Source organism: Aphelocoma coerulescens, chromosome 2 (assembly GCF_041296385.1).
Source record: "Aphelocoma coerulescens isolate FSJ_1873_10779 chromosome 2, UR_Acoe_1.0, whole genome shotgun sequence".
Classification (NCBI taxonomy): domain Eukaryota; kingdom Metazoa; phylum Chordata; class Aves; order Passeriformes; family Corvidae; genus Aphelocoma; species Aphelocoma coerulescens.
In genome coordinates, this window is record NC_091015.1 from 122,300,130 (window position 1) to 122,371,277 (window position 71,148).

The following is a 71,148-nucleotide window of genomic DNA, read 5'->3' on the forward strand; positions in this document are numbered from 1 at the left end:
TCTGAACCCTAACCCTAGCCATAATCCTAACCCTAACCCTAGGTGGAGCCTAAAATATATGGTTGGGCTGAGGCAAGCACCAATCAGGAAGACAAGAATGTTGGAAGGTTTGCACAGTTCCGTACTCCCCTAGCAATGCCTTTGGAATTCTCGGTCTCCTTGGAGATCTAGGCTTTGTGGTTTTCTGAACCCTAACCCTAGGCATAACCCTAATCCTAACCCTAGGTGGAGCCTAAAACATATGTTTCGGCTGAGGCAAGCACCCGTCAGGAAGACTGGCATGCAGGAATGTTTGCATTGTTCTGCTCTCCCGTTGGCATGCTACTGGCATTGTCATTGTCCTTGGAGCTCTGGGCTTTGTGGTTTCCTGAGACCTAACCCTAGGCATAGCCCTAACCCTGACCCTAGGCACATCCAGAAATCGGGCATTGGGCTGTGACAAGTTGCAAAGGAAAAGAAGAGAAAAGAGTAAGTTTGGGGCAGTGTTGAGCTCCCCTTGGCATGCCTATTGCATGGCCAGTATCCCTGGAGCTCAAGGCTTTGTGGTTTTCTGAACCCTAACCCTAGGCATAACCCTAATCCTAACCCTAACCCTAGGTGGAGCCTAAAACATATGGATGGGCTGAGGCAAACACCAGTCAGGAAGACATAAATGACATAAGGTTTGGCCAGTGCCGGACTCCACTTGGCATGCCTTCCTCGTTGTCAGTGTCCTTGGAGCACTGGACTTTGTGGTTTTCTGAGACCTAAACCTAGGCTTAACCCTTACCCTAACCCAAGACACAGCCAGAAATCGGGCATTGGGCTGTGTCCAGTTGCAAAGAAAAAGAAGTGAAGAGAGTAAGTTTGGGGCAGTGTTATGCTCCCCTTGGCATGCCTATCGTATGGTCAGTATCTCTGGAGCTGAAGGCTTTGTCGTTTTCTGAACCCTAACCCTAGGCATAACCCTAATCCTAACCCTAACCCTAGGTGGAACCTAAAATATATGGTTGGGCTGAGGCAGGCACCAATACGGAAGACAAGAATGCCGCAAGGTCTGCACTGTGCCCCTCTCCCGTTGGCATGCCTTTCGTATTGTCAGTGTCCTTGGACCTCTGGGCTCTGTAGTTTTCTGAACCCTAACCCTAGGCATAACCCTAACCCTAACCCTAGCTGGAGCCTAAAACATACGGTTGGGCTGAGGCAAGCACCCATCAGGAAGACTGTCATGCAGCAATGTTTCCATTGTTCTGCTCTCCCGTTGGCATGCGTTTAGCATTTTCAGTGTACGTGGAGCTCTGGGCTTTGTGGTTTCCTGAGACCTAACCCTAGGCATACCCCTAACCCTGACCCTAGGCACATCCAGAAATCGGGCATTGGGCTGTGACAAGTTGCAAAGAAAAAGAAGTGAAGAGAGTAAGTTTGGGGCAGTGTTGAGCTCCCCTTGGCATGCCTATTGCATGGCCAGTATCCCTGGAGCTCAAGGCTTTGTGGTTTTCTGAACCCTAACCCTAGGCATAACCCTAATCCTAACCCTAACCCTAGGTGGAGCCTAAAACATATGGATGTGCTGAGGCAAACACCAATCAGGAAGACATAAATGCCATAAGGTTTGGTCAGTGCCGGACTCCCCTTGGCATGCCTTCCTCGTTGTCAGTGTCCTTGGAGCTCTGGGCTTTGTGGTTTACTGAGACCTAACCCTATGCATACCCCTAACCCTAACCCTAGACACAGCCAGAAATCGGGCATTGGGCTGTGTCAAGTTGCAAAGAAATAGAAGAGAAAAGGGTAAGTTTGGGGCAGTGTTGACCTCCCCTTGGCATGCCTTTTGCATTGTCAGTGTCCTTGGAGCTCTGGGCTTTGTGGTTTTCTGAACCCTAACCCTAGCCATAATCCTAACCCTAACCCTAGGTGGAGCCTAAAATATATGGTTGGGCTGAGGCAAGCACCAATCAGGAAGACAGGAATGTTGGAAGGTTTGCACAGTTCCGTACTCCCCTAGCAATGCCTTTGGAATTCTCGGTCTCCTTGGAGATCTAGGCTTTGTGGTTTTCTGAACCCTAACCCTAGGCATAACCCTAATCCTAACCCTAGGTGGAGCCTAAAACATATGTTTCGGCTGAGGCAAGCACCCGTCAGGAAGACTGGCATGCAGGAATGTTTGCATTGTTCTGCTCTCCCGTTGGCATGCTACTGGCATTGTCATTGTCCTTGGAGCTCTGGGCTTTGTGGTTTCCTGAGACCTAACCCTAGGCATACCCCTAACCCTGACCCTAGACACATCCAGAAATCGGGCATTGGGCTGTGTCAAGTTGCAAAGAAAAAGAAGTGAAGAGAGTAAGTTTGGGGCAGTGTTGAGATCCCCTTGGCATGCCTATTGCATGGCCAGTATCCCTGGAGATCAAGGCTTTGTGGTTTTCTGAACCCTAACCCTAGGCATAACCCTAATCCTAACCCTAACCCTAGGTGGAGCCTAAAACATATGGATGGGCTGAGGCAAACACCAGTCAGGAAGACATAAATGACATAAGGTTTGGCCAGTGCCGGACTCCACTTGGCATGCCTTCCTCGTTGTCAGTGTCCGTGGAGCACTGGGCTTTGTGGTTTTCTGAGACCTAAACCTAGGCTTAACCCTTACCCTAACCCAAGACACAGCCAGAAATCGGGCATTGGGCTGTGTCCAGTTGCAAAGAAAAAGAAGTGAAGAGAGTAAGTTTGGGGCAGTGTTATGCTCCCCTTGGCATGCCTATCGTATGGTCAGTATCTCTGGAGCTGAAGGCTTTGTCGTTTTCTGAACCCTAACCCTAGGCATAACCCTAATCCTAACCCTAACCCTAGGTGGAACCTAAAATATATGGTTGGGCTGAGGCAGGCACCAATACGGAAGACAAGAATGCCGCAAGGTCTGCACTGTGCCCCTCTCCCGTTGGCATGCCTTTCGTATTGTCAGTGTCCTTGGACCTCTGGGCTCTGAAGTTTTCTGAACCCTAACCCTAGGCATAACCCTAACCCTAACCCTAGCTGGAGCCTAAAACATACGGTTGGGCTGAGGCAAGCACCCATCAGGAAGACTGGCATGCAGCAATGTTTCCATTGTTCTGCTCTCCCATTGGCATGCGTTTAGCATTTTCAGTGTACGTGGAGCTCTGGGCTTTGTGGTTTCCTGAGACCTAACCCTAGGCATACCCCTAACCCTGACCCTAGGCACATCCAGAAATCGGGCATTGGGCTGTGACAAGTTGCAAAGAAAAAGAAGTGAAGAGAGTAAGTTTGGGGCAGTGTTGAGATCCCCTTGGCATGCCTATTGCATGGCCAGTATCCCTGGAGCTCAAGGCTTTGTGGTTTTCTGAACCCTAACCCTAGGCATAACCCTAATCCTAACCCTAACCCTAGGTGGAGCCTAAAACATATGGATGTGCTGAGGCAAACACCAATCAGGAAGACATAAATGCCATAAGGTTTGGTCAGTGCCGGACTCCCCTTGGCATGCCTTCCTCGTTGTCAGTGTCCTTGGAGCTCTGGGCTTTGTGGTTTCCTGAGACCTAAACCTAGGCTTAACCCTAACCCTAACCCTAGACACAGCCAGAAATCGGGCATTGGGCTGTGTCAAGTTGCAAAGAAAAAGAAGTGAAGAGAGTAAGTTTGGGGCAGTGTTGAGCTCCGCTTGGCATGCCTATCACATGGCCAGTATCCCTGGAGATCAAGGCTTTGTGGTTTTCTGAACCCTAACCCTAGGCATAACCCTAACCCTAGGTGGAGCCTAAAACATATGGTTGGTCTGAGGCAAGCAGCCATCAGGAAGACAAGCATGCAGCAATGTTTGCATTGTTCTGCTCTCCCGTTGGCATGCCTTTCGTACTGTCAGTGTCCTTGGAGCTCTGGGCTTTGTAGTTTTCTGAACCCCAACCCTAGGCATAACCCTAACCCAAACCCAAACACAAAGAGAAATCGGGCATTGGGCTGTGTCAAGTTGCAAACAAAAAGAAGTGAACAGAGTAAGTTTGGAGCAGTGTTGAGCTCCCCTTGCCATGCCAATCGCATGGCCAGTATCCCTGGAGCTCTAGGTTTTGTGGTTTTCTGAACCCTAACCCTAGCCATAATCCTAACCCTAACCCTAGGTGGAGCCTAAAATATATGGTTGGGCTGAGGCAAGCACCAATCAGGAAGACAAGAATGTTGGAAGGTTTGCACAGTTCCGTACTCCCCTAGCAATGCCTTTGGAATTCTCGGTCTCCTTGGAGATCTAGGCTTTGTGGTTTTCTGAACCCTAACCCTAGGCATAACCCTAATCCTAACCCTAGGTGGAGCCTAAAACATATGTTTCGGCTGAGGCAAGCACCCGTCAGGAAGACTGGCATGCAGCAATGTTTGCATTGTTCTGCTCTCCCGTTGGCATGCGTTTAGCATTTTCAGTGTACGTGGAGCTCTGGGCTTTGTGGTTTCCTGAGACCTAACCCTATGCATACCCCTAACCCTAACCCTAGACACAGCCAGAAATCGGGCATTGGGCTGTGTCAAGTTGCAAAGAAATAGAAGAGAAAAGAGTAAGTTTGGGGCAGTGTTGACCTCCCCTTGGCATGCCAATCGCATGGTCAGTATCCCTGGAGATCAAGGCTTTGTGGTTTTCTGAACCCTAACCCTAGCCATAATCCTAACCCTAACCCTAGGTGGAGCCTAAAATATATGCTTGGGCTGAAGCAAGCAGCAATCAGGAAGACATCAATGCCGCAAGGTTTGCTCAGTGCTGGAGTCCCCCTGCATGCCTTTCTCATTGTCAGTGTGCTTGGAGCTCTGGGCTTTGTGGTTTCCTGAGACCTAAACCTAGGCTTAACCCTAACCGTAATCCAAGACAAAGCCAGAAATCGGGCATTGGGCTCTGTCAAGTTGCAAAGAAAAAGAAGTGAAGAGAGTAAGTTTGGGGCAGTGTTGAGCTCCCCTTGGCATGCCTATTGCATGGCCAGTATCCCTGGAGCTCTAGGCTTTGTGGTTTTCTGAACCCTAACCCTAGGCATAACCCTAATCCTAACCCTAACCCTAGGTGGAGCCTAAAACATATGGATGTGCTGAGGCAAACACCAATCAGGAAGACATAAATGCCATAAGGTTTGGTCAGTGCCGGACTCCCCTTGGCATGCCTTCCTCGTTGTCAGTGCTCTTGGAGCTCTGGTCTTTGTGGTTTCCTGAGACCTAAACCTAGGCTTAACCCTAACCCTAACCCTAGACACAGCCAGAAATCGGGCATTGGGCTGTGTCAAGTTGCAAAGAAAAAGAAGTGAAGAGAGTAAGTTTGGGGCAGTGTTGAGCTCCGCTTGGCATGCCTATCACATGGCCAGTATCGCTGGAGATCAAGGCTTTGTGGTTTTCTGAACCCTAACCCTAGGCATAACCCTAAACCTAAGCCTACGCGGAGCCTAAAACAAATGGTTGGGCTGAGGCAAGCACCCATCAGGAAGACTGGTATTCAACAACGTTTGCAGAGTTCTGGTCTCCCGTTGGCATGCCTTTGGCATTGTCAGTGTCCTTGGAGCTCTGGGCTTTGTGGTTTTCGGAACCCTAACCCTAGGCATAACCCTAACCCTAACGCTAACCCAAGACACAAAGACAAATCGGGCATTGGGCTGTGTGAAGTTGCAAAGAAAAAGAAGCGAACAGAGTAAGTTTGGGGCAGTGTTGAGCTCCCCTTAGCATGCCTATCGCATGGCCAGTATCCCTGGAGCTCAAGGCTTTGTGGTTTTCTGAACCCTAACCCTAGGCATAACCCTAACCCTAACCCTAGGTGGAACCTAAAACATATGTTTCTGCTGAGGAAAGCACCCATCAAGAAAGACTGGCATGCAACAATGTTTGCATTGTTCTGCTCTCCCGGTGGCATGCGTTTAGCATTTTCAGTGTACGTGGAGCTCTGGGCTTTGTGGTTTCCTGAGACCTAACCCTATGCATACCCCTAACCCTAACCCTAGACACAGCCAGATATCGGGCATTGGGCTGTGTCAAGTTGCAAAGAAATAGAAGAGAAAAGGGTAAGTTTGGGGCAGTGTTGACCTCCCCTTGGCATGCCTTTTGCATTGTCAGTGTCCTTGGAGCTCTGGGCTTTGTGGTTTTCTGAACCCTAACCCTAGCCATAATCCTAACCCTAACCCTAGGTGGAGCCTAAAATATATGGTTGGGCTGAGGCAAGCACCAATCAGGAAGACAAGAATGTTGGAAGGTTTGCACAGTTCCGTACTCCCCTAGCAATGCCTTTGGAATTCTCGGTCTCCTTGGAGATCTAGGCTTTGTGGTTTTCTGAACCCTAACCCTAGGCATAACCCTAATCCTAACCCTAGGTGGAGCCTAAAACATATGTTTCGGCTGAGGCAAGCACCCGTCAGGAAGACTGGCATGCAGGAATGTTTGCATTGTTCTGCTCTCCCGTTGGCATGCTACTGGCATTGTCATTGTCCTTGGAGCTCTGGGCTTTGTGGTTTCCTGAGACCTAACCCTAGGCATAGCCCTAACCCTGACCCTAGGCACATCCAGAAATCGGGCATTGGGCTGTGACAAGTTGCAAAGGAAAAGAAGAGAAAAGAGTAAGTTTGGGGCAGTGTTGAGCTCCCCTTGGCATGCCTATTGCATGGCCAGTATCCCTGGAGCTCAAGGCTTTGTGGTTTTCTGAACCCTAACCCTAGGCATAACCCTAATCCTAACCCTAACCCTAGGTGGAGCCTAAAACATATGGATGGGCTGAGGCAAACACCAGTCAGGAAGACATAAATGACATAAGGTTTGGCCAGTGCCGGACTCCACTTGGCATGCCTTCCTCGTTGTCAGTGTCCTTGGAGCACTGGGCTTTGTGGTTTTCTGAGACCTAAACCTAGGCTTAACCCTTACCCTAACCCAAGACACAGCCAGAAATCGGGCATTGGGCTGTGTCCAGTTGCAAAGAAAAAGAAGTGAAGAGAGTAAGTTTGGGGCAGTGTTATGCTCCCCTTGGCATGCCTATCGTATGGTCTGTATCTCTGGAGCTGAAGGCTTTGTCGTTTTCTGAACCCTAACCCTAGGCATAACCCTAATCCTAACCCTAACCCTAGGTGGAACCTAAAATATATGGTTGGGCTGAGGCAGGCACCAATACGGAAGACAAGAATGCCGCAAGGTCTGCACTGTGCCCCTCTCCCGTTGGCATGCCTTTCGTATTGTCAGTGTCCTTGGACCTCTGGGCTCTGTAGTTTTCTGAACCCTAACCCTAGGCATAACCCTAACCCTAACCCTAGCTGGAGCCTAAAACATACGGTTGGGCTGAGGCAAGCACCCATCAGGAAGACTGTCATGCAGCAATGTTTCCATTGTTCTGCTCTCCCGTTGGCATGCGTTTAGCATTTTCAGTGTACGTGGAGCTCTGGGCTTTGTGGTTTCCTGAGACCTAACCCTAGGCATACCCCTAACCCTGACCCTAGGCACATCCAGAAATCGGGCATTGGGCTGTGACAAGTTGCAAAGAAAAAGAAGTGAAGAGAGTAAGTTTGGGGCAGTGTTGAGCTCCCCTTGGCATGCCTATTGCATGGCCAGTATCCCTGGAGCTCAAGGCTTTGTGGTTTTCTGAACCCTAACCCTAGGCATAACCCTAATCCTAACCCTAACCCTAGGTGGAGCCTAAAATATATGCTTGGGCTGAAGCAAGCAGCAATCAGGAAGACATCAATGCCGCAAGGTTTGCTCAGTGCTGGAGTCCCCCTGCATGCCTTTCTCATTGTCAGTGTGCTTGGAGCTCTGGGCTTTGTGGTTTCCTGAGACCTAAACCTAGGCTTAACCCTAACCGTAATCCAAGACAAAGCCAGAAATCGGGCATTGGGCTCTGTCAAGTTGCAAAGAAAAAGAAGTGAAGAGAGTAAGTTTGGGGCAGTGTTGAGCTCCCCTTGGCATGCCTATTGCATGGCCAGTATCCCTGGAGCTCTAGGCTTTGTGGTTTTCTGAACCCTAACCCTAGGCATAACCCTAATCCTAACCCTAACCCTAGGTGGAGCCTAAAACATATGGATGTGCTGAGGCAAACACCAATCAGGAAGACATAAATGCCATAAGGTTTGGTCAGTGCCGGACTCCCCTTGGCATGCCTTCCTCGTTGTCAGTGCTCTTGGAACTCTGGTCTTTGTGGTTTCCTGAGACCTAAACCTAGGCTTAACCCTAACCCTAACCCTAGACACAGCCAGAAATCGGGCATTGGGCTGTGTCAAGTTGCAAAGAAAAAGAAGTGAAGAGAGTAAGTTTGGGGCAGTGTTGAGCTCCGCTTGGCATGCCTATCACATGGCCAGTATCGCTGGAGATCAAGGCTTTGTGGTTTTCTGAACCCTAACCCTAGGCATAACCCTAAACCTAAGCCTACGCGGAGCCTAAAACAAATGGTTGGGCTGAGGCAAGCACCCATCAGGAAGACTGGTATTCAACAACGTTTGCAGAGTTCTGGTCTCCCGTTGGCATGCCTTTGGCATTGTCAGTGTCCTTGGAGCTCTGGGCTTTGTGGTTTTCGGAACCCTAACCCTAGGCATAACCCTAACCCTAACGCTAACCCAAGACACAAAGACAAATCGGGCATTGGGCTGTGTGAAGTTGCAAAGAAAAAGAAGCGAACAGAGTAAGTTTGGGGCAGTGTTGAGCTCCCCTTAGCATGCCTATCGCATGGCCAGTATCCCTGGAGCTCAAGGCTTTGTGGTTTTCTGAACCCTAACCCTAGGCATAACCCTAACCCTAACCCTAGGTGGAACCTAAAACATATGTTTCTGCTGAGGAAAGCACCCATCAAGAAAGACTGGCATGCAACAATGTTTGCATTGTTCTGCTCTCCCGGTGGCATGCGTTTAGCATTTTCAGTGTACGTGGAGCTCTGGGCTTTGTGGTTTCCTGAGACCTAACCCTATGCATACCCCTAACCCTAACCCTAGACACAGCCAGATATCGGGCATTGGGCTGTGTCAAGTTGCAAAGAAATAGAAGAGAAAAGGGTAAGTTTGGGGCAGTGTTGACCTCCCCTTGGCATGCCTTTTGCATTGTCAGTGTCCTTGGAGCTCTGGGCTTTGTGGTTTTCTGAACCCTAACCCTAGCCATAATCCTAACCCTAACCCTAGGTGGAGCCTAAAATATATGGTTGGGCTGAGGCAAGCACCAATCAGGAAGACAAGAATGTTGGAAGGTTTGCACAGTTCCGTACTCCCCTAGCAATGCCTTTGGAATTCTCGGTCTCCTTGGAGATCTAGGCTTTGTGGTTTTCTGAACCCTAACCCTAGGCATAACCCTAATCCTAACCCTAGGTGGAGCCTAAAACATATGTTTCGGCTGAGGCAAGCACCCGTCAGGAAGACTGGCATGCAGGAATGTTTGCATTGTTCTGCTCTCCCGTTGGCATGCTACTGGCATTGTCATTGTCCTTGGAGCTCTGGGCTTTGTGGTTTCCTGAGACCTAACCCTAGGCATAGCCCTAACCCTGACCCTAGACACATCCAGAAATCGGGCATTGGGCTGTGACAAGTTGCAAAGGAAAAGAAGAGAAAAGAGTAAGTTTGGGGCAGTGTTGAGCTCCCCTTGGCATGCCTATTGCATGGCCAGTATCCCTGGAGCTCAAGGCTTTGTGGTTTTCTGAACCCTAACCCTAGGCATAACCCTAATCCTAACCCTAACCCTAGGTGGAGCCTAAAACATATGGATGGGCTGAGGCAAACACCAGTCAGGAAGACATAAATGACATAAGGTTTGGCCAGTGCCGGACTCCACTTGGCATGCCTTCCTCGTTGTCAGTGTCCTTGGAGCACTGGGCTTTGTGGTTTTCTGAGACCTAAACCTAGGCTTAACCCTTACCCTAACCCAAGACACAGCCAGAAATCGGGCATTGGGCTGTGTCCAGTTGCAAAGAAAAAGAAGTGAAGAGAGTAAGTTTGGGGCAGTGTTATGCTCCCCTTGGCATGCCTATCGTATGGTCAGTATCTCTGGAGCTGAAGGCTTTGTCGTTTTCTGAACCCTAACCCTAGGCATAACCCTAATCCTAACCCTAACCCTAGGTGGAACCTAAAATATATGGTTGGGCTGAGGCAGGCACCAATACGGAAGACAAGAATGCCGCAAGGTCTGCACTGTGCCCCTCTCCCGTTGGCATGCCTTTCGTATTGTCAGTGTCCTTGGACCTCTGGGCTCTGTAGTTTTCTGAACCCTAACCCTAGGCATAACCCTAACCCTAACCCTAACCCTAGCTGGAGCCTAAAACATACGGTTGGGCTGAGGCAAGCACCCATCAGGAAGACTGTCATGCAGCAATGTTTCCATTGTTCTGCTCTCCCGTTGGCATGCGTTTAGCATTTTCAGTGTACGTGGAGCTCTGGGCTTTGTGGTTTCCTGAGACCTAACCCTAGGCATACCCCTAACCCTGACCCTAGGCACATCCAGAAATCGGGCATTGGGCTGTGACAAGTTGCAAAGAAAAAGAAGTGAAGAGAGTAAGTTTGGGGCAGTGTTGAGCTCCCCTTGGCATGCCTATTGCATGGCCAGTATCCCTGGAGCTCAAGGCTTTGTGGTTTTCTGAACCCTAACCCTAGGCATAACCCTAATCCTAACCCTAACCCTAGGTGGAGCCTAAAACATATGGATGTGCTGAGGCAAACACCAATCAGGAAGACATAAATGCCATAAGGTTTGGTCAGTGCCGGACTCCCCTTGGCATGCCTTCCTCGTTGTCAGTGTCCTTGGAGCTCTGGGCTTTGTGGTTTCCTGAGACCTAAACCTAGGCTTAACCCTAACCGTAATCCAAGACAAAGCCAGAAATCGGGCATTGGGCTCTGTCAAGTTGCAAAGAAAAAGAAGTGAAGAGAGTAAGTTTGGGGCAGTGTTGAGCTCCCCTTGGCATGCCTATTGCATGGCCAGTATCCCTGGAGCTCTAGGCTTTGTGGTTTTCTGAACCCTAACCCTAGGCATAACCCTAATCCTAACCCTAACCCTAGGTGGAGCCTAAAACATATGGATGTGCTGAGGCAAACACCAATCAGGAAGACATAAATGCCATAAGGTTTGGTCAGTGCCGGACTCCCCTTGGCATGCCTTCCTCGTTGTCAGTGCTCTTGGAACTCTGGTCTTTGTGGTTTCCTGAGACCTAAACCTAGGCTTAACCCTAACCCTAACCCTAGACACAGCCAGAAATCGGGCATTGGGCTGTGTCAAGTTGCAAAGAAAAAGAAGTGAAGAGAGTAAGTTTGGGGCAGTGTTGAGCTCCGCTTGGCATGCCTATCACATGGCCAGTATCGCTGGAGATCAAGGCTTTGTGGTTTTCTGAACCCTAACCCTAGGCATAACCCTAAACCTAAGCCTACGCGGAGCCTAAAACAAATGGTTGGGCTGAGGCAAGCACCCATCAGGAAGACTGGTATTCAACAACGTTTGCAGAGTTCTGGTCTCCCGTTGGCATGCCTTTGGCATTGTCAGTGTCCTTGGAGCTCTGGGCTTTGTGGTTTTCGGAACCCTAACCCTAGGCATAACCCTAACCCTAACGCTAACCCAAGACACAAAGACAAATCGGGCATTGGGCTGTGTGAAGTTGCAAAGAAAAAGAAGCGAACAGAGTAAGTTTGGGGCAGTGTTGAGCTCCCCTTAGCATGCCTATCGCATGGCCAGTATCCCTGGAGCTCAAGGCTTTGTGGTTTTCTGAACCCTAACCCTAGGCATAACCCTAACCCTAACCCTAGGTGGAACCTAAAACATATGTTTCTGCTGAGGAAAGCACCCATCAAGAAAGACTGGCATGCAACAATGTTTGCATTGTTCTGCTCTCCCGGTGGCATGCGTTTAGCATTTTCAGTGTACGTGGAGCTCTGGGCTTTGTGGTTTCCTGAGACCTAACCCTATGCATACCCCTAACCCTAACCCTAGACACAGCCAGATATCGGGCATTGGGCTGTGTCAAGTTGCAAAGAAATAGAAGAGAAAAGGGTAAGTTTGGGGCAGTGTTGACCTCCCCTTGGCATGCCTTTTGCATTGTCAGTGTCCTTGGAGCTCTGGGCTTTGTGGTTTTCTGAACCCTAACCCTAGCCATAATCCTAACCCTAACCCTAGGTGGAGCCTAAAATATATGGTTGGGCTGAGGCAAGCACCAATCAGGAAGACAAGAATGTTGGAAGGTTTGCACAGTTCCGTACTCCCCTAGCAATGCCTTTGGAATTCTCGGTCTCCTTGGAGATCTAGGCTTTGTGGTTTTCTGAACCCTAACCCTAGGCATAACCCTAATCCTAACCCTAGGTGGAGCCTAAAACATATGTTTCGGCTGAGGCAAGCACCCGTCAGGAAGACTGGCATGCAGGAATGTTTGCATTGTTCTGCTCTCCCGTTGGCATGCTACTGGCATTGTCATTGTCCTTGGAGCTCTGGGCTTTGTGGTTTCCTGAGACCTAACCCTAGGCATAGCCCTAACCCTGACCCTAGACACATCCAGAAATCGGGCATTGGGCTGTGACAAGTTGCAAAGGAAAAGAAGAGAAAAGAGTAAGTTTGGGGCAGTGTTGAGCTCCCCTTGGCATGCCTATTGCATGGCCAGTATCCCTGGAGCTCAAGGCTTTGTGGTTTTCTGAACCCTAACCCTAGGCATAACCCTAATCCTAACCCTAACCCTAGGTGGAGCCTAAAACATATGGATGGGCTGAGGCAAACACCAGTCAGGAAGACATAAATGACATAAGGTTTGGCCAGTGCCGGACTCCACTTGGCATGCCTTCCTCGTTGTCAGTGTCCTTGGAGCACTGGGCTTTGTGGTTTTCTGAGACCTAAACCTAGGCTTAACCCTTACCCTAACCCAAGACACAGCCAGAAATCGGGCATTGGGCTGTGTCCAGTTGCAAAGAAAAAGAAGTGAAGAGAGTAAGTTTGGGGCAGTGTTATGCTCCCCTTGGCATGCCTATCGTATGGTCAGTATCTCTGGAGCTGAAGGCTTTGTCGTTTTCTGAACCCTAACCCTAGGCATAACCCTAATCCTAACCCTAACCCTAGGTGGAACCTAAAATATATGGTTGGGCTGAGGCAGGCACCAATACGGAAGACAAGAATGCCGCAAGGTCTGCACTGTGCCCCTCTCCCGTTGGCATGCCTTTCGTATTGTCAGTGTCCTTGGACCTCTGGGCTCTGTAGTTTTCTGAACCCTAACCCTAGGCATAACCCTAACCCTAACCCTAACCCTAGCTGGAGCCTAAAACATACGGTTGGGCTGAGGCAAGCACCCATCAGGAAGACTGTCATGCAGCAATGTTTCCATTGTTCTGCTCTCCCGTTGGCATGCGTTTAGCATTTTCAGTGTACGTGGAGCTCTGGGCTTTGTGGTTTCCTGAGACCTAACCCTAGGCATACCCCTAACCCTGACCCTAGGCACATCCAGAAATCGGGCATTGGGCTGTGACAAGTTGCAAAGAAAAAGAAGTGAAGAGAGTAAGTTTGGGGCAGTGTTGAGCTCCCCTTGGCATGCCTATTGCATGGCCAGTATCCCTGGAGCTCAAGGCTTTGTGGTTTTCTGAACCCTAACCCTAGGCATAACCCTAATCCTAACCCTAACCCTAGGTGGAGCCTAAAACATATGGATGTGCTGAGGCAAACACCAATCAGGAAGACATAAATGCCATAAGGTTTGGTCAGTGCCGGACTCCCCTTGGCATGCCTTCCTCGTTGTCAGTGTCCTTGGAGCTCTGGGCTTTGTGGTTTCCTGAGACCTAAACCTAGGCTTAACCCTAACCGTAATCCAAGACAAAGCCAGAAATCGGGCATTGGGCTCTGTCAAGTTGCAAAGAAAAAGAAGTGAAGAGAGTAAGTTTGGGGCAGTGTTGAGCTCCCCTTGGCATGCCTATTGCATGGCCAGTATCCCTGGAGCTCTAGGCTTTGTGGTTTTCTGAACCCTAACCCTAGGCATAACCCTAATCCTAACCCTAACCCTAGGTGGAGCCTAAAACATATGGATGTGCTGAGGCAAACACCAATCAGGAAGACATAAATGCCATAAGGTTTGGTCAGTGCCGGACTCCCCTTGGCATGCCTTCCTCGTTGTCAGTGCTCTTGGAACTCTGGTCTTTGTGGTTTCCTGAGACCTAAACCTAGGCTTAACCCTAACCCTAACCCTAGACACAGCCAGAAATCGGGCATTGGGCTGTGTCAAGTTGCAAAGAAAAAGAAGTGAAGAGAGTAAGTTTGGGGCAGTGTTGAGCTCCGCTTGGCATGCCTATCACATGGCCAGTATCGCTGGAGATCAAGGCTTTGTGGTTTTCTGAACCCTAACCCTAGGCATAACCCTAACCCTAGGTGGAGCCTAAAACATATGGTTGGTCTGAGGCAAGCAGCCATCAGGAAGACAAGCATGCAGCAATGTTTGCATTGTTCTGCTCTCCCGTTGGCATGCCTTTCGTACTGTCAGTGTCCTTGGAGCTCTGGGCTTTGTAGTTTTCTGAACCCCAACCCTAGGCATAACCCTAACCCAAACCCAAACACAAAGAGAAATCGGGCATTGGGCTGTGTCAAGTTGCAAACAAAAAGAAGTGAACAGAGTAAGTTTGGAGCAGTGTTGAGCTCCCCTTGCCATGCCAATCGCATGGCCAGTATCCCTGGAGCTCTAGGTTTTGTGGTTTTCTGAACCCTAACCCTAGCCATAATCCTAACCCTAACCCTAGGTGGAGCCTAAAATATATGGTTGGGCTGAGGCAAGCACCAATCAGGAAGACAAGAATGTTGGAAGGTTTGCACAGTTCCGTACTCCCCTAGCAATGCCTTTGGAATTCTCGGTCTCCTTGGAGATCTAGGCTTTGTGGTTTTCTGAACCCTAACCCTAGGCATAACCCTAATCCTAACCCTAGGTGGAGCCTAAAACATATGTTTCGGCTGAGGCAAGCACCCGTCAGGAAGACTGGCATGCAGCAATGTTTGCATTGTTCTGCTCTCCCGTTGGCATGCGTTTAGCATTTTCAGTGTACGTGGAGCTCTGGGCTTTGTGGTTTCCTGAGACCTAACCCTATGCATACCCCTAACCCTAACCCTAGACACAGCCAGAAATCGGGCATTGGGCTGTGTCAAGTTGCAAAGAAATAGAAGAGAAAAGAGTAAGTTTGGGGCAGTGTTGACCTCCCCTTGGCATGCCAATCGCATGGTCAGTATCCCTGGAGATCAAGGCTTTGTGGTTTTCTGAACCCTAACCCTAGGCATAACCCTAATCCTAACCCTAGGTGGAGCCTAAAATATATGCTTGGGCTGAAGCAAGCAGCAATCAGGAAGACATCAATGCCGCAAGGTTTGCTCAGTGCTGGAGTCCCCCTGCATGCCTTTCTCATTGTCAGTGTGCTTGGAGCTCTGGGCTTTGTGGTTTCCTGAGACCTAAACCTAGGCTTAACCCTAACCGTAATCCAAGACAAAGCCAGAAATCGGGCATTGGGCTCTGTCAAGTTGCAAAGAAAAAGAAGTGAAGAGAGTAAGTTTGGGGCAGTGTTGAGCTCCCCTTGGCATGCCTATTGCATGGCCAGTATCCCTGGAGCTCTAGGCTTTGTGGTTTTCTGAACCCTAACCCTAGGCATAACCCTAATCCTAACCCTAACCCTAGGTGGAGCCTAAAACATATGGATGTGCTGAGGCAAACACCAATCAGGAAGACATAAATGCCATAAGGTTTGGTCAGTGCCGGACTCCCCTTGGCATGCCTTCCTCGTTGTCAGTGCTCTTGGAGCTCTGGTCTTTGTGGTTTCCTGAGACCTAAACCTAGGCTTAACCCTAACCCTAACCCTAGACACAGCCAGAAATCGGGCATTGGGCTGTGTCAAGTTGCAAAGAAAAAGAAGTGAAGAGAGTAAGTTTGGGGCAGTGTTGAGCTCCGCTTGGCATGCCTATCACATGGCCAGTATCGCTGGAGATCAAGGCTTTGTGGTTTTCTGAACCCTAACCCTAGGCATAACCCTAAACCTAAGCCTACGCGGAGCCTAAAACAAATGGTTGGGCTGAGGCAAGCACCCATCAGGAAGACTGGTATTCAACAACGTTTGCAGAGTTCTGGTCTCCCGTTGGCATGCCATTGGCATTGTCAGTGTCCTTGGAGCTCTGGGCTTTGTGGTTTTCGGAACCCTAACCCTAGGCATAACCCTAACCCTAACGCTAACCCAAGACACAAAGACAAATCGGGCATTGGGCTGTGTGAAGTTGCAAAGAAAAAGAAGCGAACAGAGTAAGTTTGGGGCAGTGTTGAGCTCCCCTTAGCATGCCTATCGCATGGCCAGTATCCCTGGAGCTCAAGGCTTTGTGGTTTTCTGAACCCTAACCCTAGGCATAACCCTAACCCTAACCCTAGGTGGAACCTAAAACATATGTTTCTGCTGAGGAAAGCACCCATCAAGAAAGACTGGCATGCAACAATGTTTGCATTGTTCTGCTCTCCCGGTGGCATGCGTTTAGCATTTTCAGTGTACGTGGAGCTCTGGGCTTTGTGGTTTCCTGAGACCTAACCCTATGCATACCCCTAACCCTAACCCTAGACACAGCCAGATATCGGGCATTGGGCTGTGTCAAGTTGCAAAGAAATAGAAGAGAAAAGGGTAAGTTTGGGGCAGTGTTGACCTCCCCTTGGCATGCCTTTTGCATTGTCAGTGTCCTTGGAGCTCTGGGCTTTGTGGTTTTCTGAACCCTAACCCTAGCCATAATCCTAACCCTAACCCTAGGTGGAGCCTAAAATATATGGTTGGGCTGAGGCAAGCACCAATCAGGAAGACAAGAATGTTGGAAGGTTTGCACAGTTCCGTACTCCCCTAGCAATGCCTTTGGAATTCTCGGTCTCCTTGGAGATCTAGGCTTTGTGGTTTTCTGAACCCTAACCCTAGGCATAACCCTAATCCTAACCCTAGGTGGAGCCTAAAACATATGTTTCGGCTGAGGCAAGCACCCGTCAGGAAGACTGGCATGCAGGAATGTTTGCATTGTTCTGCTCTCCCGTTGGCATGCTACTGGCATTGTCATTGTCCTTGGAGCTCTGGGCTTTGTGGTTTCCTGAGACCTAACCCTAGGCATAGCCCTAACCCTGACCCTAGGCACATCCAGAAATCGGGCATTGGGCTGTGACAAGTTGCAAAGGAAAAGAAGAGAAAAGAGTAAGTTTGGGGCAGTGTTGAGCTCCCCTTGGCATGCCTATTGCATGGCCAGTATCCCTGGAGCTCAAGGCTTTGTGGTTTTCTGAACCCTAACCCTAGGCATAACCCTAATCCTAACCCTAACCCTAGGTGGAGCCTAAAACATATGGATGGGCTGAGGCAAACACCAGTCAGGAAGACATAAATGACATAAGGTTTGGCCAGTGCCGGACTCCACTTGGCATGCCTTCCTCGTTGTCAGTGTCCTTGGAGCACTGGGCTTTGTGGTTTTCTGAGACCTAAACCTAGGCTTAACCCTTACCCTAACCCAAGACACAGCCAGAAATCGGGCATTGGGCTGTGTCCAGTTGCAAAGAAAAAGAAGTGAAGAGAGTAAGTTTGGGGCAGTGTTATGCTCCCCTTGGCATGCCTATCGTATGGTCTGTATCTCTGGAGCTGAAGGCTTTGTCGTTTTCTGAACCCTAACCCTAGGCATAACCCTAATCCTAACCCTAACCCTAGGTGGAACCTAAAATATATGGTTGGGCTGAGGCAGGCACCAATACGGAAGACAAGAATGCCGCAAGGTCTGCACTGTGCCCCTCTCCCGTTGGCATGCCTTTCGTATTGTCAGTGTCCTTGGACCTCTGGGCTCTGTAGTTTTCTGAACCCTAACCCTAGGCATAACCCTAACCCTAACCCTAGCTGGAGCCTAAAACATACGGTTGGGCTGAGGCAAGCACCCATCAGGAAGACTGTCATGCAGCAATGTTTCCATTGTTCTGCTCTCCCGTTGGCATGCGTTTAGCATTTTCAGTGTACGTGGAGCTCTGGGCTTTGTGGTTTCCTGAGACCTAACCCTAGGCATACCCCTAACCCTGACCCTAGGCACATCCAGAAATCGGGCATTGGGCTGTGACAAGTTGCAAAGAAAAAGAAGTGAAGAGAGTAAGTTTGGGGCAGTGTTGAGCTCCCCTTGGCATGCCTATTGCATGGCCAGTATCCCTGGAGCTCAAGGCTTTGTGGTTTTCTGAACCCTAACCCTAGGCATAACCCTAATCCTAACCCTAACCCTAGGTGGAGCCTAAAATATATGCTTGGGCTGAAGCAAGCAGCAATCAGGAAGACATCAATGCCGCAAGGTTTGCTCAGTGCTGGAGTCCCCCTGCATGCCTTTCTCATTGTCAGTGTGCTTGGAGCTCTGGGCTTTGTGGTTTCCTGAGACCTAAACCTAGGCTTAACCCTAACCGTAATCCAAGACAAAGCCAGAAATCGGGCATTGGGCTCTGTCAAGTTGCAAAGAAAAAGAAGTGAAGAGAGTAAGTTTGGGGCAGTGTTGAGCTCCCCTTGGCATGCCTATTGCATGGCCAGTATCCCTGGAGCTCTAGGCTTTGTGGTTTTCTGAACCCTAACCCTAGGCATAACCCTAATCCTAACCCTAACCCTAGGTGGAGCCTAAAACATATGGATGTGCTGAGGCAAACACCAATCAGGAAGACATAAATGCCATAAGGTTTGGTCAGTGCCGGACTCCCCTTGGCATGCCTTCCTCGTTGTCAGTGCTCTTGGAACTCTGGTCTTTGTGGTTTCCTGAGACCTAAACCTAGGCTTAACCCTAACCCTAACCCTAGACACAGCCAGAAATCGGGCATTGGGCTGTGTCAAGTTGCAAAGAAAAAGAAGTGAAGAGAGTAAGTTTGGGGCAGTGTTGAGCTCCGCTTGGCATGCCTATCACATGGCCAGTATCGCTGGAGATCAAGGCTTTGTGGTTTTCTGAACCCTAACCCTAGGCATAACCCTAAACCTAAGCCTACGCGGAGCCTAAAACAAATGGTTGGGCTGAGGCAAGCACCCATCAGGAAGACTGGTATTCAACAACGTTTGCAGAGTTCTGGTCTCCCGTTGGCATGCCTTTGGCATTGTCAGTGTCCTTGGAGCTCTGGGCTTTGTGGTTTTCGGAACCCTAACCCTAGGCATAACCCTAACCCTAACGCTAACCCAAGACACAAAGACAAATCGGGCATTGGGCTGTGTGAAGTTGCAAAGAAAAAGAAGCGAACAGAGTAAGTTTGGGGCAGTGTTGAGCTCCCCTTAGCATGCCTATCGCATGGCCAGTATCCCTGGAGCTCAAGGCTTTGTGGTTTTCTGAACCCTAACCCTAGGCATAACCCTAACCCTAACCCTAGGTGGAACCTAAAACATATGTTTCTGCTGAGGAAAGCACCCATCAAGAAAGACTGGCATGCAACAATGTTTGCATTGTTCTGCTCTCCCGGTGGCATGCGTTTAGCATTTTCAGTGTACGTGGAGCTCTGGGCTTTGTGGTTTCCTGAGACCTAACCCTATGCATACCCCTAACCCTAACCCTAGACACAGCCAGATATCGGGCATTGGGCTGTGTCAAGTTGCAAAGAAATAGAAGAGAAAAGGGTAAGTTTGGGGCAGTGTTGACCTCCCCTTGGCATGCCTTTTGCATTGTCAGTGTCCTTGGAGCTCTGGGCTTTGTGGTTTTCTGAACCCTAACCCTAGCCATAATCCTAACCCTAACCCTAGGTGGAGCCTAAAATATATGGTTGGGCTGAGGCAAGCACCAATCAGGAAGACAAGAATGTTGGAAGGTTTGCACAGTTCCGTACTCCCCTAGCAATGCCTTTGGAATTCTCGGTCTCCTTGGAGATCTAGGCTTTGTGGTTTTCTGAACCCTAACCCTAGGCATAACCCTAATCCTAACCCTAGGTGGAGCCTAAAACATATGTTTCGGCTGAGGCAAGCACCCGTCAGGAAGACTGGCATGCAGGAATGTTTGCATTGTTCTGCTCTCCCGTTGGCATGCTACTGGCATTGTCATTGTCCTTGGAGCTCTGGGCTTTGTGGTTTCCTGAGACCTAACCCTAGGCATAGCCCTAACCCTGACCCTAGACACATCCAGAAATCGGGCATTGGGCTGTGACAAGTTGCAAAGGAAAAGAAGAGAAAAGAGTAAGTTTGGGGCAGTGTTGAGCTCCCCTTGGCATGCCTATTGCATGGCCAGTATCCCTGGAGCTCAAGGCTTTGTGGTTTTCTGAACCCTAACCCTAGGCATAACCCTAATCCTAACCCTAACCCTAGGTGGAGCCTAAAACATATGGATGGGCTGAGGCAAACACCAGTCAGGAAGACATAAATGACATAAGGTTTGGCCAGTGCCGGACTCCACTTGGCATGCCTTCCTCGTTGTCAGTGTCCTTGGAGCACTGGGCTTTGTGGTTTTCTGAGACCTAAACCTAGGCTTAACCCTTACCCTAACCCAAGACACAGCCAGAAATCGGGCATTGGGCTGTGTCCAGTTGCAAAGAAAAAGAAGTGAAGAGAGTAAGTTTGGGGCAGTGTTATGCTCCCCTTGGCATGCCTATCGTATGGTCAGTATCTCTGGAGCTGAAGGCTTTGTCGTTTTCTGAACCCTAACCCTAGGCATAACCCTAATCCTAACCCTAACCCTAGGTGGAACCTAAAATATATGGTTGGGCTGAGGCAGGCACCAATACGGAAGACAAGAATGCCGCAAGGTCTGCACTGTGCCCCTCTCCCGTTGGCATGCCTTTCGTATTGTCAGTGTCCTTGGACCTCTGGGCTCTGTAGTTTTCTGAACCCTAACCCTAGGCATAACCCTAACCCTAACCCTAACCCTAGCTGGAGCCTAAAACATACGGTTGGGCTGAGGCAAGCACCCATCAGGAAGACTGTCATGCAGCAATGTTTCCATTGTTCTGCTCTCCCGTTGGCATGCGTTTAGCATTTTCAGTGTACGTGGAGCTCTGGGCTTTGTGGTTTCCTGAGACCTAACCCTAGGCATACCCCTAACCCTGACCCTAGGCACATCCAGAAATCGGGCATTGGGCTGTGACAAGTTGCAAAGAAAAAGAAGTGAAGAGAGTAAGTTTGGGGCAGTGTTGAGCTCCCCTTGGCATGCCTATTGCATGGCCAGTATCCCTGGAGCTCAAGGCTTTGTGGTTTTCTGAACCCTAACCCTAGGCATAACCCTAATCCTAACCCTAACCCTAGGTGGAGCCTAAAACATATGGATGTGCTGAGGCAAACACCAATCAGGAAGACATAAATGCCATAAGGTTTGGTCAGTGCCGGACTCCCCTTGGCATGCCTTCCTCGTTGTCAGTGTCCTTGGAGCTCTGGGCTTTGTGGTTTCCTGAGACCTAAACCTAGGCTTAACCCTAACCGTAATCCAAGACAAAGCCAGAAATCGGGCATTGGGCTCTGTCAAGTTGCAAAGAAAAAGAAGTGAAGAGAGTAAGTTTGGGGCAGTGTTGAGCTCCCCTTGGCATGCCTATTGCATGGCCAGTATCCCTGGAGCTCTAGGCTTTGTGGTTTTCTGAACCCTAACCCTAGGCATAACCCTAATCCTAACCCTAACCCTAGGTGGAGCCTAAAACATATGGATGTGCTGAGGCAAACACCAATCAGGAAGACATAAATGCCATAAGGTTTGGTCAGTGCCGGACTCCCCTTGGCATGCCTTCCTCGTTGTCAGTGCTCTTGGAACTCTGGTCTTTGTGGTTTCCTGAGACCTAAACCTAGGCTTAACCCTAACCCTAACCCTAGACACAGCCAGAAATCGGGCATTGGGCTGTGCCAAGTTGCAAAGAAAAAGAAGTGAAGAGAGTAAGTTTGGGGCAGTGTTGAGCTCCGCTTGGCATGCCTATCACATGGCCAGTATCGCTGGAGATCAAGGCTTTGTGGTTTTCTGAACCCTAACCCTAGGCATAACCCTAAACCTAAGCCTACGCGGAGCCTAAAACAAATGGTTGGGCTGAGGCAAGCACCCATCAGGAAGACTGGTATTCAACAACGTTTGCAGAGTTCTGGTCTCCCGTTGGCATGCCTTTGGCATTGTCAGTGTCCTTGGAGCTCTGGGCTTTGTGGTTTTCGGAACCCTAACCCTAGGCATAACCCTAACCCTAACGCTAACCCAAGACACAAAGACAAATCGGGCATTGGGCTGTGTGAAGTTGCAAAGAAAAAGAAGCGAACAGAGTAAGTTTGGGGCAGTGTTGAGCTCCCCTTAGCATGCCTATCGCATGGCCAGTATCCCTGGAGCTCAAGGCTTTGTGGTTTTCTGAACCCTAACCCTAGGCATAACCCTAACCCTAACCCTAGGTGGAACCTAAAACATATGTTTCTGCTGAGGAAAGCACCCATCAAGAAAGACTGGCATGCAACAATGTTTGCATTGTTCTGCTCTCCCGGTGGCATGCGTTTAGCATTTTCAGTGTACGTGGAGCTCTGGGCTTTGTGGTTTCCTGAGACCTAACCCTATGCATACCCCTAACCCTAACCCTAGACACAGCCAGATATCGGGCATTGGGCTGTGTCAAGTTGCAAAGAAATAGAAGAGAAAAGGGTAAGTTTGGGGCAGTGTTGACCTCCCCTTGGCATGCCTTTTGCATTGTCAGTGTCCTTGGAGCTCTGGGCTTTGTGGTTTTCTGAACCCTAACCCTAGCCATAATCCTAACCCTAACCCTAGGTGGAGCCTAAAATATATGGTTGGGCTGAGGCAAGCACCAATCAGGAAGACAAGAATGTTGGAAGGTTTGCACAGTTCCGTACTCCCCTAGCAATGCCTTTGGAATTCTCGGTCTCCTTGGAGATCTAGGCTTTGTGGTTTTCTGAACCCTAACCCTAGGCATAACCCTAATCCTAACCCTAGGTGGAGCCTAAAACATATGTTTCGGCTGAGGCAAGCACCCGTCAGGAAGACTGGCATGCAGGAATGTTTGCATTGTTCTGCTCTCCCGTTGGCATGCTACTGGCATTGTCATTGTCCTTGGAGCTCTGGGCTTTGTGGTTTCCTGAGACCTAACCCTAGGCATAGCCCTAACCCTGACCCTAGACACATCCAGAAATCGGGCATTGGGCTGTGACAAGTTGCAAAGGAAAAGAAGAGAAAAGAGTAAGTTTGGGGCAGTGTTGAGCTCCCCTTGGCATGCCTATTGCATGGCCAGTATCCCTGGAGCTCAAGGCTTTGTGGTTTTCTGAACCCTAACCCTAGGCATAACCCTAATCCTAACCCTAACCCTAGGTGGAGCCTAAAACATATGGATGGGCTGAGGCAAACACCAGTCAGGAAGACATAAATGACATAAGGTTTGGCCAGTGCCGGACTCCACTTGGCATGCCTTCCTCGTTGTCAGTGTCCTTGGAGCACTGGGCTTTGTGGTTTTCTGAGACCTAAACCTAGGCTTAACCCTTACCCTAACCCAAGACACAGCCAGAAATCGGGCATTGGGCTGTGTCCAGTTGCAAAGAAAAAGAAGTGAAGAGAGTAAGTTTGGGGCAGTGTTATGCTCCCCTTGGCATGCCTATCGTATGGTCAGTATCTCTGGAGCTGAAGGCTTTGTCGTTTTCTGAACCCTAACCCTAGGCATAACCCTAATCCTAACCCTAACCCTAGGTGGAACCTAAAATATATGGTTGGGCTGAGGCAGGCACCAATACGGAAGACAAGAATGCCGCAAGGTCTGCACTGTGCCCCTCTCCCGTTGGCATGCCTTTCGTATTGTCAGTGTCCTTGGACCTCTGGGCTCTGTAGTTTTCTGAACCCTAACCCTAGGCATAACCCTAACCCTAACCCTAACCCTAGCTGGAGCCTAAAACATACGGTTGGGCTGAGGCAAGCACCCATCAGGAAGACTGTCATGCAGCAATGTTTCCATTGTTCTGCTCTCCCGTTGGCATGCGTTTAGCATTTTCAGTGTACGTGGAGCTCTGGGCTTTGTGGTTTCCTGAGACCTAACCCTAGGCATACCCCTAACCCTGACCCTAGGCACATCCAGAAATCGGGCATTGGGCTGTGACAAGTTGCAAAGAAAAAGAAGTGAAGAGAGTAAGTTTGGGGCAGTGTTGAGCTCCCCTTGGCATGCCTATTGCATGGCCAGTATCCCTGGAGCTCAAGGCTTTGTGGTTTTCTGAACCCTAACCCTAGGCATAACCCTAATCCTAACCCTAACCCTAGGTGGAGCCTAAAACATATGGATGTGCTGAGGCAAACACCAATCAGGAAGACATAAATGCCATAAGGTTTGGTCAGTGCCGGACTCCCCTTGGCATGCCTTCCTCGTTGTCAGTGTCCTTGGAGCTCTGGGCTTTGTGGTTTCCTGAGACCTAAACCTAGGCTTAACCCTAACCGTAATCCAAGACAAAGCCAGAAATCGGGCATTGGGCTCTGTCAAGTTGCAAAGAAAAAGAAGTGAAGAGAGTAAGTTTGGGGCAGTGTTGAGCTCCCCTTGGCATGCCTATTGCATGGCCAGTATCCCTGGAGCTCTAGGCTTTGTGGTTTTCTGAACCCTAACCCTAGGCATAACCCTAATCCTAACCCTAACCCTAGGTGGAGCCTAAAACATATGGATGTGCTGAGGCAAACACCAATCAGGAAGACATAAATGCCATAAGGTTTGGTCAGTGCCGGACTCCCCTTGGCATGCCTTCCTCGTTGTCAGTGCTCTTGGAACTCTGGTCTTTGTGGTTTCCTGAGACCTAAACCTAGGCTTAACCCTAACCCTAACCCTAGACACAGCCAGAAATCGGGCATTGGGCTGTGTCAAGTTGCAAAGAAAAAGAAGTGAAGAGAGTAAGTTTGGGGCAGTGTTGAGCTCCGCTTGGCATGCCTATCACATGGCCAGTATCGCTGGAGATCAAGGCTTTGTGGTTTTCTGAACCCTAACCCTAGGCATAACCCTAAACCTAAGCCTACGCGGAGCCTAAAACAAATGGTTGGGCTGAGGCAAGCACCCATCAGGAAGACTGGTATTCAACAACGTTTGCAGAGTTCTGGTCTCCCGTTGGCATGCCTTTGGCATTGTCAGTGTCCTTGGAGCTCTGGGCTTTGTGGTTTTCGGAACCCTAACCCTAGGCATAACCCTAACCCTAACGCTAACCCAAGACACAAAGACAAATCGGGCATTGGGCTGTGTGAAGTTGCAAAGAAAAAGAAGCGAACAGAGTAAGTTTGGGGCAGTGTTGAGCTCCCCTTAGCATGCCTATCGCATGGCCAGTATCCCTGGAGCTCAAGGCTTTGTGGTTTTCTGAACCCTAACCCTAGGCATAACCCTAACCCTAACCCTAGGTGGAACCTAAAACATATGTTTCTGCTGAGGAAAGCACCCATCAAGAAAGACTGGCATGCAACAATGTTTGCATTGTTCTGCTCTCCCGGTGGCATGCGTTTAGCATTTTCAGTGTACGTGGAGCTCTGGGCTTTGTGGTTTCCTGAGACCTAACCCTATGCATACCCCTAACCCTAACCCTAGACACAGCCAGATATCGGGCATTGGGCTGTGTCAAGTTGCAAAGAAATAGAAGAGAAAAGGGTAAGTTTGGGGCAGTGTTGACCTCCCCTTGGCATGCCTTTTGCATTGTCAGTGTCCTTGGAGCTCTGGGCTTTGTGGTTTTCTGAACCCTAACCCTAGCCATAATCCTAACCCTAACCCTAGGTGGAGCCTAAAATATATGGTTGGGCTGAGGCAAGCACCAATCAGGAAGACAAGAATGTTGGAAGGTTTGCACAGTTCCGTACTCCCCTAGCAATGCCTTTGGAATTCTCGGTCTCCTTGGAGATCTAGGCTTTGTGGTTTTCTGAACCCTAACCCTAGGCATAACCCTAATCCTAACCCTAGGTGGAGCCTAAAACATATGTTTCGGCTGAGGCAAGCACCCGTCAGGAAGACTGGCATGCAGGAATGTTTGCATTGTTCTGCTCTCCCGTTGGCATGCTACTGGCATTGTCATTGTCCTTGGAGCTCTGGGCTTTGTGGTTTCCTGAGACCTAACCCTAGGCATAGCCCTAACCCTGACCCTAGGCACATCCAGAAATCGGGCATTGGGCTGTGACAAGTTGCAAAGGAAAAGAAGAGAAAAGAGTAAGTTTGGGGCAGTGTTGAGCTCCCCTTGGCATGCCTATTGCATGGCCAGTATCCCTGGAGCTCAAGGCTTTGTGGTTTTCTGAACCCTAACCCTAGGCATAACCCTAATCCTAACCCTAACCCTAGGTGGAGCCTAAAACATATGGATGGGCTGAGGCAAACACCAGTCAGGAAGACATAAATGACATAAGGTTTGGCCAGTGCCGGACTCCACTTGGCATGCCTTCCTCGTTGTCAGTGTCCTTGGAGCACTGGGCTTTGTGGTTTTCTGAGACCTAAACCTAGGCTTAACCCTTACCCTAACCCAAGACACAGCCAGAAATCGGGCATTGGGCTGTGTCCAGTTGCAAAGAAAAAGAAGTGAAGAGAGTAAGTTTGGGGCAGTGTTATGCTCCCCTTGGCATGCCTATCGTATGGTCAGTATCTCTGGAGCTGAAGGCTTTGTCGTTTTCTGAACCCTAACCCTAGGCATAACCCTAATCCTAACCCTAACCCTAGGTGGAACCTAAAATATATGGTTGGGCTGAGGCAGGCACCAATACGGAAGACAAGAATGCCGCAAGGTCTGCACTGTGCCCCTCTCCCGTTGGCATGCCTTTCGTATTGTCAGTGTCCTTGGACCTCTGGGCTCTGTAGTTTTCTGAACCCTAACCCTAGGCATAACCCTAACCCTAACCCTAACCCTAGCTGGAGCCTAAAACATACGGTTGGGCTGAGGCAAGCACCCATCAGGAAGACTGTCATGCAGCAATGTTTCCATTGTTCTGCTCTCCCGTTGGCATGCGTTTAGCATTTTCAGTGTACGTGGAGCTCTGGGCTTTGTGGTTTCCTGAGACCTAACCCTAGGCATACCCCTAACCCTGACCCTAGGCACATCCAGAAATCGGGCATTGGGCTGTGACAAGTTGCAAAGAAAAAGAAGTGAAGAGAGTAAGTTTGGGGCAGTGTTGAGCTCCCCTTGGCATGCCTATTGCATGGCCAGTATCCCTGGAGCTCAAGGCTTTGTGGTTTTCTGAACCCTAACCCTAGGCATAACCCTAATCCTAACCCTAACCCTAGGTGGAGCCTAAAACATATGGATGTGCTGAGGCAAACACCAATCAGGAAGACATAAATGCCATAAGGTTTGGTCAGTGCCGGACTCCCCTTGGCATGCCTTCCTCGTTGTCAGTGTCCTTGGAGCTCTGGGCTTTGTGGTTTCCTGAGACCTAAACCTAGGCTTAACCCTAACCCTAACCCTAGACACATCCAGAAATCGGGCATTGGGCTGTGTCAAGTTGCAAAGAAATAGAAGAGAAAAGGGTAAGTTTGGGGCAGTGTTGACCTCCCCTTGGCATGCCTTTTGCATTGTCAGTGTCCTTGGAGCTCTGGGCTTTGTGGTTTTCTGAACCCTAACCCTAGCCATAATCCTAACCCTAACCCTAGGTGGAGCCTAAAATATATGGTTGGGCTGAGGCAAGCACCAATCAGGAAGACAAGAATGTTGGAAGGTTTGCACAGTTCCGTACTCCCCTAGCAATGCCTTTGGAATTCTCGGTCTCCTTGGAGATCTAGGCTTTGTGGTTTTCTGAACCCTAACCCTAGGCATAACCCTAATCCTAACCCTAGGTGGAGCCTAAAACATATGTTTCGGCTGAGGCAAGCACCCGTCAGGAAGACTGGCATGCAGGAATGTTTGCATTGTTCTGCTCTCCCGTTGGCATGCTATTGGCATTGTCATTGTCCTTGGAGCTCTGGGCTTTGTGGTTTCCTGAGACCTAACCCTAGGCATAGCCCTAACCCTGACCCTAGGCACATCCAGAAATCGGGCATTGGGCTGTGACAAGTTGCAAAGGAAAAGAAGAGAAAAGAGTAAGTTTGGGGCAGTGTTGAGCTCCCCTTGGCATGCCTATTGCATGGCCAGTATCCCTGGAGCTCAAGGCTTTGTGGTTTTCTGAACCCTAACCCTAGGCATAACCCTAATCCTAACCCTAACCCTAGGTGGAGCCTAAAACATATGGATGGGCTGAGGCAAACACCAGTCAGGAAGACATAAATGACATAAGGTTTGGCCAGTGCCGGACTCCACTTGGCATGCCTTCCTCGTTGTCAGTGTCCTTGGAGCACTGGGCTTTGTGGTTTTCTGAGACCTAAACCTAGGCTTAACCCTTACCCTAACCCAAGACACAGCCAGAAATCGGGCATTGGGCTGTGTCCAGTTGCAAAGAAAAAGAAGTGAAGAGAGTAAGTTTGGGGCAGTGTTATGCTCCCCTTGGCATGCCTATCGTATGGTCAGTATCTCTGGAGCTGAAGGCTTTGTCGTTTTCTGAACCCTAACCCTAGGCATAACCCTAATCCTAACCCTAACCCTAGGTGGAACCTAAAATATATGGTTGGGCTGAGGCAGGCACCAATACGGAAGACAAGAATGCCGCAAGGTCTGCACTGTGCCCCTCTCCCGTTGGCATGCCTTTCGTATTGTCAGTGTCCTTGGACCTCTGGGCTCTGTAGTTTTCTGAACCCTAACCCTAGGCATAACCCTAACCCTAACCCTAACCCTAGCTGGAGCCTAAAACATACGGTTGGGCTGAGGCAAGCACCCATCAGGAAGACTGTCATGCAGCAATGTTTCCATTGTTCTGCTCTCCCGTTGGCATGCGTTTAGCATTTTCAGTGTACGTGGAGCTCTGGGCTTTGTGGTTTCCTGAGACCTAACCCTAGGCATACCCCTAACCCTGACCCTAGGCACATCCAGAAATCGGGCATTGGGCTGTGACAAGTTGCAAAGAAAAAGAAGTGAAGAGAGTAAGTTTGGGGCAGTGTTGAGCTCCCCTTGGCATGCCTATTGCATGGCCAGTATCCCTGGAGCTCAAGGCTTTGTGGTTTTCTGAACCCTAACCCTAGGCATAACCCTAATCCTAACCCTAACCCTAGGTGGAGCCTAAAACATATGGATGTGCTGAGGCAAACACCAATCAGGAAGACATAAATGCCATAAGGTTTGGTCAGTGCCGGACTCCCCTTGGCATGCCTTCCTCGTTGTCAGTGTCCTTGGAGCTCTGGGCTTTGTGGTTTCCTGAGACCTAAACCTAGGCTTAACCCTAACCGTAATCCAAGACAAAGCCAGAAATCGGGCATTGGGCTCTGTCAAGTTGCAAAGAAAAAGAAGTGAAGAGAGTAAGTTTGGGGCAGTGTTGAGCTCCCCTTGGCATGCCTATTGCATGGCCAGTATCCCTGGAGCTCTAGGCTTTGTGGTTTTCTGAACCCTAACCCTAGGCATAACCCTAATCCTAACCCTAACCCTAGGTGGAGCCTAAAACATATGGATGTGCTGAGGCAAACACCAATCAGGAAGACATAAATGCCATAAGGTTTGGTCAGTGCCGGACTCCCCTTGGCATGCCTTCCTCGTTGTCAGTGCTCTTGGAACTCTGGTCTTTGTGGTTTCCTGAGACCTAAACCTAGGCTTAACCCTAACCCTAACCCTAGACACAGCCAGAAATCGGGCATTGGGCTGTGTCAAGTTGCAAAGAAAAAGAAGTGAAGAGAGTAAGTTTGGGGCAGTGTTGAGCTCCGCTTGGCATGCCTATCACATGGCCAGTATCGCTGGAGATCAAGGCTTTGTGGTTTTCTGAACCCTAACCCTAGGCATAACCCTAAACCTAAGCCTACGCGGAGCCTAAAACAAATGGTTGGGCTGAGGCAAGCACCCATCAGGAAGACTGGTATTCAACAACGTTTGCAGAGTTCTGGTCTCCCGTTGGCATGCCTTTGGCATTGTCAGTGTCCTTGGAGCTCTGGGCTTTGTGGTTTTCGGAACCCTAACCCTAGGCATAACCCTAACCCTAACGCTAACCCAAGACACAAAGACAAATCGGGCATTGGGCTGTGTGAAGTTGCAAAGAAAAAGAAGCGAACAGAGTAAGTTTGGGGCAGTGTTGAGCTCCCCTTAGCATGCCTATCGCATGGCCAGTATCCCTGGAGCTCAAGGCTTTGTGGTTTTCTGAACCCTAACCCTAGGCATAACCCTAACCCTAACCCTAGGTGGAACCTAAAACATATGTTTCTGCTGAGGAAAGCACCCATCAAGAAAGACTGGCATGCAACAATGTTTGCATTGTTCTGCTCTCCCGGTGGCATGCGTTTAGCATTTTCAGTGTACGTGGAGCTCTGGGCTTTGTGGTTTCCTGAGACCTAACCCTATGCATACCCCTAACCCTAACCCTAGACACAGCCAGATATCGGGCATTGGGCTGTGTCAAGTTGCAAAGAAATAGAAGAGAAAAGGGTAAGTTTGGGGCAGTGTTGACCTCCCCTTGGCATGCCTTTTGCATTGTCAGTGTCCTTGGAGCTCTGGGCTTTGTGGTTTTCTGAACCCTAACCCTAGCCATAATCCTAACCCTAACCCTAGGTGGAGCCTAAAATATATGGTTGGGCTGAGGCAAGCACCAATCAGGAAGACAAGAATGTTGGAAGGTTTGCACAGTTCCGTACTCCCCTAGCAATGCCTTTGGAATTCTCGGTCTCCTTGGAGATCTAGGCTTTGTGGTTTTCTGAACCCTAACCCTAGGCATAACCCTAATCCTAACCCTAGGTGGAGCCTAAAACATATGTTTCGGCTGAGGCAAGCACCCGTCAGGAAGACTGGCATGCAGGAATGTTTGCATTGTTCTGCTCTCCCGTTGGCATGCTACTGGCATTGTCATTGTCCTTGGAGCTCTGGGCTTTGTGGTTTCCTGAGACCTAACCCTAGGCATAGCCCTAACCCTGACCCTAGGCACATCCAGAAATCGGGCATTGGGCTGTGACAAGTTGCAAAGGAAAAGAAGAGAAAAGAGTAAGTTTGGGGCAGTGTTGAGCTCCCCTTGGCATGCCTATTGCATGGCCAGTATCCCTGGAGCTCAAGGCTTTGTGGTTTTCTGAACCCTAACCCTAGGCATAACCCTAATCCTAACCCTAACCCTAGGTGGAGCCTAAAACATATGGATGGGCTGAGGCAAACACCAGTCAGGAAGACATAAATGACATAAGGTTTGGCCAGTGCCGGACTCCACTTGGCATGCCTTCCTCGTTGTCAGTGTCCTTGGAGCACTGGGCTTTGTGGTTTTCTGAGACCTAAACCTAGGCTTAACCCTTACCCTAACCCAAGACACAGCCAGAAATCGGGCATTGGGCTGTGTCCAGTTGCAAAGAAAAAGAAGTGAAGAGAGTAAGTTTGGGGCAGTGTTATGCTCCCCTTGGCATGCCTATCGTATGGTCAGTATCTCTGGAGCTGAAGGCTTTGTCGTTTTCTGAACCCTAACCCTAGGCATAACCCTAATCCTAACCCTAACCCTAGGTGGAACCTAAAATATATGGTTGGGCTGAGGCAGGCACCAATACGGAAGACAAGAATGCCGCAAGGTCTGCACTGTGCCGCTCTCCCGTTGGCATGCCTTTCGTATTGTCAGTGTCCTTGGACCTCTGGGCTCTGTAGTTTTCTGAACCCTAACCCTAGGCATAACCCTAACCCTAACCCTAACCCTAGCTGGAGCCTAAAACATACGGTTGGGCTGAGGCAAGCACCCATCAGGAAGACTGTCATGCAGCAATGTTTCCATTGTTCTGCTCTCCCGTTGGCATGCGTTTAGCATTTTCAGTGTACGTGGAGCTCTGGGCTTTGTGGTTTCCTGAGACCTAACCCTAGGCATACCCCTAACCCTGACCCTAGGCACATCCAGAAATCGGGCATTGGGCTGTGACAAGTTGCAAAGAAAAAGAAGTGAAGAGAGTAAGTTTGGGGCAGTGTTGAGCTCCCCTTGGCATGCCTATTGCATGGCCAGTATCCCTGGAGCTCAAGGCTTTGTGGTTTTCTGAACCCTAACCCTAGGCATAACCCTAATCCTAACCCTAACCCTAGGTGGAGCCTAAAACATATGGATGTGCTGAGGCAAACACCAATCAGGAAGACATAAATGCCATAAGGTTTGGTCAGTGCCGGACTCCCCTTGGCATGCCTTCCTCGTTGTCAGTGTCCTTGGAGCTCTGGGCTTTGTGGTTTCCTGAGACCTAAACCTAGGCCTAACCCTAACCCTAACCCTAGACACATCCAGAAATCGGGCATTGGGCTGTGTCAAGTTGCAAAGAAATAGAAGAGAAAAGGGTAAGTTTGGGGCAGTGTTGACCTCCCCTTGGCATGCCTTTTGCATTGTCAGTGTCCTTGGAGCTCTGGGCTTTGTGGTTTTCTGAACCCTAACCCTAGCCATAATCCTAACCCTAACCCTAGGTGGAGCCTAAAATATATGGTTGGGCTGAGGCAAGCACCAATCAGGAAGACAAGAATGTTGGAAGGTTTGCACAGTTCCGTACTCCCCTAGCAATGCCTTTGGAATTCTCGGTCTCCTTGGAGATCTAGGCTTTGTGGTTTTCTGAACCCTAACCCTAGGCATAACCCTAATCCTAACCCTAGGTGGAGCCTAAAACATATGTTTCGGCTGAGGCAAGCACCCGTCAGGAAGACTGGCATGCAGGAATGTTTGCATTGTTCTGCTCTCCCGTTGGCATGCTATTGGCATTGTCATTGTCCTTGGAGCTCTGGGCTTTGTGGTTTCCTGAGACCTAACCCTAGGCATACCCCTAACCCTGACCCTAGACACATCCAGAAATCGGGCATTGGGCTGTGTCAAGTTGCAAAGAAAAAGAAGTGAAGAGAGTAAGTTTGGGGCAGTGTTGAGATCCCCTTGGCATGCCTATTGCATGGCCAGTATCCCTGGAGATCAAGGCTTTGTGGTTTTCTGAACCCTAACCCTAGGCATAACCCTAATCCTAACCCTAACCCTAGGTGGAGCCTAAAACATATGGATGGGCTGAGGCAAACACCAGTCAGGAAGACATAAATGACATAAGGTTTGGCCAGTGCCGGACTCCACTTGGCATGCCTTCCTCGTTGTCAGTGTCCTTGGAGCACTGGGCTTTGTGGTTTCCTGAGACCTAAACCTCGGCTTAACCCTTACCCTAACCCAAGACACAGCTAGAAATCGGGCATTGGGCTGTGTCCAGTTGCAAAGAAAAAGAAGTGAAGAGAGTAAGTTTGGGGCAGTGTTATGCTCCCCTTGGCATGCCTATCGTATGGTCTGTATCTCTGGAGCTGAAGGCTTTGTCGTTTTCTGAACCCTAACCCTAGGCATAACCCTAATCCTAACCCTAACCCTAGGTGGAACCTAAAATATATGGTTGGGCTGAGGCAGGCACCAATACGGAAGACAAGAATGCCGCAAGGTCTGCACTGTGCCCCTCTCCCGTTGGCATGCCTTTCGTATTGTCAGTGTCCTTGGACCTCTGGGCTCTGTAGTTTTCTGAACCCTAACCCTAGGCATAACCCTAACCCTAACCCTAGCTGGAGCCTAAAACATACGGTTGGGCTGAGGCAAGCACCCATCAGGAAGACTGGCATGCAGCAATGTTTGCATTGTTCTGCTCTCCCGTTGGCATGCGTTTAGCATTTTCAGTGTCCTTGGAGCTCTGGGCTTTGTGGTTTCCTGAGACCTAACCCTAGGCATACCCCTAACCCTGACCCTAGGCACATCCAGAAATCGGGCATTGGGCTGTGACGAGTTGCAAAGGAAAAGAAGAGAAAAGAGTAAGTTTGGGGCAGTGTTGAGCTCCCCTTGGCATGCCTATTGCATGGCCAGTATCCCTGGAGCTCAAGGCTTTGTGGTTTTCTGAACCCTAACCCTAGGCATAACCCTAATCCTAACCCTAACCCTAGGTGGAGCCTAAAACATATGGATGTGCTGAGGCAAACACCAATCAGGAAGACATAAATGCCATAAGGTTTGGTCAGTGCCGGACTCCCCTTGGCATGCCTTCCTCGTTGTCAGTGTCCTTGGAGCACTGGGCTTTGTGGTTTCCTGAGACCTAACCCTAGGCTTAACCCTAACCCTAACCCTAGACACAGCCAGAAATCGGGCATTGGGCTGTGTCAAGTTGCAAAGAAAAAGAAGTGAAGAGAGTAAGTTTGGGGCAGTGTTGAGCTCCGCTTGGCATGCCTATCACATGGCCAGTATCCCTGGAGATCAAGGCTTTGTGGTTTTCTGAACCCTAACCCTAGGCATAACCCTAACCCTAACCCTAGGTGGAGCCTAAAACATATGGTTGGGCTGAGGCAAGCAGCCATCAGGAAGACAAGCATGCAGCAATGTTTGCATTGTTCTGCTCTCCCGTTGGCATGCCTTTCGTACTGTCAGTGTCCTTGGAGCTCTGGGCTTTGTAGTTTTCTGAACCCCAACCCTAGGCATAACCCTAACCCAAACCCAAACACAAAGAGAAATCGGGCATTGGGCTGTGTCAAGTTGCAAACAAAAAGAAGTGAACAGAGTAAGTTTGGAGCAGTGTTGAGCTCCCCTTGGCATGCCTATTGCATGGCCAGTATCCCTGGAGCTCTAGGTTTTGTGGTTTTCTGAACCCTAACCCTAGGCATAACCCTAACCCTAACCCTAGCTGGAGCCTAAAAGATACGGTTGGGCTGAGGCAAGCACCCATCAGGAAGACTGGCATGCAGCAATGTTTGCATTGTTCTGCTCTCCCGTTGGCATGCGTTTAGCATTTTCAGTGTACGTGGAGCTCTGGGCTTTGTGGTTTCCTGAGACCTAACCCTATGCATACCCCTAACCCTAACCCTAGACACAGCCAGAAATCGGGCATTGGGCTGTGTCAAGTTGCAAAGAAATAGAAGAGAAAAGAGTAAGTTTGGGGCAGTGTTGACCTCCCCTTGGCATGCCAATCGCATGGTCAGTATCCCTGGAGCTCAAGGCTTTGTGGTTTTCTGAACCCTAACCCTAGGCATAACCCTAATCCTAACCCTAACCCTAGGTGGAGCCTAAAATATATGCTTGGGCTGAAGCAAGCAGCAATCAGGAAGACATCAATGCCGCAAGGTTTGCTCAGTGCTGGAGTCCCCCTGCATGCCTTTCTCATTGTCAGTGTGCTTGGAGCTCTGGGCTTTGTGGTTTCCTGAGACCTAAACCTAGGCTTAACCCTAACCCTAACCCTAGACACAGCCAGAAATCGGGCATTGGGCTGTGTCAAGTTGCAAAGAAAAAGAAGTGAAGAGAGTAAGTTTGGGGCAGTGTTGAGCTCCGCTTGGCATGCCTATCACATGGCCAGTATCGCTGGAGATCAAGGCTTTGTGGTTTTCTGAACCCTAACCCTAGGCATAACCCTAAACCTAAGCCTACGCGGAGCCTAAAACAAATGGTTGGGCTGAGGCAAGCACCCATCAGGAAGACTGGTATTCAACAACGTTTGCAGAGTTCTGGTCTCCCGTTGGCATGCCTTTGGCATTGTCAGTGTCCTTGGAGCTCTGGGCTTTGTGGTTTTCGGAACCCTAACCCTAGGCATAACCCTAACCCTAACGCTAACCCAAGACACAAAGACAAATCGGGCATTGGGCTGTGTGAAGTTGCAAAGAAAAAGAAGCGAACAGAGTAAGTTTGGGGCAGTGTTGAGCTCCCCTTAGCATGCCTATCGCATGGCCAGTATCCCTGGAGCTCAAGGCTTTGTGGTTTTCTGAACCCTAACCCTAGGCATAACCCTAACCCTAACCCTAGGTGGAACCTAAAACATATGTTTCTGCTGAGGAAAGCACCCATCAAGAAAGACTGGCATGCAACAATGTTTGCATTGTTCTGCTCTCCCGGTGGCATGCGTTTAGCATTTTCAGTGTACGTGGAGCTCTGGGCTTTGTGGTTTCCTGAGACCTAACCCTATGCATACCCCTAACCCTAACCCTAGACACAGCCAGATATCGGGCATTGGGCTGTGTCAAGTTGCAAAGAAATAGAAGAGAAAAGGGTAAGTTTGGGGCAGTGTTGACCTCCCCTTGGCATGCCTTTTGCATTGTCAGTGTCCTTGGAGCTCTGGGCTTTGTGGTTTTCTGAACCCTAACCCTAGCCATAATCCTAACCCTAACCCTAGGTGGAGCCTAAAATATATGGTTGGGCTGAGGCAAGCACCAATCAGGAAGACAAGAATGTTGGAAGGTTTGCACAGTTCCGTACTCCCCTAGCAATGCCTTTGGAATTCTCGGTCTCCTTGGAGATCTAGGCTTTGTGGTTTTCTGAACCCTAACCCTAGGCATAACCCTAATCCTAACCCTAGGTGGAGCCTAAAACATATGTTTCGGCTGAGGCAAGCACCCGTCAGGAAGACTGGCATGCAGGAATGTTTGCATTGTTCTGCTCTCCCGTTGGCATGCTACTGGCATTGTCATTGTCCTTGGAGCTCTGGGCTTTGTGGTTTCCTGAGACCTAACCCTAGGCATAGCCCTAACCCTGACCCTAGGCACATCCAGAAATCGGGCATTGGGCTGTGACAAGTTGCAAAGGAAAAGAAGAGAAAAGAGTAAGTTTGGGGCAGTGTTGAGCTCCCCTTGGCATGCCTATTGCATGGCCAGTATCCCTGGAGCTCAAGGCTTTGTGGTTTTCTGAACCCTAACCCTAGGCATAACCCTAATCCTAACCCTAACCCTAGGTGGAGCCTAAAACATATGGATGGGCTGAGGCAAACACCAGTCAGGAAGACATAAATGACATAAGGTTTGGCCAGTGCCGGACTCCACTTGGCATGCCTTCCTCGTTGTCAGTGTCCTTGGAGCACTGGGCTTTGTGGTTTTCTGAGACCTAAACCTAGGCTTAACCCTTACCCTAACCCAAGACACAGCCAGAAATCGGGCATTGGGCTGTGTCCAGTTGCAAAGAAAAAGAAGTGAAGAGAGTAAGTTTGGGGCAGTGTTATGCTCCCCTTGGCATGCCTATCGTATGGTCAGTATCTCTGGAGCTGAAGGCTTTGTCGTTTTCTGAACCCTAACCCTAGGCATAACCCTAATCCTAACCCTAACCCTAGGTGGAACCTAAAATATATGGTTGGGCTGAGGCAGGCACCAATACGGAAGACAAGAATGCCGCAAGGTCTGCACTGTGCCCCTCTCCCGTTGGCATGCCTTTCGTATTGTCAGTGTCCTTGGACCTCTGGGCTCTGTAGTTTTCTGAACCCTAACCCTAGGCATAACCCTAACCCTAACCCTAACCCTAGCTGGAGCCTAAAACATACGGTTGGGCTGAGGCAAGCACCCATCAGGAAGACTGTCATGCAGCAATGTTTCCATTGTTCTGCTCTCCCGTTGGCATGCGTTTAGCATTTTCAGTGTACGTGGAGCTCTGGGCTTTGTGGTTTCCTGAGACCTAACCCTAGGCATACCCCTAACCCTGACCCTAGGCACATCCAGAAATCGGGCATTGGGCTGTGACAAGTTGCAAAGAAAAAGAAGTGAAGAGAGTAAGTTTGGGGCAGTGTTGAGCTCCCCTTGGCATGCCTATTGCATGGCCAGTATCCCTGGAGCTCAAGGCTTTGTGGTTTTCTGAACCCTAACCCTAGGCATAACCCTAATCCTAACCCTAACCCTAGGTGGAGCCTAAAACATATGGATGTGCTGAGGCAAACACCAATCAGGAAGACATAAATGCCATAAGGTTTGGTCAGTGCCGGACTCCCCTTGGCATGCCTTCCTCGTTGTCAGTGTCCTTGGAGCTCTGGGCTTTGTGGTTTCCTGAGACCTAAACCTAGGCTTAACCCTAACCCTAACCCTAGACACATCCAGAAATCGGGCATTGGGCTGTGTCAAGTTGCAAAGAAATAGAAGAGAAAAGGGTAAGTTTGGGGCAGTGTTGACCTCCCCTTGGCATGCCTTTTGCATTGTCAGTGTCCTTGGAGCTCTGGGCTTTGTGGTTTTCTGAACCCTAACCCTAGCCATAATCCTAACCCTAACCCTAGGTGGAGCCTAAAATATATGGTTGGGCTGAGGCAAGCACCAATCAGGAAGACAAGAATGTTGGAAGGTTTGCACAGTTCCGTACTCCCCTAGCAATGCCTTTGGAATTCTCGGTCTCCTTGGAGATCTAGGCTTTGTGGTTTTCTGAACCCTAACCCTAGGCATAACCCTAATCCTAACCCTAGGTGGAGCCTAAAACATATGTTTCGGCTGAGGCAAGCACCCGTCAGGAAGACTGGCATGCAGGAATGTTTGCATTGTTCTGCTCTCCCGTTGGCATGCTATTGGCATTGTCATTGTCCTTGGAGCTCTGGGCTTTGTGGTTTCCTGAGACCTAACCCTAGGCATAGCCCTAACCCTGACCCTAGGCACATCCAGAAATCGGGCATTGGGCTGTGACAAGTTGCAAAGGAAAAGAAGAGAAAAGAGTAAGTTTGGGGCAGTGTTGAGCTCCCCTTGGCATGCCTATTGCATGGCCAGTATCCCTGGAGCTCAAGGCTTTGTGGTTTTCTGAACCCTAACCCTAGGCATAACCCTAATCCTAACCCTAACCCTAGGTGGAGCCTAAAACATATGGATGGGCTGAGGCAAACACCAGTCAGGAAGACATAAATGACATAAGGTTTGGCCAGTGCCGGACTCCACTTGGCATGCCTTCCTCGTTGTCAGTGTCCTTGGAGCACTGGGCTTTGTGGTTTTCTGAGACCTAAACCTAGGCTTAACCCTTACCCTAACCCAAGACACAGCCAGAAATCGGGCATTGGGCTGTGTCCAGTTGCAAAGAAAAAGAAGTGAAGAGAGTAAGTTTGGGGCAGTGTTATGCTCCCCTTGGCATGCCTATCGTATGGTCAGTATCTCTGGAGCTGAAGGCTTTGTCGTTTTCTGAACCCTAACCCTAGGCATAACCCTAATCCTAACCCTAACCCTAGGTGGAACCTAAAATATATGGTTGGGCTGAGGCAGGCACCAATACGGAAGACAAGAATGCCGCAAGGTCTGCACTGTGCCCCTCTCCCGTTGGCATGCCTTTCGTATTGTCAGTGTCCTTGGACCTCTGGGCTCTGTAGTTTTCTGAACCCTAACCCTAGGCATAACCCTAACCCTAACCCTAACCCTAGCTGGAGCCTAAAACATACGGTTGGGCTGAGGCAAGCACCCATCAGGAAGACTGTCATGCAGCAATGTTTCCATTGTTCTGCTCTCCCGTTGGCATGCGTTTAGCATTTTCAGTGTACGTGGAGCTCTGGGCTTTGTGGTTTCCTGAGACCTAACCCTAGGCATACCCCTAACCCTGACCCTAGGCACATCCAGAAATCGGGCATTGGGCTGTGACAAGTTGCAAAGAAAAAGAAGTGAAGAGAGTAAGTTTGGGGCAGTGTTGAGCTCCCCTTGGCATGCCTATTGCATGGCCAGTATCCCTGGAGCTCAAGGCTTTGTGGTTTTCTGAACCCTAACCCTAGGCATAACCCTAATCCTAACCCTAACCCTAGGTGGAGCCTAAAACATATGGATGTGCTGAGGCAAACACCAATCAGGAAGACATAAATGCCATAAGGTTTGGTCAGTGCCGGACTCCCCTTGGCATGCCTTCCTCGTTGTCAGTGTCCTTGGAGCTCTGGGCTTTGTGGTTTCCTGAGACCTAAACCTAGGCTTAACCCTAACCGTAATCCAAGACAAAGCCAGAAATCGGGCATTGGGCTGTGTCAAGTTGCAAAGAAATAGAAGAGAAAAGAGTAAGTTTGGGGCAGTGTTGACCTCCCCTTGGCATGCCAATCGCATGGTCAGTATCCCTGGAGCTCAAGGCTTTGTGGTTTTCTGAACCCTAACCCTAGGCATAACCCTAATCCTAACCCTAACCCTAGGTGGAGCCTAAAATATATGCTTGGGCTGAAGCAAGCAGCAATCAGGAAGACATCAATGCCGCAAGGTTTGCTCAGTGCTGGAGTCCCCCTGCATGCCTTTCTCATTGTCAGTGTGCTTGGAGCTCTGGGCTTTGTGGTTTCCTGAGACCTAAACCTAGGCTTAACCCTAACCGTAATCCAAGACAAAGCCAGAAATCGGGCATTGGGCTCTGTCAAGTTGCAAAGAAAAAGAAGTGAAGAGAGTAAGTTTGGGGCAGTGTTGAGCTCCCCTTGGCATGCCTATTGCATGGCCAGTATCCCTGGAGCTCTAGGCTTTGTGGTTTTCTGAACCCTAACCCTAGGCATAACCCTAATCCTAACCCTAACCCTAGGTGGAGCCTAAAACATATGGATGTGCTGAGGCAAACACCAATCAGGAAGACATAAATGCCATAAGGTTTGGTCAGTGCCGGACTCCCCTTGGCATGCCTTCCTCGTTGTCAGTGCTCTTGGAGCTCTGGTCTTTGTGGTTTCCTGAGACCTAAACCTAGGCTTAACCCTAACCCTAACCCTAGACACAGCCAGAAATCGGGCATTGGGCTGTGTCAAGTTGCAAAGAAAAAGAAGTGAAGAGAGTAAGTTTGGGGCAGTGTTGAGCTCCGCTTGGCATGCCTATCACATGGCCAGTATCGCTGGAGATCAAGGCTTTGTGGTTTTCTGAACCCTAACCCTAGGCATAACCCTAAACCTAAGCCTACGCGGAGCCTAAAACAAATGGTTGGGCTGAGGCAAGCACCCATCAGGAAGACTGGTATTCAACAACGTTTGCAGAGTTCTGGTCTCCCGTTGGCATGCCTTTGGCATTGTCAGTGTCCTTGGAGCTCTGGGCTTTGTGGTTTTCGGAACCCTAACCCTAGGCATAACCCTAACCCTAACGCTAACCCAAGACACAAAGACAAATCGGGCATTGGGCTGTGTGAAGTTGCAAAGAAAAAGAAGCGAACAGAGTAAGTTTGGGGCAGTGTTGAGCTCCCCTTAGCATGCCTATCGCATGGCCAGTATCCCTGGAGCTCAAGGCTTTGTGGTTTTCTGAACCCTAACCCTAGGCATAACCCTAACCCTAACCCTAGGTGGAACCTAAAACATATGTTTCTGCTGAGGAAAGCACCCATCAAGAAAGACTGGCATGCAACAATGTTTGCATTGTTCTGCTCTCCCGGTGGCATGCGTTTAGCATTTTCAGTGTACGTGGAGCTCTGGGCTTTGTGGTTTCCTGAGACCTAACCCTATGCATACCTCTAACCCTAACCCTAGACACAGCCAGATATCGGGCATTGGGCTGTGTCAAGTTGCAAAGAAATAGAAGAGAAAAGGGTAAGTTTGGGGCAGTGTTGACCTCCCCTTGGCATGCCTTTTGCATTGTCAGTGTCCTTGGAGCTCTGGGCTTTGTGGTTTTCTGAACCCTAACCCTAGCCATAATCCTAACCCTAACCCTAGGTGGAGCCTAAAATATATGGTTGGGCTGAGGCAAGCACCAATCAGGAAGACAAGAATGTTGGAAGGTTTGCACAGTTCCGTACTCCCCTAGCAATGCCTTTGGAATTCTCGGTCTCCTTGGAGATCTAGGCTTTGTGGTTTTCTGAACCCTAACCCTAGGCATAACCCTAATCCTAACCCTAGGTGGAGCCTAAAACATATGTTTCGGCTGAGGCAAGCACCCGTCAGGAAGACTGGCATGCAGGAATGTTTGCATTGTTCTGCTCTCCCGTTGGCATGCTACTGGCATTGTCATTGTCCTTGGAGCTCTGGGCTTTGTGGTTTCCTGAGACCTAACCCTAGGCATAGCCCTAACCCTGACCCTAGGCACATCCAGAAATCGGGCATTGGGCTGTGACAAGTTGCAAAGGAAAAGAAGAGAAAAGAGTAAGTTTGGGGCAGTGTTGAGCTCCCCTTGGCATGCCTATTGCATGGCCAGTATCCCTGGAGCTCAAGGCTTTGTGGTTTTCTGAACCCTAACCCTAGGCATAACCCTAATCCTAACCCTAACCCTAGGTGGAGCCTAAAACATATGGATGGGCTGAGGCAAACACCAGTCAGGAAGACATAAATGACATAAGGTTTGGCCAGTGCCGGACTCCACTTGGCATGCCTTCCTCGTTGTCAGTGTCCTTGGAGCACTGGGCTTTGTGGTTTTCTGAGACCTAAACCTAGGCTTAACCCTTACCCTAACCCAAGACACAGCCAGAAATCGGGCATTGGGCTGTGACAAGTTGCAAAGAAAAAGAAGTGAAGAGAGTAAGTTTGGGGCAGTGTTATGCTCCCCTTGGCATGCCTATCGTATGGTCAGTATCTCTGGAGCTGAAGGCTTTGTCGTTTTCTGAACCCTAACCCTAGGCATAACCCTAATCCTAACCCTAACCCTAGGTGGAACCTAAAATATATGGTTGGGCTGAGGCAGGCACCAATACGGAAGACAAGAATGCCGCAAGGTCTGCACTGTGCCGCTCTCCCGTTGGCATGCCTTTCGTATTGTCAGTGTCCTTGGACCTCTGGGCTCTGTAGTTTTCTGAACCCTAACCCTAGGCATAACCCTAACCCTAACCCTAACCCTAGCTGGAGCCTAAAACATACGGTTGGGCTGAGGCAAGCACCCATCAGGAAGACTGTCATGCAGCAATGTTTCCATTGTTCTGCTCTCCCGTTGGCATGCGTTTAGCATTTTCAGTGTACGTGGAGCTCTGGGCTTTGTGGTTTCCTGAGACCTAACCCTAGGCATACCCCTAACCCTGACCCTAGGCACATCCAGAAATCGGGCATTGGGCTGTGACAAGTTGCAAAGAAAAAGAAGTGAAGAGAGTAAGTTTGGGGCAGTGTTGAGCTCCCCTTGGCATGCCTATTGCATGGCCAGTATCCCTGGAGCTCAAGGCTTTGTGGTTTTCTGAACCCTAACCCTAGGCATAACCCTAATCCTAACCCTAACCCTAGGTGGAGCCTAAAACATATGGATGTGCTGAGGCAAACACCAATCAGGAAGACATAAATGCCATAAGGTTTGGTCAGTGCCGGACTCCCCTTGGCATGCCTTCCTCGTTGTCAGTGTCCTTGGAGCTCTGGGCTTTGTGGTTTCCTGAGACCTAAACCTAGGCTTAACCCTAACCCTAACCCTAGACACATCCAGAAATCGGGCATTGGGCTGTGTCAAGTTGCAAAGAAATAGAAGAGAAAAGGGTAAGTTTGGGGCAGTGTTGACCTCCCCTTGGCATGCCTTTTGCATTGTCAGTGTCCTTGGAGCTCTGGGCTTTGTGGTTTTCTGAACCCTAACCCTAGCCATAATCCTAACCCTAACCCTAGGTGGAGCCTAAAATATATGGTTGGGCTGAGGCAAGCACCAATCAGGAAGACAAGAATGTTGGAAGGTTTGCACAGTTCCGTACTCCCCTAGCAATGCCTTTGGAATTCTCGGTCTCCTTGGAGATCTAGGCTTTGTGGTTTTCTGAACCCTAACCCTAGGCATAACCCTAATCCTAACCCTAGGTGGAGCCTAAAACATATGTTTCGGCTGAGGCAAGCACCCGTCAGGAAGACTGGCATGCAGGAATGTTTGCATTGTTCTGCTCTCCCGTTGGCATGCTATTGGCATTGTCATTGTCCTTGGAGCTCTGGGCTTTGTGGTTTCCTGAGACCTAACCCTAGGCATACCCCTAACCCTGACCCTAGACACATCCAGAAATCGGGCATTGGGCTGTGTCAAGTTGCAAAGAAAAAGAAGTGAAGAGAGTAAGTTTGGGGCAGTGTTGAGATCCCCTTGGCATGCCTATTGCATGGCCAGTATCCCTGGAGATCAAGGCTTTGTGGTTTTCTGAACCCTAACCCTAGGCATAACCCTAATCCTAACCCTAACCCTAGGTGGAGCCTAAAACATATGGATGGGCTGAGGCAAACACCAGTCAGGAAGACATAAATGACATAAGGTTTGGCCAGTGCCGGACTCCACTTGGCATGCCTTCCTCGTTGTCAGTGTCCTTGGAGCACTGGGCTTTGTGGTTTCCTGAGACCTAAACCTCGGCTTAACCCTTACCCTAACCCAAGACACAGCTAGAAATCGGGCATTGGGCTGTGTCCAGTTGCAAAGAAAAAGAAGTGAAGAGAGTAAGTTTGGGGCAGTGTTATGCTCCCCTTGGCATGCCTATCGTATGGTCTGTATCTCTGGAGCTGAAGGCTTTGTCGTTTTCTGAACCCTAACCCTAGGCATAACCCTAATCCTAACCCTAACCCTAGGTGGAACCTAAAATATATGGTTGGGCTGAGGCAGGCACCAATACGGAAGACAAGAATGCCGCAAGGTCTGCACTGTGCCCCTCTCCCGTTGGCATGCCTTTCGTATTGTCAGTGTCCTTGGACCTCTGGGCTCTGTAGTTTTCTGAACCCTAACCCTAGGCATAACCCTAACCCTAACCCTAGCTGGAGCCTAAAACATACGGTTGGGCTGAGGCAAGCACCCATCAGGAAGACTGGCATGCAGCAATGTTTGCATTGTTCTGCTCTCCCGTTGGCATGCGTTTAGCATTTTCAGTGTACGTGGAGCTCTGGGCTTTGTGGTTTCCTGAGACCTAACCCTAGGCATACCCCTAACCCTGACCCTAGGCACATCCAGAAATCGGGCATTGGGCTGTGACGAGTTGCAAAGGAAAAGAAGAGAAAAGAGTAAGTTTGGGGCAGTGTTGAGCTCCCCTTGGCATGCCTATTGCATGGCCAGTATCCCTGGAGCTCAAGGCTTTGTGGTTTTCTGAACCCTAACCCTAGGCATAACCCTAATCCTAACCCTAACCCTAGGTGGAGCCTAAAACATATGGATGTGCTGAGGCAAACACCAATCAGGAAGACATAAATGCCATAAGGTTTGGTCAGTGCCGGACTCCCCTTGGCATGCCTTCCTCGTTGTCAGTGTCCTTGGAGCACTGGGCTTTGTGGTTTCCTGAGACCTAACCCTAGGCTTAACCCTAACCCTAACCCTAGACACAGCCAGAAATCGGGCATTGGGCTGTGTCAAGTTGCAAAGAAAAAGAAGTGAAGAGAGTAAGTTTGGGGCAGTGTTGAGCTCCGCTTGGCATGCCTATCACATGGCCAGTATCCCTGGAGATCAAGGCTTTGTGGTTTTCTGAACCCTAACCCTAGGCATAACCCTAACCCTAACCCTAGGTGGAGCCTAAAACATATGGTTGGGCTGAGGCAAGCAGCCATCAGGAAGACAAGCATGCAGCAATGTTTGCATTGTTCTGCTCTCCCGTTGGCATGCCTTTCGTACTGTCAGTGTCCTTGGAGCTCTGGGCTTTGTAGTTTTCTGAACCCCAACCCTAGGCATAACCCTAACCCAAACCCAAACACAAAGAGAAATCGGGCATTGGGCTGTGTCAAGTTGCAAACAAAAAGAAGTGAACAGAGTAAGTTTGGAGCAGTGTTGAGCTCCCCTTGGCATGCCTATTGCATGGCCAGTATCCCTGGAGCTCTAGGTTTTGTGGTTTTCTGAACCCTAACCCTAGGCATAACCCTAACCCTAACCCTAGCTGGAGCCTAAAAGATACGGTTGGGCTGAGGCAAGCACCCATCAGGAAGACTGGCATGCAGCAATGTTTGCATTGTTCTGCTCTCCCGTTGGCATGCGTTTAGCATTTTCAGTGTACGTGGAGCTCTGGGCTTTGTGGTTTCCTGAGACCTAACCCTATGCATACCCCTAACCCTAACCCTAGACACAGCCAGAAATCGGGCATTGGGCTGTGTCAAGTTGCAAAGAAATAGAAGAGAAAAGAGTAAGTTTGGGGCAGTGTTGACCTCCCCTTGGCATGCCAATCGCATGGTCAGTATCCCTGGAGCTCAAGGCTTTGTGGTTTTCTGAACCCTAACCCTAGGCATAACCCTAATCCTAACCCTAACCCTAGGTGGAGCCTAAAATATATGCTTGGGCTGAAGCAAGCAGCAATCAGGAAGACATCAATGCCGCAAGGTTTGCTCAGTGCTGGAGTCCCCCTGCATGCCTTTCTCATTGTCAGTGTGCTTGGAGCTCTGGGCTTTGTGGTTTCCTGAGACCTAAACCTAGGCTTAACCCTAACCCTAACCCTAGACACAGCCAGAAATCGGGCATTGGGCTGTGTCAAGTTGCAAAGAAAAAGAAGTGAAGAGAGTAAGTTTGGGGCAGTGTTGAGCTCCGCTTGGCATGCCTATCACATGGCCAGTATCGCTGGAGATCAAGGCTTTGTGGTTTTCTGAACCCTAACCCTAGGCATAACCCTAAACCTAAGCCTACGCGGAGCCTAAAACAAATGGTTGGGCTGAGGCAAGCACCCATCAGGAAGACTGGTATTCAACAACGTTTGCAGAGTTCTGGTCTCCCGTTGGCATGCCTTTGGCATTGTCAGTGTCCTTGGAGCTCTGGGCTTTGTGGTTTTCGGAACCCTAACCCTAGGCATAACCCTAACCCTAACGCTAACCCAAGACACAAAGACAAATCGGGCATTGGGCTGTGTGAAGTTGCAAAGAAAAAGAAGCGAACAGAGTAAGTTTGGGGCAGTGTTGAGCTCCCCTTAGCATGCCTATCGCATGGCCAGTATCCCTGGAGCTCAAGGCTTTGTGGTTTTCTGAACCCTAACCCTAGGCATAACCCTAACCCTAACCCTAGGTGGAACCTAAAACATATGTTTCTGCTGAGGAAAGCACCCATCAAGAAAGACTGGCATGCAACAATGTTTGCATTGTTCTGCTCTCCCGGTGGCATGCGTTTAGCATTTTCAGTGTACGTGGAGCTCTGGGCTTTGTGGTTTCCTGAGACCTAACCCTATGCATACCCCTAACCCTAACCCTAGACACAGCCAGATATCGGGCATTGGGCTGTGTCAAGTTGCAAAGAAATAGAAGAGAAAAGGGTAAGTTTGGGGCAGTGTTGACCTCCCCTTGGCATGCCTTTTGCATTGTCAGTGTCCTTGGAGCTCTGGGCTTTGTGGTTTTCTGAACCCTAACCCTAGCCATAATCCTAACCCTAACCCTAGGTGGAGCCTAAAATATATGGTTGGGCTGAGGCAAGCACCAATCAGGAAGACAAGAATGTTGGAAGGTTTGCACAGTTCCGTACTCCCCTAGCAATGCCTTTGGAATTCTCGGTCTCCTTGGAGATCTAGGCTTTGTGGTTTTCTGAACCCTAACCCTAGGCATAACCCTAATCCTAACCCTAGGTGGAGCCTAAAACATATGTTTCGGCTGAGGCAAGCACCCGTCAGGAAGACTGGCATGCAGGAATGTTTGCATTGTTCTGCTCTCCCGTTGGCATGCTACTGGCATTGTCATTGTCCTTGGAGCTCTGGGCTTTGTGGTTTCCTGAGACCTAACCCTAGGCATAGCCCTAACCCTGACCCTAGGCACATCCAGAAATCGGGCATTGGGCTGTGACAAGTTGCAAAGGAAAAGAAGAGAAAAGAGTAAGTTTGGGGCAGTGTTGAGCTCCCCTTGGCATGCCTATTGCATGGCCAGTATCCCTGGAGCTCAAGGCTTTGTGGTTTTCTGAACCCTAACCCTAGGCATAACCCTAATCCTAACCCTAACCCTAGGTGGAGCCTAAAACATATGGATGGGCTGAGGCAAACACCAGTCAGGAAGACATAAATGACATAAGGTTTGGCCAGTGCCGGACTCCACTTGGCATGCCTTCCTCGTTGTCAGTGTCCTTGGAGCACTGGGCTTTGTGGTTTTCTGAGACCTAAACCTAGGCTTAACCCTTACCCTAACCCAAGACACAGCCAGAAATCGGGCATTGGGCTGTGTCCAGTTGCAAAGAAAAAGAAGTGAAGAGAGTAAGTTTGGGGCAGTGTTATGCTCCCCTTGGCATGCCTATCGTATGGTCTGTATCTCTGGAGCTGAAGGCTTTGTCGTTTTCTGAACCCTAACCCTAGGCATAACCCTAATCCTAACCCTAACCCTAGGTGGAACCTAAAATATATGGTTGGGCTGAGGCAGGCACCAATACGGAAGACAAGAATGCCGCAAGGTCTGCACTGTGCCCCTCTCCCGTTGGCATGCCTTTCGTATTGTCAGTGTCCTTGGACCTCTGGGCTCTGTAGTTTTCTGAACCCTAACCCTAGGCATAACCCTAACCCTAACCCTAGCTGGAGCCTAAAACATACGGTTGGGCTGAGGCAAGCACCCATCAGGAAGACTGTCATGCAGCAATGTTTCCATTGTTCTGCTCTCCCGTTGGCATGCGTTTAGCATTTTCAGTGTACGTGGAGCTCTGGGCTTTGTGGTTTCCTGAGACCTAACCCTAGGCATACCCCTAACCCTGACCCTAGGCACATCCAGAAATCGGGCATTGGGCTGTGACAAGTTGCAAAGAAAAAGAAGTGAAGAGAGTAAGTTTGGGGCAGTGTTGAGCTCCCCTTGGCATGCCTATTGCATGGCCAGTATCCCTGGAGCTCAAGGCTTTGTGGTTTTCTGAACCCTAACCCTAGGCATAACCCTAATCCTAACCCTAACCCTAGGTGGAGCCTAAAACATATGGATGTGCTGAGGCAAACACCAATCAGGAAGACATAAATGCCATAAGGTTTGGTCAGTGCCGGACTCCCCTTGGCATGCCTTCCTCGTTGTCAGTGTCCTTGGAGCTCTGGGCTTTGTGGTTTCCTGAGACCTAAACCTAGGCTTAACCCTAACCCTAACCCTAGACACAGCCAGAAATCGGGCATTGGGCTGTGTCAAGTTGCAAAGAAAAAGAAGTGAAGAGAGTAAGTTTGGGGCAGTGTTGAGCTCCGCTTGGCATGCCTATTGCATGGCCAGTATCCCTGGAGATCAAGGCTTTGTGGTTTTCTGAACCCTAACCCTAGGCATAACCCTAATCCTAACCCTAACCCTAGGTGGAGCCTAAAATATATGCTTGGGCTGAAGCAAGCAGCAATCAGGAAGACATCAATGCCGCAAGGTTTGCTCAGTGCTGGAGTCCCCCTGCATGCCTTTCTCATTGTCAGTGTGCTTGGAGCTCTGGGCTTTGTGGTTTCCTGAGACCTAAACCTAGGCTTAACCCTAACCGTAATCCAAGACAAAGCCAGAAATCGGGCATTGGGCTCTGTCAAGTTGCAAAGAAAAAGAAGTGAAGAGAGTAAGTTTGGGGCAGTGTTGAGCTCCCCTTGGCATGCCTATTGCATGGCCAGTATCCCTGGAGCTCTAGGCTTTGTGGTTTTCTGAACCCTAACCCTAGGCATAACCCTAATCCTAACCCTAACCCTAGGTGGAGCCTAAAACATATGGATGTGCTGAGGCAAACACCAATCAGGAAGACATAAATGCCATAAGGTTTGGTCAGTGCCGGACTCCCCTTGGCATGCCTTCCTCGTTGTCAGTGCTCTTGGAACTCTGGTCTTTGTGGTTTCCTGAGACCTAAACCTAGGCTTAACCCTAACCCTAACCCTAGACACAGCCAGAAATCGGGCATTGGGCTGTGTCAAGTTGCAAAGAAAAAGAAGTGAAGAGAGTAAGTTTGGGGCAGTGTTGAGCTCCGCTTGGCATGCCTATCACATGGCCAGTATCGCTGGAGATCAAGGCTTTGTGGTTTTCTGAACCCTAACCCTAGGCATAACCCTAAACCTAAGCCTACGCGGAGCCTAAAACAAATGGTTGGGCTGAGGCAAGCACCCATCAGGAAGACTGGTATTCAACAACGTTTGCAGAGTTCTGGTCTCCCGTTGGCATGCCTTTGGCATTGTCAGTGTCCTTGGAGCTCTGGGCTTTGTGGTTTTCGGAACCCTAACCCTAGGCATAACCCTAACCCTAACGCTAACCCAAGACACAAAGACAAATCGGGCATTGGGCTGTGTGAAGTTGCAAAGAAAAAGAAGCGAACAGAGTAAGTTTGGGGCAGTGTTGAGCTCCCCTTAGCATGCCTATCGCATGGCCAGTATCCCTGGAGCTCAAGGCTTTGTGGTTTTCTGAACCCTAACCCTAGGCATAACCCTAACCCTAACCCTAGGTGGAACCTAAAACATATGTTTCTGCTGAGGAAAGCACCCATCAAGAAAGACTGGCATGCAACAATGTTTGCATTGTTCTGCTCTCCCGGTGGCATGCGTTTAGCATTTTCAGTGTACGTGGAGCTCTGGGCTTTGTGGTTTCCTGAGACCTAACCCTATGCATACCCCTAACCCTAACCCTAGACACAGCCAGATATCGGGCATTGGGCTGTGTCAAGTTGCAAAGAAATAGAAGAGAAAAGGGTAAGTTTGGGGCAGTGTTGACCTCCTCTTGGCATGCCTTTTGCATTGTCAGTGTCCTTGGAGCTCTGGGCTTTGTGGTTTTCTGAACCCTAACCCTAGCCATAATCCTAACCCTAACCCTAGGTGGAGCCTAAAATATATGGTTGGGCTGAGGCAAGCACCAATCAGGAAGACAAGAATGTTGGAAGGTTTGCACAGTTCCGTACTCCCCTAGCAATGCCTTTGGAATTCTCGGTCTCCTTGGAGATCTAGGCTTTGTGGTTTTCTGAACCCTAACCCTAGGCATAACCCTAATCCTAACCCTAGGTGGAGCCTAAAACATATGTTTCGGCTGAGGCAAGCACCCGTCAGGAAGACTGGCATGCAGGAATGTTTGCATTGTTCTGCTCTCCCGTTGGCATGCTACTGGCATTGTCATTGTCCTTGGAGCTCTGGGCTTTGTGGTTTCCTGAGACCTAACCCTAGGCATAGCCCTAACCCTGACCCCAGGCACATCCAGAAATCGGGCATTGGGCTGTGACAAGTTGCAAAGGAAAAGAAGAGAAAAGAGTAAGTTTGGGGCAGTGTTGAGCTCCCCTTGGCATGCCTATTGCATGGCCAGTATCCCTGGAGCTCAAGGCTTTGTGGTTTTCTGAACCCTAACCCTAGGCATAACCCTAATCCTAACCCTAACCCTAGGTGGAGCCTAAAACATATGGATGGGCTGAGGCAAACACCAGTCAGGAAGACATAAATGACATAAGGTTTGGCCAGTGCCGGACTCCACTTGGCATGCCTTCCTCGTTGTCAGTGTCCTTGGAGCACTGGGCTTTGTGGTTTTCTGAGACCTAAACCTAGGCTTAACCCTTACCCTAACCCAAGACACAGCCAGAAATCGGGCATTGGGCTGTGTCCAGTTGCAAAGAAAAAGAAGTGAAGAGAGTAAGTTTGGGGCAGTGTTATGCTCCCCTTGGCATGCCTATCGTATGGTCAGTATCTCTGGAGCTGAAGGCTTTGTCGTTTTCTGAACCCTAACCCTAGGCATAACCCTAATCCTAACCCTAACCCTAGGTGGAACCTAAAATATATGGTTGGGCTGAGGCAGGCACCAATACGGAAGACAAGAATGCCGCAAGGTCTGCACTGTGCCCCTCTCCCGTTGGCATGCCTTTCGTATTGTCAGTGTCCTTGGACCTCTGGGCTCTGTAGTTTTCTGAACCCTAACCCTAGGCATAACCCTAACCCTAACCCTAACCCTAGCTGGAGCCTAAAACATACGGTTGGGCTGAGGCAAGCACCCATCAGGAAGACTGTCATGCAGCAATGTTTCCATTGTTCTGCTCTCCCGTTGGCATGCGTTTAGCATTTTCAGTGTACGTGGAGCTCTGGGCTTTGTGGTTTCCTGAGACCTAACCCTAGGCATAGCCCTAACCCTGACCCTAGGCACATCCAGAAATCGGGCATTGGGCTGTGACAAGTTGCAAAGAAAAAGAAGTGAAGAGAGTAAGTTTGGGGCAGTGTTGAGCTCCCCTTGGCATGCCTATTGCATGGCCAGTATCCCTGGAGCTCAAGGCTTTGTGGTTTTCTGAACCCTAACCCTAGGCATAACCCTAATCCTAACCCTAACCCTAGGTGGAGCCTAAAACATATGGATGTGCTGAGGCAAACACCAATCAGGAAGACATAAATGCCATAAGGTTTGGTCAGTGCCGGACTCCCCTTGGCATGCCTTCCTCGTTGTCAGTGTCCTTGGAGCTCTGGGCTTTGTGGTTTCCTGAGACCTAAACCTAGGCTTAACCCTAACCCTAACCCTAGACACATCCAGAAATCGGGCATTGGGCTGTGTCAAGTTGCAAAGAAATAGAAGAGAAAAGGGTAAGTTTGGGGCAGTGTTGACCTCCCCTTGGCATGCCTTTTGCATTGTCAGTGTCCTTGGAGCTCTGGGCTTTGTGGTTTTCTGAACCCTAACCCTAGCCATAATCCTAACCCTAACCCTAGGTGGAGCCTAAAATATATGGTTGGGCTGAGGCAAGCACCAATCAGGAAGACAAGAATGTTGGAAGGTTTGCACAGTTCCGTACTCCCCTAGCAATGCCTTTGGAATTCTCGGTCTCCTTGGAGATCTAGGCTTTGTGGTTTTCTGAACCCTAACCCTAGGCATAACCCTAATCCTAACCCTAGGTGGAGCCTAAAACATATGTTTCGGCTGAGGCAAGCACCCGTCAGGAAGACTGGCATGCAGGAATGTTTGCATTGTTCTGCTCTCCCGTTGGCATGCTATTGGCATTGTCATTGTCCTTGGAGCTCTGGGCTTTGTGGTTTCCTGAGACCTAACCCTAGGCATACCCCTAACCCTGACCCTAGACACATCCAGAAATCGGGCATTGGGCTGTGTCAAGTTGCAAAGAAAAAGAAGTGAAGAGAGTAAGTTTGGGGCAGTGTTGAGATCCCCTTGGCATGCCTATTGCATGGCCAGTATCCCTGGAGATCAAGGCTTTGTGGTTTTCTGAACCCTAACCCTAGGCATAACCCTAATCCTAACCCTAACCCTAGGTGGAGCCTAAAACATATGGATGGGCTGAGGCAAACACCAGTCAGGAAGACATAAATGACATAAGGTTTGGCCAGTGCCGGACTCCACTTGGCATGCCTTCCTCGTTGTCAGTGTCCTTGGAGCACTGGGCTTTGTGGTTTCCTGAGACCTAAACCTCGGCTTAACCCTTACCCTAACCCAAGACACAGCTAGAAATCGGGCATTGGGCTGTGTCCAGTTGCAAAGAAAAAGAAGTGAAGAGAGTAAGTTTGGGGCAGTGTTATGCTCCCCTTGGCATGCCTATCGTATGGTCTGTATCTCTGGAGCTGAAGGCTTTGTCGTTTTCTGAACCCTAACCCTAGGCATAACCCTAATCCTAACCCTAACCCTAGGTGGAACCTAAAATATATGGTTGGGCTGAGGCAGGCACCAATACGGAAGACAAGAATGCCGCAAGGTCTGCACTGTGCCCCTCTCCCGTTGGCATGCCTTTCGTATTGTCAGTGTCCTTGGACCTCTGGGCTCTGTAGTTTTCTGAACCCTAACCCTAGGCATAACCCTAACCCTAACCCTAGCTGGAGCCTAAAACATACGGTTGGGCTGAGGCAAGCACCCATCAGGAAGACTGGCATGCAGCAATGTTTGCATTGTTCTGCTCTCCCGTTGGCATGCGTTTAGCATTTTCAGTGTCCTTGGAGCTCTGGGCTTTGTGGTTTCCTGAGACCTAACCCTAGGCATACCCCTAACCCTGACCCTAGGCACATCCAGAAATCGGGCATTGGGCTGTGACGAGTTGCAAAGGAAAAGAAGAGAAAAGAGTAAGTTTGGGGCAGTGTTGAGCTCCCCTTGGCATGCCTATTGCATGGCCAGTATCCCTGGAGCTCAAGGCTTTGTGGTTTTCTGAACCCTAACCCTAGGCATAACCCTAATCCTAACCCTAACCCTAGGTGGAGCCTAAAACATATGGATGTGCTGAGGCAAACACCAATCAGGAAGACATAAATGCCATAAGGTTTGGTCAGTGCCGGACTCCCCTTGGCATGCCTTCCTCGTTGTCAGTGTCCTTGGAGCACTGGGCTTTGTGGTTTCCTGAGACCTAACCCTAGGCTTAACCCTAACCCTAACCCTAGACACAGCCAGAAATCGGGCATTGGGCTGTGTCAAGTTGCAAAGAAAAAGAAGTGAAGAGAGTAAGTTTGGGGCAGTGTTGAGCTCCGCTTGGCATGCCTATCACATGGCCAATATCCCTGGAGATCAAGGCTTTGTGGTTTTCTGAACCCTAACCCTAGGCATAACCCTAACCCTAACCCTAGGTGGAGCCTAAAACATATGGTTGGGCTGAGGCAAGCAGCCATCAGGAAGACAAGCATGCAGCAATGTTTGCATTGTTCTGCTCTCCCGTTGGCATGCCTTTCGTACTGTCAGTGTCCTTGGAGCTCTGGGCTTTGTAGTTTTCTGAACCCCAACCCTAGGCATAACCCTAACCCAAACCCAAACACAAAGAGAAATCGGGCATTGGGCTGTGTCAAGTTGCAAACAAAAAGAAGTGAACAGAGTAAGTTTGGAGCAGTGTTGAGCTCCCCTTGGCATGCCTATTGCATGGCCAGTATCCCTGGAGCTCTAGGTTTTGTGGTTTTCTGAACCCTAACCCTAGGCATAACCCTAACCCTAACCCTAGCTGGAGCCTAAAAGATACGGTTGGGCTGAGGCAAGCACCCATCAGGAAGACTGGCATGCAGCAATGTTTGCATTGTTCTGCTCTCCCGTTGGCATGCGTTTAGCATTTTCAGTGTACGTGGAGCTCTGGGCTTTGTGGTTTCCTGAGACCTAACCCTATGCATACCCCTAACCCTAACCCTAGACACAGCCAGAAATCGGGCATTGGGCTGTGTCAAGTTGCAAAGAAATAGAAGAGAAAAGAGTAAGTTTGGGGCAGTGTTGACCTCCCCTTGGCATGCCAATCGCATGGTCAGTATCCCTGGAGATCAAGGCTTTGTGGTTTTCTGAACCCTAACCCTAGGCATAACCCTAATCCTAACCCTAACCCTAGGTGGAGCCTAAAATATATGCTTGGGCTGAAGCAAGCAGCAATCAGGAAGACATCAATGCCGCAAGGTTTGCTCAGTGCTGGAGTCCCCCTGCATGCCTTTCTCATTGTCAGTGTGCTTGGAGCTCTGGGCTTTGTGGTTTCCTGAGACCTAAACCTAGGCTTAACCCTAACCCTAACCCTAGACACAGCCAGAAATCGGGCATTGGGCTGTGTCCAGTTGCAAAGAAAAAGAAGTGAAGAGAGTAAGTTTGGGGCAGTGTTGAGCTCCGCTTGGCATGCCTATCACATGGCCAGTATCGCTGGAGATCAAGGCTTTGTGGTTTTCTGAACCCTAACCCTAGGCATAACCCTAAACCTAAGCCTACGCGGAGCCTAAAACAAATGGTTGGGCTGAGGCAAGCACCCATCAGGAAGACTGGTATTCAACAACGTTTGCAGAGTTCTGGTCTCCCGTTGGCATGCCTTTGGCATTGTCAGTGTCCTTGGAGCTCTGGGCTTTGTGGTTTTCGGAACCCTAACCCTAGGCATAACCCTAACCCTAACGCTAACCCAAGACACAAAGACAAATCGGGCATTGGGCTGTGTGAAGTTGCAAAGAAAAAGAAGCGAACAGAGTAAGTTTGGGGCAGTGTTGAGCTCCCCTTAGCATGCCTATCGCATGGCCAGTATCCCTGGAGCTCAAGGCTTTGTGGTTTTCTGAACCCTAACCCTAGGCATAACCCTAACCCTAACCCTAGGTGGAACCTAAAACATATGTTTCTGCTGAGGAAAGCACCCATCAAGAAAGACTGGCATGCAACAATGTTTGCATTGTTCTGCTCTCCCGGTGGCATGCGTTTAGCATTTTCAGTGTACGTGGAGCTCTGGGCTTTGTGGTTTCCTGAGACCTAACCCTATGCATACCCCTAACCCTAACCCTAGACACAGCCAGATATCGGGCATTGGGCTGTGTCAAGTTGCAAAGAAATAGAAGAGAAAAGGGTAAGTTTGGGGCAGTGTTGACCTCCCCTTGGCATGCCTTTTGCATTGTCAGTGTCCTTGGAGCTCTGGGCTTTGTGGTTTTCTGAACCCTAACCCTAGCCATAATCCTAACCCTAACCCTAGGTGGAGCCTAAAATATATGGTTGGGCTGAGGCAAGCACCAATCAGGAAGACAAGAATGTTGGAAGGTTTGCACAGTTCCGTACTCCCCTAGCAATGCCTTTGGAATTCTCGGTCTCCTTGGAGATCTAGGCTTTGTGGTTTTCTGAACCCTAACCCTAGGCATAACCCTAATCCTAACCCTAGGTGGAGCCTAAAACATATGTTTCGGCTGAGGCAAGCACCCGTCAGGAAGACTGGCATGCAGGAATGTTTGCATTGTTCTGCTCTCCCGTTGGCATGCTACTGGCATTGTCATTGTCCTTGGAGCTCTGGGCTTTGTGGTTTCCTGAGACCTAACCCTAGGCATAGCCCTAACCCTGACCCTAGGCACATCCAGAAATCGGGCATTGGGCTGTGACAAGTTGCAAAGGAAAAGAAGAGAAAAGAGTAAGTTTGGGGCAGTGTTGAGCTCCCCTTGGCATGCCTATTGCATGGCCAGTATCCCTGGAGCTCAAGGCTTTGTGGTTTTCTGAACCCTAACCCTAGGCATAACCCTAATCCTAACCCTAACCCTAGGTGGAGCCTAAAACATATGGATGGGCTGAGGCAAACACCAGTCAGGAAGACATAAATGACATAAGGTTTGGCCAGTGCCGGACTCCACTTGGCATGCCTTCCTCGTTGTCAGTGTCCTTGGAGCACTGGGCTTTGTGGTTTTCTGAGACCTAAACCTAGGCTTAACCCTTACCCTAACCCAAGACACAGCCAGAAATCGGGCATTGGGCTGTGTCCAGTTGCAAAGAAAAAGAAGTGAAGAGAGTAAGTTTGGGGCAGTGTTATGCTCCCCTTGGCATGCCTATCGTATGGTCTGTATCTCTGGAGCTGAAGGCTTTGTCGTTTTCTGAACCCTAACCCTAGGCATAACCCTAATCCTAACCCTAACCCTAGGTGGAACCTAAAATATATGGTTGGGCTGAGGCAGGCACCAATACGGAAGACAAGAATGCCGCAAGGTCTGCACTGTGCCCCTCTCCCGTTGGCATGCCTTTCGTATTGTCAGTGTCCTTGGACCTCTGGGCTCTGTAGTTTTCTGAACCCTAACCCTAGGCATAACCCTAACCCTAACCCTAGCTGGAGCCTAAAACATACGGTTGGGCTGAGGCAAGCACCCATCAGGAAGACTGTCATGCAGCAATGTTTCCATTGTTCTGCTCTCCCGTTGGCATGCGTTTAGCATTTTCAGTGTACGTGGAGCTCTGGGCTTTGTGGTTTCCTGAGACCTAACCCTAGGCATACCCCTAACCCTGACCCTAGGCACATCCAGAAATCGGGCATTGGGCTGTGACAAGTTGCAAAGAAAAAGAAGTGAAGAGAGTAAGTTTGGGGCAGTGTTGAGCTCCCCTTGGCATGCCTATTGCATGGCCAGTATCCCTGGAGCTCAAGGCTTTGTGGTTTTCTGAACCCTAACCCTAGGCATAACCCTAATCCTAACCCTAACCCTAGGTGGAGCCTAAAACATATGGATGTGCTGAGGCAAACACCAATCAGGAAGACATAAATGCCATAAGGTTTGGTCAGTGCCGGACTCCCCTTGGCATGCCTTCCTCGTTGTCAGTGTCCTTGGAGCTCTGGGCTTTGTGGTTTCCTGAGACCTAAACCTAGGCTTAACCCTAACCCTAACCCTAGACACAGCCAGAAATCGGGCATTGGGCTGTGTCAAGTTGCAAAGAAAAAGAAGTGAAGAGAGTAAGTTTGGGGCAGTGTTGAGCTCCGCTTGGCATGCCTATTGCATGGCCAGTATCCCTGGAGATCAAGGCTTTGTGGTTTTCTGAACCCTAACCCTAGGCATAACCCTAATCCTAACCCTAACCCTAGGTGGAGCCTAAAACATATGGATGTGCTGAGGCAAACACCAATCAGGAAGACATAAATGCCATAAGGTTTGGTCAGTGCCGGACTCCCCTTGGCATGCCTTCCTCGTTGTCAGTGTCCTTGGAGCACTGGGCTTTGTGGTTTCCTGAGACCTAACCCTAGGCTTAACCCTAACCCTAACCCTAGACACAGCCAGAAATCGGGCATTGGGCTGTGTCAAGTTGCAAAGAAAAAGAAGTGAAGAGAGTAAGTTTGGGGCAGTGTTGAGCTCCGCTTGGCATGCCTATCACATGGCCAATATCCCTGGAGATCAAGGCTTTGTGGTTTTCTGAACCCTAACCCTAGGCATAACCCTAACCCTAACCCTAGGTGGAGCCTAAAACATATGGTTGGGCTGAGGCAAGCAGCCATCAGGAAGACAAGCATGCAGCAATGTTTGCATTGTTCTGCTCTCCCGTTGGCATGCCTTTCGTACTGTCAGTGTCCTTGGAGCTCTGGGCTTTGTAGTTTTCTGAACCCCAACCCTAGGCATAACCCTAACCCAAACCCAAACACAAAGAGAAATCGGGCATTGGGCTGTGTCAAGTTGCAAACAAAAAGAAGTGAACAGAGTAAGTTTGGAGCAGTGTTGAGCTCCCCTTGGCATGCCTATTGCATGGCCAGTATCCCTGGAGCTCTAGGTTTTGTGGTTTTCTGAACCCTAACCCTAGGCATAACCCTAACCCTAACCCTAGCTGGAGCCTAAAAGATACGGTTGGGCTGAGGCAAGCACCCATCAGGAAGACTGGCATGCAGCAATGTTTGCATTGTTCTGCTCTCCCGTTGGCATGCGTTTAGCATTTTCAGTGTACGTGGAGCTCTGGGCTTTGTGGTTTCCTGAGACCTAACCCTATGCATACCCCTAACCCTAACCCTAGACACAGCCAGAAATCGGGCATTGGGCTGTGTCAAGTTGCAAAGAAATAGAAGAGAAAAGAGTAAGTTTGGGGCAGTGTTGACCTCCCCTTGGCATGCCAATCGCATGGTCAGTATCCCTGGAGCTCAAGGCTTTGTGGTTTTCTGAACCCTAACCCTAGGCATAACCCTAATCCTAACCCTAACCCTAGGTGGAGCCTAAAATATATGCTTGGGCTGAAGCAAGCAGCAATCAGGAAGACATCAATGCCGCAAGGTTTGCTCAGTGCTGGAGTCCCCCTGCATGCCTTTCTCATTGTCAGTGTGCTTGGAGCTCTGGGCTTTGTGGTTTCCTGAGACCTAAACCTAGGCTTAACCCTAACCCTAACCCTAGACACAGCCAGAAATCGGGCATTGGGCTGTGTCAAGTTGCAAAGAAAAAGAAGTGAAGAGAGTAAGTTTGGGGCAGTGTTGAGCTCCGCTTGGCATGCCTATCACATGGCCAGTATCGCTGGAGATCAAGGCTTTGTGGTTTTCTGAACCCTAACCCTAGGCATAACCCTAAACCTAAGCCTACGCGGAGCCTAAAACAAATGGTTGGGCTGAGGCAAGCACCCATCAGGAAGACTGGTATTCAACAACGTTTGCAGAGTTCTGGTCTCCCGTTGGCATGCCTTTGGCATTGTCAGTGTCCTTGGAGCTCTGGGCTTTGTGGTTTTCGGAACCCTAACCCTAGGCATAACCCTAACCCTAACGCTAACCCAAGACACAAAGACAAATCGGGCATTGGGCTGTGTGAAGTTGCAAAGAAAAAGAAGCGAACAGAGTAAGTTTGGGGCAGTGTTGAGCTCCCCTTAGCATGCCTATCGCATGGCCAGTATCCCTGGAGCTCAAGGCTTTGTGGTTTTCTGAACCCTAACCCTAGGCATAACCCTAACCCTAACCCTAGGTGGAACCTAAAACATATGTTTCTGCTGAGGAAAGCACCCATCAAGAAAGACTGGCATGCAACAATGTTTGCATTGTTCTGCTCTCCCGGTGGCATGCGTTTAGCATTTTCAGTGTACGTGGAGCTCTGGGCTTTGTGGTTTCCTGAGACCTAACCCTATGCATACCCCTAACCCTAACCCTAGACACAGCCAGATATCGGGCATTGGGCTGTGTCAAGTTGCAAAGAAATAGAAGAGAAAAGGGTAAGTTTGGGGCAGTGTTGACCTCCCCTTGGCATGCCTTTTGCATTGTCAGTGTCCTTGGAGCTCTGGGCTTTGTGGTTTTCTGAACCCTAACCCTAGCCATAATCCTAACCCTAACCCTAGGTGGAGCCTAAAATATATGGTTGGGCTGAGGCAAGCACCAATCAGGAAGACAAGAATGTTGGAAGGTTTGCACAGTTCCGTACTCCCCTAGCAATGCCTTTGGAATTCTCGGTCTCCTTGGAGATCTAGGCTTTGTGGTTTTCTGAACCCTAACCCTAGGCATAACCCTAATCCTAACCCTAGGTGGAGCCTAAAACATATGTTTCGGCTGAGGCAAGCACCCGTCAGGAAGACTGGCATGCAGGAATGTTTGCATTGTTCTGCTCTCCCGTTGGCATGCTACTGGCATTGTCATTGTCCTTGGAGCTCTGGGCTTTGTGGTTTCCTGAGACCTAACCCTAGGCATAGCCCTAACCCTGACCCTAGGCACATCCAGAAATCGGGCATTGGGCTGTGACAAGTTGCAAAGGAAAAGAAGAGAAAAGAGTAAGTTTGGGGCAGTGTTGAGCTCCCCTTGGCATGCCTATTGCATGGCCAGTATCCCTGGAGCTCAAGGCTTTGTGGTTTTCTGAACCCTAACCCTAGGCATAACCCTAATCCTAACCCTAACCCTAGGTGGAGCCTAAAACATATGGATGGGCTGAGGCAAACACCAGTCAGGAAGACATAAATGACATAAGGTTTGGCCAGTGCCGGACTCCACTTGGCATGCCTTCCTCGTTGTCAGTGTCCTTGGAGCACTGGGCTTTGTGGTTTTCTGAGACCTAAACCTAGGCTTAACCCTTACCCTAACCCAAGACACAGCCAGAAATCGGGCATTGGGCTGTGTCCAGTTGCAAAGAAAAAGAAGTGAAGAGAGTAAGTTTGGGGCAGTGTTATGCTCCCCTTGGCATGCCTATCGTATGGTCTGTATCTCTGGAGCTCAAGGCTTTGTCGTTTTCTGAACCCTAACCCTAGGCATAACCCTAATCCTAACCCTAACCCTAGGTGGAACCTAAAATATATGGTTGGGCTGAGGCAGGCACCAATACGGAAGACAAGAATGCCGCAAGGTCTGCACTGTGCCCCTCTCCCGTTGGCATGCCTTTCGTATTGTCAGTGTCCTTGGACCTCTGGGCTCTGTAGTTTTCTGAACCCTAACCCTAGGCATAACCCTAACCCTAACCCTAGCTGGAGCCTAAAACATACGGTTGGGCTGAGGCAAGCACCCATCAGGAAGACTGTCATGCAGCAATGTTTCCATTGTTCTGCTCTCCCGTTGGCATGCGTTTAGCATTTTCAGTGTACGTGGAGCTCTGGGCTTTGTGGTTTCCTGAGACCTAACCCTAGGCATACCCCTAACCCTGACCCTAGGCACATCCAGAAATCGGGCATTGGGCTGTGACAAGTTGCAAAGAAAAAGAAGTGAAGAGAGTAAGTTTGGGGCAGTGTTGAGCTCCCCTTGGCATGCCTATTGCATGGCCAGTATCCCTGGAGCTCAAGGCTTTGTGGTTTTCTGAACCCTAACCCTAGGCATAACCCTAATCCTAACCCTAACCCTAGGTGGAGCCTAAAACATATGGATGTGCTGAGGCAAACACCAATCAGGAAGACATAAATGCCATAAGGTTTGGTCAGTGCCGGACTCCCCTTGGCATGCCTTCCTCGTTGTCAGTGTCCTTGGAGCTCTGGGCTTTGTGGTTTCCTGAGACCTAAACCTAGGCTTAACCCTAACCCTAACCCTAGACACAGCCAGAAATCGGGCATTGGGCTGTGTCAAGTTGCAAAGAAAAAGAAGTGAAGAGAGTAAGTTTGGGGCAGTGTTGAGCTCCGCTTGGCATGCCTATTGCATGGCCAGTATCCCTGGAGATCAAGGCTTTGTGGTTTTCTGAACCCTAACCCTAGGCATAACCCTAATCCTAACCCTAACCCTAGGTGGAGCCTAAAATATATGCTTGGGCTGAAGCAAGCAGCAATCAGGAAGACATCAATGCCGCAAGGTTTGCTCAGTGCTGGAGTCCCCCTGCATGCCTTTCTCATTGTCAGTGTGCTTGGAGCTCTGGGCTTTGTGGTTTCCTGAGACCTAAACCTAGGCTTAACCCTAACCGTAATCCAAGACAAAGCCAGAAATCGGGCATTGGGCTCTGTCAAGTTGCAAAGAAAAAGAAGTGAAGAGAGTAAGTTTGGGGCAGTGTTGAGCTCCCCTTGGCATGCCTATTGCATGGCCAGTATCCCTGGAGCTCTAGGCTTTGTGGTTTTCTGAACCCTAACCCTAGGCATAACCCTAATCCTAACCCTAACCCTAGGTGGAGCCTAAAACATATGGATGTGCTGAGGCAAACACCAATCAGGAAGACATAAATGCCATAAGGTTTGGTCAGTGCCGGACTCCCCTTGGCATGCCTTCCTCGTTGTCAGTGCTCTTGGAACTCTGGTCTTTGTGGTTTCCTGAGACCTAAACCTAGGCTTAACCCTAACCCTAACCCTAGACACAGCCAGAAATCGGGCATTGGGCTGTGTCAAGTTGCAAAGAAAAAGAAGTGAAGAGAGTAAGTTTGGGGCAGTGTTGAGCTCCGCTTGGCATGCCTATCACATGGCCAGTATCGCTGGAGATCAAGGCTTTGTGGTTTTCTGAACCCTAACCCTAGGCATAACCCTAAACCTAAGCCTACGCGGAGCCTAAAACAAATGGTTGGGCTGAGGCAAGCACCCATCAGGAAGACTGGTATTCAACAACGTTTGCAGAGTTCTGGTCTCCCGTTGGCATGCCTTTGGCATTGTCAGTGTCCTTGGAGCTCTGGGCTTTGTGGTTTTCGGAACCCTAACCCTAGGCATAACCCTAACCCTAACGCTAACCCAAGACACAAAGACAAATCGGGCATTGGGCTGTGTGAAGTTGCAAAGAAAAAGAAGCGAACAGAGTAAGTTTGGGGCAGTGTTGAGCTCCCCTTAGCATGCCTATCGCATGGCCAGTATCCCTGGAGCTCAAGGCTTTGTGGTTTTCTGAACCCTAACCCTAGGCATAACCCTAACCCTAACCCTAGGTGGAACCTAAAACATATGTTTCTGCTGAGGAAAGCACCCATCAAGAAAGACTGGCATGCAACAATGTTTGCATTGTTCTGCTCTCCCGGTGGCATGCGTTTAGCATTTTCAGTGTACGTGGAGCTCTGGGCTTTGTGGTTTCCTGAGACCTAACCCTATGCATACCCCTAACCCTAACCCTAGACACAGCCAGATATCGGGCATTGGGCTGTGTCAAGTTGCAAAGAAATAGAAGAGAAAAGGGTAAGTTTGGGGCAGTGTTGACCTCCCCTTGGCATGCCTTTTGCATTGTCAGTGTCCTTGGAGCTCTGGGCTTTGTGGTTTTCTGAACCCTAACCCTAGCCATAATCCTAACCCTAACCCTAGGTGGAGCCTAAAATATATGGTTGGGCTGAGGCAAGCACCAATCAGGAAGACAAGAATGTTGGAAGGTTTGCACAGTTCCGTACTCCCCTAGCAATGCCTTTGGAATTCTCGGTCTCCTTGGAGATCTAGGCTTTGTGGTTTTCTGAACCCTAACCCTAGGCATAACCCTAATCCTAACCCTAGGTGGAGCCTAAAACATATGTTTCGGCTGAGGCAAGCACCCGTCAGGAAGACTGGCATGCAGGAATGTTTGCATTGTTCTGCTCTCCCGTTGGCATGCTACTGGCATTGTCATTGTCCTTGGAGCTCTGGGCTTTGTGGTTTCCTGAGACCTAACCCTAGGCATAGCCCTAACCCTGACCCTAGGCACATCCAGAAATCGGGCATTGGGCTGTGACAAGTTGCAAAGGAAAAGAAGAGAAAAGAGTAAGTTTGGGGCAGTGTTGAGCTCCCCTTGGCATGCCTATTGCATGGCCAGTATCCCTGGAGCTCAAGGCTTTGTGGTTTTCTGAACCCTAACCCTAGGCATAACCCTAATCCTAACCCTAACCCTAGGTGGAGCCTAAAACATATGGATGGGCTGAGGCAAACACCAGTCAGGAAGACATAAATGACATAAGGTTTGGCCAGTGCCGGACTCCACTTGGCATGCCTTCCTCGTTGTCAGTGTCCTTGGAGCACTGGGCTTTGTGGTTTTCTGAGACCTAAACCTAGGCTTAACCCTTACCCTAACCCAAGACACAGCCAGAAATCGGGCATTGGGCTGTGTCCAGTTGCAAAGAAAAAGAAGTGAAGAGAGTAAGTTTGGGGCAGTGTTATGCTCCCCTTGGCATGCCTATCGTATGGTCTGTATCTCTGGAGCTGAAGGCTTTGTCGTTTTCTGAACCCTAACCCTAGGCATAACCCTAATCCTAACCCTAACCCTAGGTGGAACCTAAAATATATGGTTGGGCTGAGGCAGGCACCAATACGGAAGACAAGAATGCCGCAAGGTCTGCACTGTGCCCCTCTCCCGTTGGCATGCCTTTCGTATTGTCAGTGTCCTTGGACCTCTGGGCTCTGTAGTTTTCTGAACCCTAACCCTAGGCATAACCCTAACCCTAACCCTAGCTGGAGCCTAAAACATACGGTTGGGCTGAGGCAAGCACCCATCAGGAAGACTGTCATGCAGCAATGTTTCCATTGTTCTGCTCTCCCGTTGGCATGCGTTTAGCATTTTCAGTGTACGTGGAGCTCTGGGCTTTGTGGTTTCCTGAGACCTAACCCTAGGCATACCCCTAACCCTGACCCTAGGCACATCCAGAAATCGGGCATTGGGCTGTGACAAGTTGCAAAGAAAAAGAAGTGAAGAGAGTAAGTTTGGGGCAGTGTTGAGCTCCCCTTGGCATGCCTATTGCATGGCCAGTATCCCTGGAGCTCAAGGCTTTGTGGTTTTCTGAACCCTAACCCTAGGCATAACCCTAATCCTAACCCTAGGTGGAGCCTAAAACATATGGTTGGGCTGAGGCAAGCACCCATCAGGAAGACTGGCATGCAGCAATGTTTACATTTTTCTGCTCTCCTGTTGGCATGCGTTTAGCATTTTCAGTGTATGTGGAGCTCTGGGCTTTGTGGTTTACTGAGACCTAACCCTAGGCATAACCCTAACCCTAACCCTAGGTGGAGCCTAAAATATATGGTTGGGCTGAGGCAAGCACCAATCAGGAAGACAAGAATGTTGGAAGGTTTGCACAGTTCCGTACTCCCCTAGCAATGCCTTTGGAATTCTCGGTCTCCTTGGAGATCTAGGCTTTGTGGTTTTCTGAACCCTAACCCTAGGCATAACCCTAATCCTAACCCTAACCCTAGGTGGAGCCTAAAACATATGGATGTGCTGAGGCAAACACCAATCAGGAAGACATAAATGCCATAAGGTTTGGTCAGTGCCGGACTCCCCTTGGCATGCCTTCCTCGTTGTCAGTGTCCTTGGAGCTCTGGGCTTTGTGGTTTCCTGAGACCTAAACCTAGGCTTAACCCTAACCCTAACCCTAGACACATCCAGAAATCGGGCATTGGGCTGTGTCAAGTTGCAAAGAAATAGAAGAGAAAAGGGTAAGTTTGGGGCAGTGTTGACCTCCCCTTGGCATGCCTTTTGCATTGTCAGTGTCCTTGGAGCTCTGGGCTTTGTGGTTTTCTGAACCCTAACCCTAGCCATAATCCTAACCCTAACCCTAGGTGGAGCCTAAAATATATGGTTGGGCTGAGGCAAGCACCAATCAGGAAGACAAGAATGTTGGAAGGTTTGCACAGTTCCGTACTCCCCTAGCAATGCCTTTGGAATTCTCGGTCTCCTTGGAGATCTAGGCTTTGTGGTTTTCTGAACCCTAACCCTAGGCATAACCCTAACCCTAACCCTAGCTGGAGCCTAAAAGATACGGTTGGGCTGAGGCAAGCACCCATCAGGAAGACTGGCATGCAGCAATGTTTGCATTGTTCTGCTCTCCCGTTGGCATGCGTTTAGCATTTTCAGTGTACGTGGAGCTCTGGGCTTTGTGGTTTCCTGAGACCTAACCCTATGCATACCCCTAACCCTAACCCTAGACACAGCCAGAAATCGGGCATTGGGCTGTGTCAAGTTGCAAAGAAATAGAAGAGAAAAGAGTAAGTTTGGGGCAGTGTTGACCTCCCCTTGGCATGCCAATCGCATGGTCAGTATCCCTGGAGCTCAAGGCTTTGTGGTTTTCTGAACCCTAACCCTAGGCATAACCCTAATCCTAACCCTAACCCTAGGTGGAGCCTAAAATATATGCTTGGGCTGAAGCAAGCAGCAATCAGGAAGACATCAATGCCGCAAGGTTTGCTCAGTGCTGGAGTCCCCCTGCATGCCTTTCTCATTGTCAGTGTGCTTGGAGCTCTGGGCTTTGTGGTTTCCTGAGACCTAAACCTAGGCTTAACCCTAACCGTAATCCAAGACAAAGCCAGAAATCGGGCATTGGGCTCTGTCAAGTTGCAAAGAAAAAGAAGTGAAGAGAGTAAGTTTGGGGCAGTGTTGAGCTCCCCTTGGCATGCCTATTGCATGGCCAGTATCCCTGGAGCTCTAGGCTTTGTGGTTTTCTGAACCCTAACCCTAGGCATAACCCTAATCCTAACCCTAACCCTAGGTGGAGCCTAAAACATATGGATGTGCTGAGGCAAACACCAATCAGGAAGACATAAATGCCATAAGGTTTGGTCAGTGCCGGACTCCCCTTGGCATGCCTTCCTCGTTGTCAGTGCTCTTGGAACTCTGGTCTTTGTGGTTTCCTGAGACCTAAACCTAGGCTTAACCCTAACCCTAACCCTAGACACAGCCAGAAATCGGGCATTGGGCTGTGTCAAGTTGCAAAGAAAAAGAAGTGAAGAGAGTAAGTTTGGGGCAGTGTTGAGCTCCGCTTGGCATGCCTATCACATGGCCAGTATCGCTGGAGATCAAGGCTTTGTGGTTTTCTGAACCCTAACCCTAGGCATAACCCTAAACCTAAGCCTACGCGGAGCCTAAAACAAATGGTTGGGCTGAGGCAAGCACCCATCAGGAAGACTGGTATTCAACAACGTTTGCAGAGTTCTGGTCTCCCGTTGGCATGCCTTTGGCATTGTCAGTGTCCTTGGAGCTCTGGGCTTTGTGGTTTTCGGAACCCTAACCCTAGGCATAACCCTAACCCTAACGCTAACCCAAGACACAAAGACAAATCGGGCATTGGGCTGTGTGAAGTTGCAAAGAAAAAGAAGCGAACAGAGTAAGTTTGGGGCAGTGTTGAGCTCCCCTTAGCATGCCTATCGCATGGCCAGTATCCCTGGAGCTCAAGGCTTTGTGGTTTTCTGAACCCTAACCCTAGGCATAACCCTAACCCTAACCCTAGGTGGAACCTAAAACATATGTTTCTGCTGAGGAAAGCACCCATCAAGAAAGACTGGCATGCAACAATGTTTGCATTGTTCTGCTCTCCCGGTGGCATGCGTTTAGCATTTTCAGTGTACGTGGAGCTCTGGGCTTTGTGGTTTCCTGAGACCTAACCCTATGCATACCCCTAACCCTAACCCTAGACACAGCCAGATATCGGGCATTGGGCTGTGTCAAGTTGCAAAGAAATAGAAGAGAAAAGGGTAAGTTTGGGGCAGTGTTGACCTCCCCTTGGCATGCCTTTTGCATTGTCAGTGTCCTTGGAGCTCTGGGCTTTGTGGTTTTCTGAACCCTAACCCTAGCCATAATCCTAACCCTAACCCTAGGTGGAGCCTAAAATATATGGTTGGGCTGAGGCAAGCACCAATCAGGAAGACAAGAATGTTGGAAGGTTTGCACAGTTCCGTACTCCCCTAGCAATGCCTTTGGAATTCTCGGTCTCCTTGGAGATCTAGGCTTTGTGGTTTTCTGAACCCTAACCCTAGGCATAACCCTAATCCTAACCCTAGGTGGAGCCTAAAACATATGTTTCGGCTGAGGCAAGCACCCGTCAGGAAGACTGGCATGCAGGAATGTTTGCATTGTTCTGCTCTCCCGTTGGCATGCTACTGGCATTGTCATTGTCCTTGGAGCTCTGGGCTTTGTGGTTTCCTGAGACCTAACCCTAGGCATAGCCCTAACCCTGACCCTAGGCACATCCAGAAATCGGGCATTGGGCTGTGACAAGTTGCAAAGGAAAAGAAGAGAAAAGAGTAAGTTTGGGGCAGTGTTGAGCTCCCCTTGGCATGCCTATTGCATGGCCAGTATCCCTGGAGCTCAAGGCTTTGTGGTTTTCTGAACCCTAACCCTAGGCATAACCCTAATCCTAACCCTAACCCTAGGTGGAGCCTAAAACATATGGATGGGCTGAGGCAAACACCAGTCAGGAAGACATAAATGACATAAGGTTTGGCCAGTGCCGGACTCCACTTGGCATGCCTTCCTCGTTGTCAGTGTCCTTGGAGCACTGGGCTTTGTGGTTTTCTGAGACCTAAACCTAGGCTTAACCCTTACCCTAACCCAAGACACAGCCAGAAATCGGGCATTGGGCTGTGTCCAGTTGCAAAGAAAAAGAAGTGAAGAGAGTAAGTTTGGGGCAGTGTTATGCTCCCCTTGGCATGCCTATCGTATGGTCAGTATCTCTGGAGCTGAAGGCTTTGTCGTTTTCTGAACCCTAACCCTAGGCATAACCCTAATCCTAACCCTAACCCTAGGTGGAACCTAAAATATATGGTTGGGCTGAGGCAGGCACCAATACGGAAGACAAGAATGCCGCAAGGTCTGCACTGTGCCCCTCTCCCGTTGGCATGCCTTTCGTATTGTCAGTGTCCTTGGACCTCTGGGCTCTGTAGTTTTCTGAACCCTAACCCTAGGCATAACCCTAACCCTAACCCTAACCCTAGCTGGAGCCTAAAACATACGGTTGGGCTGAGGCAAGCACCCATCAGGAAGACTGTCATGCAGCAATGTTTCCATTGTTCTGCTCTCCCGTTGGCATGCGTTTAGCATTTTCAGTGTACGTGGAGCTCTGGGCTTTGTGGTTTCCTGAGACCTAACCCTAGGCATACCCCTAACCCTGACCCTAGGCACATCCAGAAATCGGGCATTGGGCTGTGACAAGTTGCAAAGAAAAAGAAGTGAAGAGAGTAAGTTTGGGGCAGTGTTGAGCTCCCCTTGGCATGCCTATTGCATGGCCAGTATCCCTGGAGCTCAAGGCTTTGTGGTTTTCTGAACCCTAACCCTAGGCATAACCCTAATCCTAACCCTAACCCTAGGTGGAGCCTAAAACATATGGATGTGCTGAGGCAAACACCAATCAGGAAGACATAAATGCCATAAGGTTTGGTCAGTGCCGGACTCCCCTTGGCATGCCTTCCTCGTTGTCAGTGTCCTTGGAGCTCTGGGCTTTGTGGTTTCCTGAGACCTAAACCTAGGCTTAACCCTAACCCTAACCCTAGACACATCCAGAAATTGGGCATTGGGCTGTGTCAAGTTGCAAAGAAATAGAAGAGAAAAGGGTAAGTTTGGGGCAGTGTTGACCTCCCCTTGGCATGCCTTTTGCATTGTCAGTGTCCTTGGAGCTCTGGGCTTTGTGGTTTTCTGAACCCTAACCCTAGCCATAATCCTAACCCTAACCCTAGGTGGAGCCTAAAATATATGGTTGGGCTGAGGCAAGCACCAATCAGGAAGACAAGAATGTTGGAAGGTTTGCACAGTTCCGTACTCCCCTAGCAATGCCTTTGGAATTCTCGGTCTCCTTGGAGATCTAGGCTTTGTGGTTTTCTGAACCCTAACCCTAGGCATAACCCTAATCCTAACCCTAGGTGGAGCCTAAAACATATGTTTCGGCTGAGGCAAGCACCCGTCAGGAAGACTGGCATGCAGGAATGTTTGCATTGTTCTGCTCTCCCGTTGGCATGCTATTGGCATTGTCATTGTCCTTGGAGCTCTGGGCTTTGTGGTTTCCTGAGACCTAACCCTAGGCATACCCCTAACCCTGACCCTAGACACATCCAGAAATCGGGCATTGGGCTGTGTCAAGTTGCAAAGAAAAAGAAGTGAAGAGAGTAAGTTTGGGGCAGTGTTGAGATCCCCTTGGCATGCCTATTGCATGGCCAGTATCCCTGGAGATCAAGGCTTTGTGGTTTTCTGAACCCTAACCCTAGGCATAACCCTAATCCTAACCCTAACCCTAGGTGGAGCCTAAAACATATGGATGGGCTGAGGCAAACACCAGTCAGGAAGACATAAATGACATAAGGTTTGGCCAGTGCCGGACTCCACTTGGCATGCCTTCCTCGTTGTCAGTGTCCTTGGAGCACTGGGCTTTGTGGTTTCCTGAGACCTAAACCTCGGCTTAACCCTTACCCTAACCCAAGACACAGCTAGAAATCGGGCATTGGGCTGTGTCCAGTTGCAAAGAAAAAGAAGTGAAGAGAGTAAGTTTGGGGCAGTGTTATGCTCCCCTTGGCATGCCTATCGTATGGTCAGTATCTCTGGAGCTGAAGGCTTTGTCGTTTTCTGAACCCTAACCCTAGGCATAACCCTAATCCTAACCCTAACCCTAGGTGGAACCTAAAATATATGGTTGGGCTGAGGCAGGCACCAATACGGAAGACAAGAATGCCGCAAGGTCTGCACTGTGCCCCTCTCCCGTTGGCATGCCTTTCGTATTGTCAGTGTCCTTGGACCTCTGGGCTCTGTAGTTTTCTGAACCCTAACCCTAGGCATAACCCTAACCCTAACCCTAGCTGGAGCCTAAAACATACGGTTGGGCTGAGGCAAGCACCCATCAGGAAGACTGGCATGCAGCAATGTTTGCATTGTTCTGCTCTCCCGTTGGCATGCGTTTAGCATTTTCAGTGTCCTTGGAGCTCTGGGCTTTGTGGTTTCCTGAGACCTAACCCTAGGCATACCCCTAACCCTGACCCTAGGCACATCCAGAAATCGGGCATTGGGCTGTGACGAGTTGCAAAGGAAAAGAAGAGAAAAGAGTAAGTTTGGGGCAGTGTTGAGCTCCCCTTGGCATGCCTATTGCATGGCCAGTATCCCTGGAGCTCAAGGCTTTGTGGTTTTCTGAACCCTAACCCTAGGCATAACCCTAATCCTAACCCTAACCCTAGGTGGAGCCTAAAACATATGGATGTGCTGAGGCAAACACCAATCAGGAAGACATAAATGCCATAAGGTTTGGTCAGTGCCGGACTCCCCTTGGCATGCCTTCCTCGTTGTCAGTGTCCTTGGAGCACTGGGCTTTGTGGTTTCCTGAGACCTAACCCTAGGCTTAACCCTAACCCTAACCCAAGACACAGCCAGAAATCGGGCATTGGGCTGTGTCAAGTTGCAAAGAAAAAGAAGTGAAGAGAGTAAGTTTGGGGCAGTGTTGAGCTCCGCTTGGCATGCCTATCACATGGCCAGTATCCCTGGAGATCAAGGCTTTGTGGTTTTCTGAACCCTAACCCTAGGCATAACCCTAACCCTAACCCTAGGTGGAGCCTAAAACATATGGTTGGGCTGAGGCAAGCAGCCATCAGGAAGACAAGCATGCAGCAATGTTTGCATTGTTCTGCTCTCCCGTTGGCATGCCTTTCGTACTGTCAGTGTCCTTGGAGCTCTGGGCTTTGTAGTTTTCTGAACCCCAACCCTAGGCATAACCCTAACCCAAACCCAAACACAAAGAGAAATCGGGCATTGGGCTGTGTCAAGTTGCAAACAAAAAGAAGTGAACAGAGTAAGTTTGGAGCAGTGTTGAGCTCCCCTTGGCATGCCTATTGCATGGCCAGTATCC